General features: G+C 44.2%; 4 protein-coding genes across 7 annotated transcripts; 3 read left to right on the top strand and 1 right to left on the bottom strand.

The window, feature by feature from the left end:
• Positions 1-22,507: 22,507 nt before the first annotated feature.
• Positions 22,508-22,964, bottom strand: LOC123048291 (basic blue protein-like). The gene is made up of 2 exons (XM_044471423.1): positions 22,796-22,964; positions 22,508-22,716 (listed from the first exon to the last, which is right to left on the bottom strand). Exons 1-2 carry the CDS (start codon positions 22,962-22,964, stop codon positions 22,508-22,510), a joined length of 378 nt encoding a protein of 125 aa, XP_044327358.1.
• An 8,565-nt stretch (positions 22,965-31,529) lies between these two features.
• Positions 31,530-34,795, top strand: LOC123051126 (uncharacterized protein At4g15970). Of its 2 annotated transcripts, none has more exons than XM_044473923.1 (2): positions 31,530-32,118; positions 33,761-34,795. In XM_044473923.1, exons 1-2 carry the CDS (start codon positions 31,822-31,824, stop codon positions 34,607-34,609), a joined length of 1,146 nt encoding a protein of 381 aa, XP_044329858.1. In that variant the 5' UTR covers positions 31,530-31,821; the 3' UTR covers positions 34,610-34,795. The 2 variants fall into 2 exon arrangements, with proteins under 2 accessions (XP_044329858.1, XP_044329857.1); XM_044473922.1 differs by having other exon boundaries at positions 31,543-32,118; positions 33,758-34,795.
• A 9,759-nt stretch (positions 34,796-44,554) lies between these two features.
• On the top strand, positions 44,555-47,299 carry LOC123055496 (probable serine/threonine-protein kinase PIX13). The gene is made up of 6 exons (XM_044479496.1): positions 44,555-44,636; positions 45,362-45,735; positions 45,837-45,972; positions 46,229-46,371; positions 46,564-46,687; positions 46,893-47,299. The coding sequence occupies exons 1-6, from the start codon at positions 44,555-44,557 to the stop codon at positions 47,297-47,299; spliced, it is 1,266 nt and encodes a 421-aa protein (XP_044335431.1).
• Positions 47,300-52,416: 5,117 nt separating this feature from the next.
• On the top strand, positions 52,417-61,157 carry LOC123051125 (probable histone acetyltransferase HAC-like 3). Of its 3 annotated transcripts, none has more exons than XM_044473920.1 (17): positions 52,417-52,675; positions 53,478-53,636; positions 54,399-54,507; positions 54,915-55,092; positions 55,178-55,375; positions 55,465-56,222; positions 56,488-56,760; positions 56,844-57,119; positions 57,629-57,757; positions 57,873-58,073; positions 58,159-58,301; positions 58,388-58,673; positions 58,752-58,891; positions 59,233-59,311; positions 59,447-59,791; positions 60,230-60,450; positions 60,573-61,157. In XM_044473920.1, exons 2-17 carry the CDS (start codon positions 53,482-53,484, stop codon positions 60,637-60,639), a joined length of 3,558 nt encoding a protein of 1,185 aa, XP_044329855.1. In that variant the 5' UTR covers positions 52,417-52,675; positions 53,478-53,481; the 3' UTR covers positions 60,640-61,157. The 3 variants fall into 3 exon arrangements, with proteins under 3 accessions (XP_044329855.1, XP_044329854.1, XP_044329856.1); XM_044473919.1 differs by having other exon boundaries at positions 52,418-52,675; positions 53,470-53,636; XM_044473921.1 differs by having other exon boundaries at positions 52,421-52,675; positions 53,470-53,636; positions 60,233-60,450.
• Positions 61,158-71,370: the final 10,213 nt, after the last annotated feature.

Here is a 71,370-nt window from a genome sequence, read left to right as displayed (position 1 = left end):
CGCATATCACTTGGGAGGACTGCTTCCGCTCCATAAACCATGAAGAAGGGTGTATAACCCGTAGATCTATTCGGGGTAGTGTTAATGCTCCATAAAACGGAAGGCAACTCTTCCACCCAACAACCCAGCGTCCTTTGCAGAGGAACCATAAGCCGGGGCTTGATGCCCTTCAAGATTTCCTGATTAGCTCTCTCCGCTTGGCCATTAGACTGGGGGTGGGCTACTGAAGACACATCAAGACGAATGTGCTCTCTTTGACAGAACTCCTCCATAGCACCCTTGGAAAGATTCGTGCCATTGTCTGTTATAATGCTGTGTGGAAAACCAAAGCGGAATATGACCTTCTTCATGAATTGGACCGTCGTGGCTGCATCACACTTGCTAACTGGTTCTGCTTCCACCCACTTGGTAAACTTATCAACCGCCACCAAAAGGTGGGTCTTCTTATCCTTAGATCTCTTAAAGGGCCCAACCATATCAAGCCCCCAGGTTGCAAACGGCCAAGTGATCGGAATCATCCGCAGCTCCTGGGCCGGAACATGAGCTCGGCGTGCAAACTTCTGACAGCCATCGCACCTTTTGACCAAGTCCTCAGCATCAGCATGAGCCGTCAACCAATAGAAACCGTGACGAAAAGCCTTGGCCACAAGGGATTTTGAACTGGCATGATGACCACAATCACCTTCGTGGATTTCACGTAAAATTTCACGGCCTTCCTCAGGAGAAACACAACGTTGAAAAGCCCCTGAGACGCTGCAATGATGTAGCTCGCCATTGACAATAGTCATGGACTTAGAACGCTGGATTATCTGCCTGGCCAGCACTTCATCCTCTGGTAACTCACCCCGGTTCATATACGCCAAGTACGGGATGGTCCAATCCGGGGTTACGTGGAGCGCCGCCACCAACTGAGCCTCCGGATCAGGAACAGCTAAATCCTCCTCCGTGGGTAGCTTGACCGACGGGTTATGCAGAACATCAAGAAAAATATTGGGCGGCACCGGTTTAGGCTGGGAGCCCAACCGGCTTAAGGCGTCTGCCGCTTCATTCTTTCGCCGGTCCACATGATCAACTTGATAACCTTTGAAGTGACCTGCAACAGTGTCCACCTCTCGACGATATGCTGCCATGAGAGGATCCTTGGAATCCCAAGTGCCGGAGACTTGTTGAGCCACCAGGTCCGAGTCACCAAAACATTTAACCCGGCTCAGGTTCATCTCTTTAGCCATCCGCAGACCATGGAGCAGGGCCTCATACTCAGCTGCATTGTTAGTACAGGGAAACATCAAGCGGAGAACATAACAAAATTTGTCACCTCGAGGGGAAGTAAGAACCACTCCAGCCCCCGAGCCCTCCAATTGCCTGGATCTGTCGAAATGAATCGTCTAGTATGTGTTATCCGGTTTATCCTCCGGCACCTACAACTCTGTCCAGTCATTGATGAAATCCACAAGTGCTTGAGACTTGATGGCCGTGCGAGGCATATATTTTAATCCGTGAGGCCCAAGCTCAATAGCCCACTTAGCAATCCGGCCAGTCGCCTCTCTGTTATGGATGATATCTCCCAAAGGAGCAGAACTGACCACAGTAATAGGATGGCCCTAAAAGTACTGTTTCAGCTTCCGGCTCGCCATAAAAACCCCATATACAAGCTTCTGCCAATGTGGATATCTCTGCTTTGACTCGATGAGCACCTCACTGATATAATAAACCGACCGTTGAACCGGATATTCCTTTCCTGCCTCCTAGCGCTCCACCACAATAGCCACGCTGACAGCCCGGGCATTAGCAGCCACATATAACAGCAATGGTTCCTTATCAATGGGAGCAGCAAGAACAGGGGGTTCGGCAAGCTGCCGCTTTAGAGCCTCAAATGCTTCATTAGCCGCATCACTCCAGACAAAGTTATCTGTTTTCTTCAGCATTTGATATAAAGGGATGGCCTTCTCTCCAAGACGACTGATAAACCGGCTCAAAGCTACAATCCGGCCTGCCAGGCGCTGAACATCATTGATACACTTCGGTTTAGCCAGTGAAGTAATAGCCTTGATCTTCTCCGGATTAGCCTCAATACCCCTGTTAGACACTAGGAAGCCCAAAAGCTTGCCTGCTGGCACACCAAAAACGCACTTGGCCGGGTTGAGCATCATCTTATAAACCCGGAGATTCTCAAAGGTCTCCTTCAAGTCCTCTATTAACGTTTCCTCCTTCCTGGACTTCACCACAATATCATCCACATAAGCATGAACGTTGCGCTCGATTTGATTATGAAGACAATTCTGAACACAACGCTGATAGGTAGCCTGGGCACTCTTGAGCCCAAAGGGCATAGATACATAACAGAAGGCTCCAAAGGGAGTTATAAAAGCTGTCTTCTCCTGGTCCTTAACTGCCATCTTGATCTGATGATAACCCGAATAAGCATCCAGAAATCTCAAACGCTCACAACCCGCCGTAGCATCAATGATTTGATCAATACGGGGGAGGGCAAAAGGATCAGCTGGACACGCTTTGTTCAAATCTGTGTAGTCCACACACATACGCTAGGTACCATTCTTCTTAAGTACCAGCACCGGATTAGCCAACCACTCCGGATGAAAAACTTCAACAATGAACCCTGCTACTAAGAGCCGGGCTACCTCCTCAGCAATAGCCTTGCGCCTCTCTTCATTGAACCGGCGAAGGAACTATCGGACCGGTTTAAACTTGGGATCAATGTTAAGGGTGTGCTCAGCGAGTTCCCTCGGTACACCTGGCATGTCAGAAGGCTTCCATGCAAAGATATCCCGATTCTCACGGATGAACTCGATGAGCGCGCTTTCCTATTTTGGATCCAGATTTGCACTGATGATGAACTGTTTGGATGAATCGCCAGGCACAAAATCAACCATCTTAGTCTCATCAGCCGATTTAAACTTCAATGCCGGATCATGCTCCGTAGTGGGTTTCTTCAAAGAAGTCATGTCCGCCGGATCAACGTTGTCCTTATAGAACTTCAACTCCTCCACTGCACAAACCGACTCAGCATAGGCCGCATCACCTTCCTCACACTCCAAAGCGATGTTGCGGCTCCCATGTACTGTAATGGTCCCCTTATGACCCGGCATTTTGAGCTGCAGATAAACATAACAGGGTCGTGCCATGAACTTGGCATAAGCCGGCCGTCCAAACAGGGCATGATACGGGCTTTGGATTTTCACCACTTCAAAAGTTAATGTCTCTGATCTCGAGTCATACTCATCTCCGAAAGCGACCTCCAGAGCTATTTTACCAACCGGATAAGCTGATTTGCCAGGCACCACACCATGAAAAACAGTATTCGACGGTTTAAGATTCTTATCTGTCAACCCCATACGACGGAAGGTGTCATAATACAAGATGTTGATACTGCTTCCTCCATCCATGAGCACCTTAGTGAACTTATAACCTCCAACCTGAGGTGCCACCACTAACGCCAGATGACCCGGATTGTCAACCCGGGGCGGGTGATCCTCTCGACTCCACACAATCGGCTGTTCGGACCATCATAAGTAACGGGGTACCGCCGGTTCAACAGAATTCACCGCCCGTTTATGAAGCTTCTGATCACGTTTGCACAGGCTAGTGGTGAAGACGTGGTATTGTCCACTATTCAACTGCTTCGGGTGACTTTGGTATCCTGACTGCTGTTGTTGCTGTCCCTGTTGATGGCCTTGATTGCCTTGACTGCTATGTCCACCCTGATTGCCCTGGAAACCTGAACCGGAGTTGCCTCCTCCATGACCCGGCCCGTAGGATCCGGATCCTGAACCACCGGACGGTCCATTATCATTCCGGAAGAAATCTGAATTTTTGAACTCTCGCATGATATAACAATCTTTCCAGAGGTGCGTGGCCGTTTTCTCCTGCGTGCTATCCTTCGGGCATGGCTGGTTCAACAGATAATTCAGACGCTCCGAATTAGGACTGGGTTCTCCCCTTCTTGGGGGCGGTTTTCCCTTACGACGCTGACCATTACCCTGCGTATTGGTGTTAGCCAAAAAATCTGAATTATGATCTGCTTTCCGCTTACCATTATTATTGTGGCCCATCGGGTTATGCTGCTGCCCCTTGGTGTTGCCGTGCTTCTTTCCCTTCCCCGGTTTGTCATCATCAGACTCGGGGTCCTTGGTACTATCAGAATCGGCATACTTAACCAAAGCAGCCATAAGTGTTCCCATGTCATTGCAGTGACGCTTGAGCCGTCCCAGCTTTAATTTCAAAGGTTGAAAATGGCAATTACCCTCCAATGTCAAAATTGCTGAATCAGGTCTGATGCAATCCGATGAATGCAAGATCTCTGAGACCCGGCGTACCCAACGGGTGGTTGACTCGCCTTCTCCCTGGACACAGGCGGCTAAATCCACAATAGACATGGGCTGCTTGCATGTGTCCTTGAAATTGGCTATAAACCGGGCTTTTAGCTCGGCCCATGATCCGATGGAATTAACTGGTAAACTTTTCAACCACGTGCGAGCTGTTCCATCCAATATCATAGCGAAATATTTCGCGCATGCCGCTTCGTCCACATCTAGCATCTCCATTGCCATCTCATAACTCTCGATCCATGACTCAGGGGCCACATCAGCGGTGTAGTTAGGCACCTTACGGGGGCCCTTGAAATCCTTGGGCAGTCGCACATTACGCAAAGCGGAGACGAGGCAGGGCACTCCCCAAGAACTAAAAGTAAGGCCTCATTCCACGGAAGCTGTCGGATGAACCGGAGTGAACTGACGATCCTGTGCCACTAACTCGGCTTCTCGACGTGCTCTGCCATGGTCCACCACATCCTGAGGGGCGTCTCGGTTCCGCGCACTGCTTGACACGGCCGGTTCATCAATGTGCCTGCTATAACTCCGGCTCGGGCATGGGGTTGAATGAATCCTATCTCGACTATAAGAATAGGCCTGTTGCTGCACCATAGCTGTCTGAAGAAGATCCCTGGCGCGCCGCGTCTCAACCGCTGCGGGGGACTCACCTTCCATTGGAATAGCGGCCAATCTTGATGCGGCGGCAATCATGTTATCCAAAGGGGTGGAGAAGTGACCCGGCGGTGCCGGTAGATACTGCGGTGGGTCATGGGTCCGTCGAGGCGGGTCCATCACTCGTGGTTGATCCGGCGCACCGGTCCTCGGCGTCTCAATCAGGTTCACCGCTGCCGGATTACTGGTTCCTGCTCCTGGCATTCCAAAGAGATTCATTGCCTCATAAACCGGTGGCAGCCGTGACCGATGCCTTCTCCTCAACACGTCGTTTGAAGCGTTCTGATCCAACAGAAGTCGATAATTTTCCGCCTGAATCCGCTGTGCTTGTGCTTCTAAAGCGGCCCGCTCCTCAGCCATCTTGGTTTCTTCAGCCGCTAAGTCCTCCTTAGCCCGAGTTATCTGATCCTGCAGCTTAGCCACCTCCGTATTATGGTGATCTTGGGTGTCGGTGGTAACTTGGGTGGTCAGTAAGGTCGTCCAGGCGTCCAATAAACCGGACAAGATTTGGGCCGGCCGGCGCGCGGAGCCTCCTGCCCCGGTCGCCGATCCGGAAATTATTGCTGCCGCGGCTGAAGATTGCAACGTGGGCTGAGTTCCCGCCATGAAGATCGCAACCCGGTTCGACGGTTCAAGGGGGTCCGGAATACTGTCGCCATCAGAACAGCCCCCAAACTGGCCATCTTGCAGTTGGTACAGTGACTCGGTCTCTCCGGTAGATGACTCGCCATCTGAGTAGACGACGGTCTCACCACGGGACGCCGGTTCAAGCTCCGCACCATTGATGAATCCTACGAACGCACGCTTCATGGCGGGCTGAACCCGGGCAGGACTTGCACGCTGAGCCGTTTCGACGAGGTCGGTGCAGATGTTCGGCTCAGGGCCCGGTTCGCCGATCTTGCCAATGAAGACGTGAATTCCTCCAAAGGGGACCCGGTACCCATACTCAATTGAGCCGGCCTCGGGGCCCCAGCCTGCGTCGTCGATGTAGAGCTTGCCGCGACGACTCTTGGTCATGCGGCCCACGGCGTATCCCTTGAGCCCTTCAAAGTTGCCCTTCAAGAACTCGAAACCATCGCGTGATAGCCCCACGGTGGGCGCCAACTGTCGTGGGTTTGTCATGGCAGATGTCCTAGCGAAAGGACTTAGTCGTGGAGCCATCGCAACGGGTTAGCTTAAAGGGGTTAAGCCGGACAGGGGACACGAGAGTTTTATACTAGTTCGGCCCCTTACGATGAAGGTAAAAGCCTACGTCTAGTTGTGGTGGAATTCCTGTAGTCTCGATGATCAGGGAGCGGAATCGCTTTACCTAGATCTCGAGCTGTTTGTTTCTTGTCCCTGAACCACCGCCGGGTCGTGCCTTTATATACACAAGTCGACGCCCGCCGGCTTACAGAGTCTTGATGCCGGTTTATACACATACCGGCTCGGTCTCTACTTTGTCATATCTTACAATACAAGTCATATGTCATATGGCGGCTTATAGCTACAGGCCCTAATCTACTTTTGAGCCTTTGAGCCTCTGTAGTAAACCGCTTTATTCCTTGTCTTCATGGGCTTCAAATATAAATAGTCTATTATGGGGATAACCCGGCTTCCTCGGCTGGTTTATACCTAGTAGTAATATCCCCAACAGTGCCCGAGGTGGCCACGAGACAGGGGCCCACGCCCTCTCCAGGTGGGCGCCCCCCACCCTCCTGGGCCACTCGTAAGGCGGTTGATGCCCTTCTTTGGCCGCAAGAAAGCTAATTTTGGGAAAAAGATCTGGGCGAAGGTTTCAATCCAATCGGAGTTACGGATCTCCGGATATAAAAGAATCGGCGGCAGGGCAGAATCCCAGAATGCAGAGACAGAGATAGACAGAGAGATAGATCCAATCTCGGAGGGGCTCTCGCCCCTCCCAGGCCATGGGAGCCAAGGACCAGAGGGGAAACCCTTCTCCCATCTAGGGAGAAGGTCAAGGAAGAAGAAGAAGAAGGGGGCTCTCTCCCCCTTGCTTCCGGTTGCGCGGGAACGCCGTCGGGGGGCCATCATCATCACCGCGATCTACACCAACACCTCCGCCATCTTCACCAACATCTCCATCACCTTCCCCCTTCTATATTCAGCGGTCCACTCTCCCGCAACCCGCTGTACCCTCTACTTGAACATGGTGCTTTATGCTTCATATTATTATCCAATGATGTGTTGCCATCCTATGATGTCTGAGTAGATTTTCATTGTCCTATCGGTGATTGATGAATTGCTATGATTGTGAAATATAGCTTATGCCTCTCCCTCAAATAGAATTGCAATAGTGATTATCGGTCTAGTAAGTAGTCAATTGCTTAGGGACAATTTCACAACTCCTACCACCACTTTTCCACACTCGCTATATTTACTTTATTGTATTTTTATCTAAACAGCCCCTAGTTTATATTTACGCTTTCTTTATTATCTTGCAAACCTATCCAACAACACCTACAAAGTACTTCTAGTTTCATACTTGTTCTAGGTAAAGCGAACACTAAGCGTGCGTAGAGTCGTATCAGTGGCAGATAGGGCTTGAGATAATATTTGTTCTACCTTTAGCTCCTTGTTGCGTTCGACACTCTTACTTATCGAAAGAGGCTACAACTATCCCGTATACTTGCGGGTCATCAAGACCTTTTTCTGGCGCCGTTGCCGGGGAGTCATAGCATGGGGTGAATATTCTCGTGTGTGCTTGTTTGCTTTATCACTAAGTAATTTTTATTTGCTGTTCTTAGTTGTTTTCTATCTTTAGTTATGGGTAGGAAATGCAAAATACCAAAAAAAATAGTTGTACCTACTGAACCAATGGTTGAAGAACCACTCAAAATCTATCACACTGCTGAAGCTTTTTACTTGGATCATCTTTGATCCCTATGTGCTCGTGCTGAAACCCCAACTAGCTTAGTTGAGGGCAAATCCTTCGATGAGCATGCTTGTTATGTGCGACACCGTATATCTGAAAAGGGGAAACTTTTACTGGATCAAATTCATCGTTTGCAATGCTATGCTTGGACTTTATGTGAACTATATGATTTTACTTGTTGTTCTGAAAACCCTAAGAAACACCTTCCCTATCAATGCTTGTCTAGTGATAATGGAATCGTATCTTCGTATATTAAGGGTGTTTATAATTACTATGATGTTCAACAAATTGAAGAATTTGTTGCTTTTAAGGGTGCTTATGAAATTGCTTCTTTGATTGAAAAGTATGATGCTACTCTCTACAAATCTGAATTTTTTTCCATACTTGAATATTGTTATAATAATTATGCTTCTAATGCCTATGTTAAACCATATATTGAGGAATTCTCCGCTGTCCAAGAAGAGACTAATATTTTGCAGGAGTCTATGGAAGAAGAAATTGATGAAACTGTGAGCTCATTGGATGAAAAAAATGATGAGGAGAGCAAAGAACAAAAGGAGGAAGAGCGGATTAGCTACCCGTGCCCACCTTCTAATGAGAGTAACTCTTCAACTCATACATTGTTTAATTCCCCTCCGTGCTTACCGAAGGATGATTGCTATGATGATTGTTATGATCCCGTTGATTCTCTTGAATTACCCCTTTTTGATGATGCTTGCTATGCTTGTGGCCAAGATGCCAATATGAATTATGCTTATGGATATGAACTTGCTATAGTTCCTTATGTTAGACGCATGATAGTCCTATTATCTTTTTGAATTCTCCCGACTACACTATATCGGAGAAGTTTGTGCTTATTAAGGATTATATTGATGGGTTGCCTTTTACCATTGCACATGATAATTTTGATGAATGTAATATGCATGTGCTTGCTGCTCCTACTTGAAATTATTATGAGAGAGGAACTATGTCTCCACCTCTCTATGTTTCCAATATGATAGAATTGCAAGAAACTGCTTATACTATGCATTGGCCTTTACTATGTGTGCATGAATTGTTCTTTTATGACATGCCGATGCATAGGAAGAGAGTTAGACTTCGTTGTTGCATGATATATGTTACTTTGTGCTCAGTAGTAAATTACAAATCATTGTTAATTAAAATTGGCTTTGATATACCTTGGGATCCGGGTGGATTCATTATTTGAGCACTATATGCCTAGCTTAATGGCTTTAAAGAAAGCGCTGCCAGGGAGACAACCCAGAAGTTTTAGAGAGTCATTTATTTCTTTTGAGTGCTTTCATATAGTTTAAAAACAAAAAAATAAAGAGGGGAACCCAAAACTTTTCAAAAAAGGAAAGTGAAAGTGAGAAAGACAAGCATTGTTGAAGTGGGAGAGCTCCTTGAACTTTGTTCATGCTCACGGAAACTTTGTGAATCTTGATTACAGAAACTTTTCATCAAAAATAATTATCCCCTTGTACAATTACATTGTATTATAAAAATAATGTGCCAAGGTTTGCCTTTAGGATGTTTACAATGCTTGTTGGTTTGTACGGTGCAGGACAGAAACTTTGGCTGTAGTGCGCGATTTTACATTTTTAACTAGAACGTCAAATGGTTCTGATTCTTTTTGCACTGTCTTTCTGTACAAATTGTTTATTTTTCCTAATTTGGTTAGAATTTTTGGGGTACCAGAAGTATGGTGATTGTTCAGATTGCTACAGACTATTCTGTTTTTGACAGATTCTGTTTTTGATGCATAGTTTACTTGTTTTGATGAAACTATCAATTCCGATCAGTGGATTAAGCCATGGAAAAGCTATATTACAGTAGACACAATGCAAAAAAAAAATTGAATTGGTTTGCAACAGCACTTAGAGTAGTGATTTGCTTTATTATACTAACGGATATTACCGAGTTTTCTGTTGAAGTTTTGTGTGGATGAAGTGTTTGATCGAGGAGGTCTCGATATGAGGAAAAGGAAGAGAGGCAAGATCTCAAGCTTGGGGATGCCCAAGGCACCCCAAGTAAATATTCAAGGAGACTCAAGCGTCTAAGCTTGGGGATGCCCCGGAAGGCATCCCCTCTTTCTTCAACAAGTATCGGTATGTTTTCGGATTCGTTTCGTTCATGCGATATGTGCAAGTCTTGGAGCGTCTTTTGCACTTAGTTTTCATTTTTATTTTATGCACCATGCTGGTATGAGATAGTCCTTGGTTGATTTCTAGAATGCTCATTGCACTTCACTTAAATTTTTTGAGTATGGCTTTATAGAATGCTTCATGTGCTTCACTTATATCATTTGAAGTTTGGATTGCCTGTTTCTCTTCACATAGAAAACCGCCACTTGTAGAATGCTCTTTTGCTTCACTTATATTTGGTAGAGCGTGGGCATATCTTTTGTAGAAAGAATTAAACTCTCTTGCTTCACTTATATCTATTTAGAGAGATGACAGGAATTGGTCATTCACATGGTTAGTCATAAAATCCTACATAAACTTGTAGATCGCTGAATATGATGTAGTTGATTCCTTGCAATAGTTTTGCGATATAAAGGTGGTGATATTAGAGTCATGCTAGTGGGCGACTGTGGATTAGTAGAAATACTTGTGTTGAGGTTTGTGATTCCCGTAGCATGCACGTATGGTGAACCGTTATGTGATGAAGTCGGAGCATGATTTATTTATTGATTGTCTTCCTTATGAGTGGCGGTCGGGGACGAGCGATGGTCTTTTCCTACCAATCTATCCCCCTAGGAGCATGCGCGTAGAACTTTGTTTCGATGGCTAATAAATTTTTGCAATAAGTATGTGAGTTCTTTATGACTAATGTTGAGTCCATGGATTATACGCACTCTCACCCTTCCATCATTGCTAGCCTCTTCGGTACCGTGCATTGCCCTTTCTCACCTCGAGAGTTGGTGCAAACTTCGCCGGTGCATCCAAACCCCGTGACACGATACGCTCTATCACACATAAGCCTCATTATATCTTCCTCAAAACAGCCACCATACCTACCTATCATGCCATTTCCATAGCCATTCCGAGATATATTGTCATGCAACTTTCATCATCATCATATACATGACTTGAGCATTCATTGTCATATTGCTTTGCATGATCATAAGATAGCTAGCATGATGTTTTCATGGCTTGTCCGTTTTTTGATGTCATTGCTACGCTAGATCATTGCACATCCCGGTACACCGCCGGAGGCATTCATATAGAGTCATATCTTTGTTCTAGTATCGAGTTGTAATATTGAGTTGTAAGTAAATAAAAGTGTGATGATCATCATTATTAGAGCATTGCCCGAGTGAGGAAAGGATGATGGAGACTATGATGCCCCCACAAGTCGGGATGAGACTCCGGACGAAAAAAAAATAAAAAAAATAAAAAAAGAGAAAGGCCAAAAAAAAGAGAAGGACCAAAAAAAAGAAAAAAAAAGAGAAAGCAAATAAAAAAAAGAGAGAAAAAGAGAGAAGGGGCAATGCTACTATCTTTTTACCACACTTGTGCTTCAAAGTAGCACCATGTTATTCATATAGAGAGTCTCTTGAGTTATCACTTTCATATACTAGTGGGAATTTTTCATTATAGAATTTGGCTTGTATATTCCAACGATGGGCTTCCTCAAAATGCCCTAGGTCTTCGTGAGCAAGCAAGTTGGATGCACACCCACTTAGTTTCTTTTGTTGAGCTTTCATACACTTATGGCTCTTAGTGCATCCGTTGCATGGCAATCCCTACTCCTCGCATTGACATCAATTGATGGGCATCTCCATAGCCCGTTGATTAGCCGCGTCGATGTGAGACTTTCTCCCTTTTTGTCTTCTCCACATAACCCCCACCATCATATTCTATTCCACCTATAGTGCTATGTCCATGGCTCACGCTCATGTATTGTGTGAAAGTTGAAAAAGTTTGAGAACGTCGAAAGTATGAAACAATTGCTTGGTTTGTCATCGGGGTTGTGCATGATGTGAATATTTTGTGTGGTGAAGATGGAGCATAGCCAGACTATATGATTTTGTAGGGATAACTTTCTTTGGCCATGTTATTTTGAAAAGACATGATTGCTTTATTAGTAGGCTTGAAGTATTATTGTTTTTATGTCAAATGATAGACTATTGCCTTGAATCACTCATGTCTTAATATTCATGCCATGATTAGATATATGATCAAGATTATGCTAGGTAGCATTCCACATAAAAAATTATCTTTTTTATCATATACCTACTCGAGGACGAGCAGGAATTAAGCTTGGGGATGCTGATACGTCTCCGTCGTATCTATAATTTTTGATTGTTCCATGCCAATATTATTCAACTTTCATATACTTTTGGCAACTTTTTATATTATTTTTGGGACTAACATATTGATCCAGTGCCCAGTTCCAGTTCCTGTCTGTTGCATGTTTTATGTTTCGCAGAAACCCCATATCAAACGGAGTCCAAACGGGATAAAAACGGACGGAGAATTATTTTGGAATATTTGTGATTTTTGGGAAGTAAAATCAACACGAGACGGTGCCCGAGGTGGCCACGAGACAGGGGCCCACGCCCTCTCCAGGTGGGCGCGCCCCCCACCCTCCTAGGCCACTCGTAAGCCGGTTGATGCCCTTCTTTGGCCGCAAGAAAGCTAATTTTTGGAAAAAGATCTGGGCGAAGGTTTCAATCCAATCGGAGTTACGGATCTCCAGATATAAAAGAAACGGTGCCAGGGCAGAATCCCAGAACGCAGAAACAGAGAGAGACAGAGAGATAGATCCAATCTCGGAGGGGCTCTCGCCCCTCCCAAGCCATGGGAGCCAAGGACCAGAGGGGAAACCCTTCTCCCATCTAGGGAGAAGGTCAAGGAAGAAGAAGAAGAAGGGGGGCTCTCTCCCCCTTGCTTCCGGTTGCACGGGAACGCCGTCGGGGGGCCATCATCATCACCGCGATCTACACCAACACCTCCGCCATCTTCACCAACATCTCCATCACCTTCCCCCTTCTATATTCAGCGGTCCACTCTCCCGCAACCCGCTGTACCCTCTACTTGAACATGGTGCTTTATGCTTCATATTATTATCCAATGATGTGTTGCCATCCTATGATGTCTGAGTAGATTTTCATTGTCCTATCGGTGATTGATGAATTGCTATGATTGGTTTGAGTTGCATGTTTTATTATTGGTGCTGTCCTATGGTGCTCTCCATGTCGCGCAAGCGTGAGGGATCCCCGCTGTAGGGTTTGCAATATGTTTATGATTTGCTTATGGTGGGTGGCGTGAGTGACAGAAGCACAGACCCGAGTAAGTAGGTTGTTTGCGTATGGGATAAAGGGGACTTGATACTTTAATGCTATGGTTGGGTTTTACCTTAATGAATCTTTAGTAGTTGCGGATGCTTGCTAGAGTTCCAATCATAAGTGCATATGATCCAAGAAGAGAAAGTATGTTAGCTTATGCCTCTCCCTCAAATAGAATTGCAATAGTGATTATCGGTCTAGTAAGTAGTCAATTGCTTAGGGACAATTTCACAACTCCTACCACCACTTTTCCACACTCGCTATATTTACTTTATTGTATTTTTATCTAAACAGCCCCTAGTTTATATTTACGCTTTCTTTATTATCTTGCAAACCTATCCAACAACACCTACAAAGTATTTCTAGTTTCGTACTTGTTCTAGGTAAAGCGAACACTAAGCGTGCGTAGAGTCGTATCAGTGGCAGATAGGGCTTGAGAGAATATTTGTTCTACCTTTAGCTCCTCGTTGGGTTCGACACTCTTACTTATCGAAAGAGGCTACAACTATCCCGTATACTTGCGGGTCAACAAAGGTTGATGACAACTTCAAGCGGAGGAAACATTGTTGCGGAAAACATTCTTTCTCTCCTCTACGGAAATGCCCAACTACTCTCAGGATTCTTGCTTACGGTAAGCCCGTAGATGCAACTAATACTAAAATTTGGATGGGAGAGACCGCGGTCTTGAACACTACAAGGCAATTTGCACGCGTTGTGGTGAAGGTGTTTAGACCAGAGTACCGGAGAGAGCCAACTATGGTGGACACAGAAAAATTGTTGGCAACCGAAGCATCAAGAGGATCTCAAGGTATGCTAGCTTCAGTTGATTGCATGCACTGACAATGGAAGAACTGGCCAAAAGATTTGTGTGTGTAGTACCAATGTCACATCAAAGAAGACACCATCATACTTGAAGAAGTGGCATGGAAGGACTTGTGGATTTGACACACTTACTTTGGCACGTCTGGTTCTAACAATGACATTAATATGCTCCAATGATCCCTTTTCTTCAATAGACCTTTTGATGGGGAAGCTCCGCATGCAACTACACCGTCAACAGCCACAACAGGTCACATCAAAGAAGACACCATCATACTAGAAGCAGTGGCATGGAAGGACTTGTGGATTTGGCACACTTACTTTGGCACGTCCGGTTCTAACAATGACATTAGTATGCTCCAATGATCTCTTTTGTTCAATAGACTTTTTGATGGGGAAGCTCCACATGCAACTACACCGTCAACGGCCACAACATGTGATGCTACTTTTGTTGATGGTATCTATCATCAACAGATGACGTTTGTGAACTATATTGGGTCCTCGTGGTAGGAAACAATGTCTTTTTGCACAAGCGTAAGAAGGTTTTAGGAAGGATGTGGAGAGAACATCTGGAGTACTCCAAGCTCGTTGGGGTATTGTTCGTGAAGCTTCAATGTTGTGAAAGCGGAGACATTTTGTCAGCTCATGACCTGTTGCATAATTAATATTGCACAAACTAATTGTCGGGGATGAGGGTGAAGGAGAAGCACACAACCATGATTTGGGAATCCCTCTTTATATGTCCGCCTCCCAGAACAAGAGGCGGAGCATATTGCCAACTTTCTGAAGATGCATCAATAACTTCAAGATCAACAAGTGCATATGCAACTTTTTAATGATCTTATGAAGCATCTTCTCAATGATCTTGTGGAGCATATGTGGATCAATGCTGAAATCAGTAAACTTTGTTTTTGATGTTTCAGTTATGCACTATGAACTATTTTCATGTTTAGACTATGTTTTGGTTATTGTCGGTACTAAAACCGGCAGATCTCGGGTAGGGGGTTCCGACCTATAGATCTTGGATCGATGGTGAACAGGAGACAAAGGGAACGATGTTTACCCAGGTTCGGGCCCTCTCGAAGAGGTAAGACCCTACGCCCTACTTGATTATATTGATGATGGAGTATCGAGTACATGTTGATCCACCTCGAGATCGTATGTTGTGTTCTAAACCATAAGGCTAGTAACTATGATTGCATCTCTATGCCCTATCCAACTCCGTCACGCCTGGCCGGCAGCTGTGACCTCGCGTCCAACGCATCCACCTCTATCGCTCCTCCACCAGGGGCCAAAAAATCCAGTTGCTAAGCTATAAAACCCGAATATGTCATAAACATGAACACATAGCTATGATTGGGGAGTTGGGGAGGGCAAACAAGGTAAAAGCGGAACGAAAAGATGTAGAAAAAGGAAGAACATCACCAATCAAAGAACAAACTAGACATCCTCAGGCCAGTTACTTCGGGAATGTAATCTATGGACGTTGGCTTGACACAAAGGGTATGGTTGTGCTCGGTGGCGAGATTTTTAATCTAGCACATATAGCTGCTCGGATCGTGGAAAAGCGATGGCGACAACATATGATTGACTTTGATCTGTGGTGGTTCTCAAGTACCAGATCTCGAGCTTCGAGGTGAAAAACCTAGGTTTGGCCCAAGTTGGTTATACCCGACGATGACAATGTTTTGCATCGTTACCTTGTTTAAGGCATTGCTCGGACATGCTCAGATGTTCTTCAGGGTGAAAACCTAGATTCGGCTTGGTGGTTGGATCCGATGATGGCGGCGCTTGAGCACTGTTCCATTCATAAAGGCGTTATTGTTGAAGAACCTCGCAGCCCTTGTGGTGTCAAAAAAAGGGTTGGTGCGGATATGGTCATCGTGGTAGTTTGTTGATCGCTTCATGTTTTTTTTTCTCGCCTAGGCATAGCTTTGATCTTGTATGACTTTGCTCTTTGCCAGAGCGTTTTTGTGTGTATGTGTTTGTGTTGGCTGTGCATCCTAACTGTGGAGAGGCCGGACGTGTACTCATTGTATTTGTATCCACTAGATGCTTTATTTTGAGTCAATAAAATTCATCCTTTGTCGAGAAAACCAAATAACAAACTAGAGCAGCCAACAACGACAAATAGCACGTCAGTTGTTCAATCCACAACAGGAGCAAAGCAAAAGTCAGCAATCACGAATGGAGTGGAACCTAGTACTCGAAATCGCCATGGAATTTGCAACAGAAATCGCCACAGAATAACCCGCTTCCCATCACCTGCTCTCTCTCCCGTCGTACAATGGCTACTTAGCACCAAGTGATACGTCGAGAAATGAAACTTAATACTCCCTCCGTTCTAAAATAAGTGACTAGTACAAAGTTGAGTCACTTATTTTGAAACAAAGGAAGTAAAATATAAAGGCAAAAAGATTCCCAACAGGTGGTTAGTGACTACTGGAAAAGGTAAGTTGCCTAATAGGAAACAGACATCCTTCATCGGGAATCTCAAAGCAAGATCAAATGGCTATAAAATTTGACTAAAGCCGAATTGTAATCAGTCCAATGAAAAATAAAAAACCCATAAAATTAACGTGGTAGGATTCATTAGTTTATCATAGCGTAGAAGATTTGCATGTCCCGAAGCCCGACACATCATGCGATCCTTACATCTAATCTTAATTGTGATGCAAATAATTCTTAAACCACCAGCTCTGAGAAAAATATCCACGTCGAGAAACGGTGATCAGTGTCCCTCATTGGTGGGCTCATAGTTTGAGATCTCATGTTGAACATATCGCCTGTGTTGGTAAAATAGATAACATCCATTTCTACCTTGACGTGAGTAGGAATAGACTTGCAGAAGCGTCTGCTGATAAAAAGTGCTTGACCACTGAACCCACTAGTAACTGGCACCCACCCGCCTGCATTGACCTTCCCTTCGAACACTTCCATCTTGCGAGTGAACTTTATGGTATATTCAGGTATTTGCAATTGCCGCCTCACCATGAGTAGCTTTCCACATGACTCCATGAAGTGCTAGCTTACGCTGACAAGATCCTAGGGTTCGTGGGGCCCTTCTCAGTGTCCCACTAGGATAAGAACCATTGACTTAAATTGAATTTCACAAACAAGATCATGTGCACACCCATAAATGGATGAACTGCCTATTGGTTCAGATCCAAGAAGTCCCACAGAACCTATGACCTTTCCCCAAGAAAAACAATGTTACTTGTTGTGTGAACAACGCAAAAAAAAACTTATACTTGAGGTGAATTTTTTTCTTGTGAAAACAGCGCATCACACAATTCCAATGAAAACAAAATTTACAACATTTTCCACACCGAGTTCATATATCATAGTTTTGAAGAAAATCCATGCAATGATTCGAACCAACAAACTTACAAAGAACTTTCACATTCATTTCATAGATCAAAATTTTGAAAACTCAAATTTTTGCACAGAAAACCTTGTAGCAAGAAGAATTTCCCATTGCATTCCGATCCATCCATAACGCGAGAACATGATTTTCAAGTCAGCGGGCAGCACTGACCCGCTGTTTTTTGTACTCCGTCCATCTTCTCACTTATACTCATATATGATAAAGCTTTTTGTGAAATATATGATAAAACTATTTTTAAGGGAATATGTTAAACTAATTAAAGTGTACTTATTCGAGAATTGTCCTATTTATTTCTAAAGAAACATTAAAATTAACGTGGTAGGATTCATTAGTTTGTGATAGCCTGAAGATTTGGAGAAAATGAGTGGGAGATGGCGGTGGGAGGTGAGGCGAAAAAACAAACAAAATAGATGGTGGTGGGAGGTGAGGAAAAAAACAAGCTAGCAAGTCCCCCTTTAGGAGTAGAGATAAAGCTTTTTTGTGAATTATATGATAGAACTAAAAAAAATTAAGGGATATGTGAAAACTAGTTAAATGTACTTGTCTGAAAACTGTCCTACTATTCTGGCAAAAAATAAAATGAGCGAGTTTCTGATAGCCTAGAAGATCTAGAGTAAGTAAAACAATTTACATGTCCCCAGGCCCGGCACATCATGCTGCCTTTACATCTAATGTTATATGTGATGTAAATAATTCTTAAACCACCAGCTCTGAGAAAAATATCCAAGTCGAGGAACGATCATAAATGCCCCTCGTTGGTGGGCCCATGGTTTGAGATCTCATGTTGAACATATCGCCTGTGTCAACAAAATGGATAACATCCGCTTCTATTTCCCCATGAGCAGGAATGGATTTGCAAAAGGGCCTGCTGATAAAAAGTGCCTGACCATCGAGCCCACTAGTAACTGGCACCCACCCGCCTGCATTGACCTTCGCTTCGAATACTTGAACCTTGCGAGTGAATTTCATGGTATATTCGGGTATTTGCAATTGCCGCATCACCAGGAGTAGCTTTCCACGCGACTCCACGAAGTGCCAGCTTACGGTGACGAGATCCTTGGGTTCGTGGGGCACCTCCTCATCGTCCCACCAATGTACCGCGTCCATAATCATGCTATCTCCAGTGCTCTTCATCAGTTCGTAAACGGCACGCTTGTCATCATCATCTTCACTCGCCTCAGGATTCGTGGCCATCTTGCGCTCATACTCGCCGTCTTCTTCATCATCGTCCCACACATGAAAATGATAATCCATTGGTGTATGCCAGATGAGACGGTCAATGCCAGCAACACTGGGTATCCCGTTGCTGTCGAAGGCGATAGCGAGGGAGACAAGGTCATAGGCCTGGGTGATGCCATAAAGTTCATCTCCGAGAAAGGCAATGTCGATGATGTACACATAGGGAGGCGTTCGTGGCTTGGGTGTCCACGCCCCTTTTCCCGGCCGGATTAAGATGAGTGGGTAATTCCAGTTGTTGGTCAGGACGGCGATGACGTCATCAGGGGTCGACCGCATGAGCACCTTGTGGATCTTGAAAAACTTGGAACGCTCGCGGATGATATTCCGCAGCTCGTGGAGCGGCACAGTCGTGCCGGAGAAAGGATTGTGCATGAAGTAACTATGCTGGTTCCCGGGGCCGATGCGGTCGATGGCGAGCCATTCATCCGTGGAGCCGATGCACGTCGCATCCTCGGGCAAAGAGGGCAGCCGATACAAGGGATCGGTGCCGTCGGGCGTCAACAAGTAGCCATCCGACAATACGATCCAGGGCACCTGCCGAGGCGCCGGAACCCGCATGTGCTCGCGTAGCGCCGTCTTCCATGAACGACACACCGCCCGGAACCGAGCGCAGTCAGCCGAGGCCGAGTGCCGAGAAGGACGGCACGCCTCCCGGAACTGGGCGCGGGTAGAGGCCATGGAGAGAAGAAACCGCCGAACCTTAGACCACGCCGCGGATAGCAGACCGCGGTCACCGGAGGAGCCAGGGAGGCGGTCGATGATGAGGCCTAGGAGCTCCTGGGGAAGTTCGGACCACGGCGGGATTGACGTCGTCGGCGACATGGACTTCCCCGGCTGGTTCATCGCTGGCGAACGGACGGTGTGGCGTGACTTTCTTTTGGTTGGGATTGGGATGGCGCGGCGTGACTTTTTTTCCGTGTACTTTCTGCTGCGAGAGTCTACACGTGCACCCCTCGGTAGACATATATGGAGCCGAGCTATGATGAATTTGGTCCGAAATAGAGATGGAGTCCGGGACCGGAACGCACCAGCCGCGTTTTTTCCTTTTTTGATTTGATTTGATAATAAACACCGCTGCTTCGTTATTACAAACCAATCAAAGATTGTTCAGTACACCCCTAAGAAAAAAAAAGATTGTTCAGTACATGATGCCTTGAAACGACGGAGAGATGAGCGACGAGTGTTTCGGCATGGATTCGTGCCCGTACGTCAGTCCGCTTCTCTTCTACTAGGATTTGGGGATTTTTTCTAAAAAAAATTGAGGACCGATTTTGATTCCTTGGCGACTATCTCGACACCGGCCACCCGAATCGACATCGACCACGGCGTTACTCACACGGCTACACCACCTTACACTCTCGTCTACCTCGACATCGGCACAAAGGGCTGTCGCATTGCTTGAGCAACCTCGTCGGTTTTCACTCCAGCCACGACTTTCGGGATGCATCAGCTTACCTTCGGATTCTTCTCCAGTCTCACCGTCTGCGCCGCTACCGTTGTGACCGCGGGGGGATGTTGAGTATTATAATTATTAGGAAAGGTAGATAGCATAGCATCTTACCCTACCTTGTCTTATATTCTAAGTTGATCATTCTACTCATGATGGTAATAACATCGATTCCACCAATCTCCCTCTCTATCCCCTCTAACAACGCCTTCCAACCCATGATGGTAATAGACATTCCCTTGTGCAGTTTTTGGATCAGGAAAATTCGGTTCGTGCCGCTAACAAATTGGATAATCAATTGCTCCACTGAAATTGTGTCATTAGCGCTTATGTAAAAGTTACTCGAGTCAAAAAGTCAACGCTTTGTAAGTTTGACCAAGCATATTATATAGAAAATTCTGAAGGTAAACAATACCAAATCAATATCAATATATTCACCATTAGAGAAGCGCGTTGATGCAGATTCCCATAGCTAGGTTATACCTCCGAGCCGCGGAAATTTTTCTCTCGAATCAATCTGTAGATCGAGCACCGAATGTGTGGTGCCTCTGTAGGTATTCATGCATATGGAACCACTGACCGGACGGAGCTTCGCTGTCCAGAACTAAGCTATGCTAGAGAACTAGAGGTGGTGGAGCAGCCTTGCGGCGTAGGAACAATTTCCCTTGCGCCAAGAGATGTGTCGATGGAGGGGGGTTTGTCCTCCTCAATAGTGTCCATTGCAATATTGTTGCTAGTTCCCCTTCGATACTGGTAGCCAACATATTGGCATGCCAAACATTGGAAACTCCAAGACTTGCCACTTTTTGGTGGCCAAGTAAAATCAATCATGCTCTAGGTCTTTAACATCAATACCTATGTTGAGCAAGAATAACCATATGAAAACTTGCCGAAAGCATTTTGTCCTTATTACAGTTGGAAGGCACAGTCTAGTGCCTGAACGATGCACGCGTGGTGAGCCAATGGGGGTACTCGTAAACCTTTGACATTGTGGTGTTTGTCAGGGGGAAGGGGTAGTAGTAGGGTGCGTAGCGCTGCAGAATGCCACCAACGTTGTCCTTGTGGTGGCCAACGATAGTACTCAGACTTCCTCTCCCTCCGCACCTAATTAGGATTGGTTGTCAGAGTCCTGTCCAAAAAGGGATTGGTTGTTAGAGTGAAATCGTTAACACACTCGAAGGGGGTCCTTTCCTTGTATAGTAGTAGGTTCTAGGAAGACAGGACCAAGTTTCATAATTGTGTTTGGTGCCCCCTATCAGGGCATATACTTCCTCCGTCCTGAATTACTTGTCGCAGAAATGGATGTATCTAAACGTATTTTGAGATAGAGTATGTGGGAGCTCTTTCTCTTCGTTTGGTTGACCGAGATCAATTCGAATAGCCACCACCGTAAAGGGGCTAGTTCGCATGTTCCTTAATGTTCAAGGTGTTAAAATAATGTGTTGAATATTCAATGTATAGGTTGAGCTACAGTTGGATTTGTAATTAGCGGTATATTATGTGTTTGAGTCGGACATGTGTAACCCGGGACTATTATATATAGTCATCACGGGTAGCCAAATAGACTAGACATAAGTTATAGGTTAAGACATAGATCACGAGAGGGACAGTCCGGGCGTCCATGGCAGGGATGACCGGACCGGCCGTGGCGCGGCGGTCGGAGCGCTGTCTCGTGGCTTTGGAGGCTTATCGCAGATTGTATCATGTGATTTGGTACATGGGGAGGTGTGCCTGTAGTCATGTCCCGAAGATATAGCCATGTTGATGAATCTCGTTAACAAATCGCCGTGTCATTGTTCGCGCTTGTGTGACTGCTTGTCCTTGACGGATCGACGATGGCCTCGAATTATTCTAACACAAGGTATTGACAGTTGAATGAAAGAAACTTGTATCTAGTGTTTTATTACTTTCAGTTTCAGAAATATTACAGCCACAACCGAAATCACAGAAACACAGTGAGTTTTAGTGTTTTTAGTTTGCATTTTGCCCAGAGGGCCGAAACATTCACCTGAAATTTTACATAATATTTGAAAACTTTGAAAAATACTTTAAAAACATCTGAATTCATGTGTATTGCTGAAATTGCTAAAATATTGTCCAAAAGGTAAATATTTCAGTGTCCACTGAAATTACTTAAATTCATCGACATTTCACTTAAAGTGAAAACCAACTAGTCGTATACTTCCACTAGTGATATGCTTCCACTGGCTCTTCCGAACAGATATTGGTCCCTTCAAAAATAAACAATAGATGTTGCTGTAGCAAGGTGTCATGAATACATAATGAATCAGTCTTGAAAGAAACATGTTGAAGATACTAAACAAGTAGGAGACTTGAGCCAAGCATCAATTTATTTCTTCTGCCATCATTCTGTCATGTGATCGCACCTTAAAGACTTAGTACAAAGACACGCATATGTACGTATCATAAGGGGGATCATGTCTATCTATTGGACAGTGATGGCTATCTTCATGCCATTCTCACAGTGTAAAGGAGTTTTCACATAACATATGAAGAAGAATCTGCCACTGCTGGTGACCTTAATGTGGTCATTGCCGGAGCGGTAGGTCGGCGACGGGCGAGAGACCGTGCATGCGTTGTAGTCTTCTTCTGAGACCTGCACCACGTTGTGCGCAATTGCCTTGTACTTGAACACTACACATGCATTAGTTAGACACAAGATTGCATATCAGAATTCACAAATAGCTAATCACTTGATCTTCAGAGTTCTCACCTAGCACATCGCCGACCTTGATTGGCTTGTCGTCCCCCCAATTGGAGATGCTGAAGAACCATCCGTCCTGGCGACCCACGTTCCATTCCTTGCTGTGGACGACGGTGGTCGCACAGAAAATAGCCAGAAGCAGCAGCAGAAGGGTGGGTACCATGGTTCCTCGTGCCATCAATGGTGTTTCTCTCGACTTGTTCTCATTACCGCAGATCACAAGAACAACAAAATGAAACAGTAGTCAATTCCTCAATTGATGGCTTGCGTTCGGTGAAGGACATCTACTTATCATATATATAGGCTTCGTCAGCTAGTAGTATTTAATGAGTATTATTCCTAATAAGGTAATTCTTAATGTTCTCAAATAAATAGTGATGATAATCTTCCTTTAAATGAGACGAATCCGATGTGCAACATTAATTTGTAGACTATCAAATCCTATCAATGCAAATGGATGAGGATGCATGAATTTATTTCCTTCTTGAAGATATAGTGAAATTTTTTACATGTGTTAATTGTATGTCAAATATTTATGTATACTAGTAGTATTTAATGTTATATTTATAGTAACCCAAAATTTGGAATGCAGAAATATCTTTAGTACACTGAGGTTGCTAAGGTTGACATTTAAAACGTGCTAACAAAGGATGGCCGGAAACCATGATTTGTGATTGTGTACCCAAATCAGTTGACATTGACATAAAATTCTAATAAATGGAGTTTGAATAACGTGTCGGGTGCATATAAGAATTTTATACTAGGGTAATTTGGAATATTGGAAATAAAAAATAGATTAACTTTATTTCAGATTATTATATGATTTTTCCCTCCTTGGATGGTGAAATATGCCACATAGTTTTACCGTCAACCAGTGAGCACTTATAAGGAACAAAATACAGACTCACTTAAGAAAGATCAGTTGACATTTATACCATTTCATCATGTAGCAGTGCTAATGAAGAAGAATTGCTTTATAGATCCTCATCTGAGTTATGGTTCTAAGATGCATGTGCAAGTGTGAACTGAGCGTAGCTCAGATGATCAGGTTCCTCGTGATGGAACCAACCCACCAAGCTCTAAGTCCTAGACTTGACACTACTGTTCGCATTTTTTTGAATTTATTACAGTTTTTCTGATGATATTCGTTTAGTGGTGGAGGACGTTCCAGTCAACTATGGAATGTCTATAGTGAGTTCGCCAATTTTAACGTATTGTGCCGACTCACTGTCTCGGAGGTGAAGGTGCTGGCTCCCGAAATAAATTTACATGGACTACTTGGACCATTGCGTACGTGGGCTGAAAGCATGAAGTCTATGATGGGCTTGGTCCATTCGTACTATGAACAACTACGGATCCAGACTCTCCGCTGACTTCCACTCTCGAGCAATGAGCAGCGAACTGCCGCCGCCGCCGCCGCCGGCGCCAGCGAAACCTCCGTCGATCCCCTCCGCCGCCACCACCACCACCACCACCCTCGCCACCGCCGCTGACGGAACCACAACCATATCCTCGCTGGGCCAAGACCAGCTCCTCGAGATCTTCCTCCGGCTGCCCAACCTGCCGGCCCTCGTCCGCGCCGCGCTCACCTGCCGTTCCTGGCTCGGCGCCGTCCGCTCCTCCCGGCGCTTCCGCCGCCTCTTCCGCGCCCTCCACCCGGCGCCCCTCCTCGGGATCTTCCTCGAGGTCGACGTCAGCACCTCCCCCTCCTTCGCCCCCCTGCGCCGCTCAGATCCGGACGTCTCCGCCGCCCTCCGCCGCGGCGACTTCTTCCTCACCTCCCTCCCGCCGGACGACGGCGCGCCCCCGTGCTGGACCGTCACGGACTGCCGCGACGGCTACATCCTCATGTGGAACTCGCTCTGGGCCGTGGCCGCGGTGAACCCCATGACCTGGGCTGCGGACATCATCTCGCTGCCCGCGATGTCGCGGTCGGGAGCCTCACCGGTTTCGTCTTCCTTGGCTTCCATCTGCTGTGTCCCGAGGAGAGCTCCAGGTCGTTCGGCGTGGTCTGCATCGGCGCCGACGTGTCTAGGGTTCGCGCGCCGCCGTCTTCTCGTCGGAGACGAGGGATTGGGTCGTCCACCCATGGGTGGAAATCGGCGGTGAGTACGGCCTAAATTACCGTGCTGGGACGCTGGTGAATGGCTCTATTTACTGCCCTTTCTATGAGGACAGACGTGTGATTAGGATAAACACAGCCGCCATGGATGTCTCCTCTCTGGATCTACCCTCATTACCCTCATGGATAATTGATTACGGGCAGGTCGATTTCACCGTTGGGGACACTAAGGACGGAGAGCTCTCTATGCATCTGATGATTTTCACCTCCATGTTTGGATCCGTGGTGTGGACGGTGATGGAATTGGGGTTTGGGTGCAGCAGCTCATACCCTCTTTGAGCGCACAGATTGAGCGGACGACCGGGGAATCGGAGGGCAAACTCAGAGTTGTGCAAGCTAGGTCTGGATGCGTGTACTTGTACATGTCATGCATAACCCCTATTGGCACACAACGCTGCTGGTTATTCTACCATTCATTGGGGACCACGGAGATTGAGTTACTGATCCATGGGACATTTCATGACCGTGCCTATCCGTATATTATGGCCTGGCCTCCGTGTTTGATTGGTGATGATGAGGGCACTGGGCATGAAGTTGAAGGTTCTCACTGAAATCTGCAGCTGTTCATCGTATGCAGAAATGAATGTAAAGTTGTCGGTATGAGTTTACAATTATTAGTTACTTTGTTGATGCAAAATAAGTATCTAGTTGGCATTGAAATCTGGAAGATAGTGCCTTTGTATATTAAGTAATGGTTATGCTCATACAAACCTTTAGGTGCTTTCAGACTATTGCTGCAAATCTGGAGATAATGAATCTTATTGTAGATTGGATTTTCATCTGTTGTAACTTTCTATGGAATACTGCTATGGTATCTTTGCTGCTAAGTCCCATTGCTTAATTTGTGTCTACCGTTTGTGTTTGTGTTTGTCATTTACTGAGAGAAAAACACAGGACTGCTAGTTCTGGGAAGTAATCATAATAAACTCTGAATGAAATGAACTTTTGGACATGCATATGTGATTCTAACAAGGATCCCTTCATAAACTTGTTCTTTTTACTGTACAATCTATTTGCCTTTTAGGTTGCAAATTTTATTTTATTTCAACCTTGTTGTTCTTTGTTGCACGCACAGCTAATAATATAAATCAGCTTTTAAGTGCTTAATTATTTTTTAGTATGTTCCTGACCTAAGTTTAATGGTGATGTAGTTACGTGCTACTCCCTCTGTAAAGAAATATAGTTGTTTCTCGGTTCACAATGTTAGGCAGTTGGTCCCTTGCTTGAATGGACATCGACGAGTTTTGAAAAATAGTTATTTGCATTCTTTCTGCATCTGGTGTAGCTCGGCGGTACTGTTTTGCTCTATATTACCTGCAAGTTATGACCAGTTTTTGAAATTGTCGTATAAGATCACCTTGTTGCAAGAAAGCTGAATTTGAAAATGTCAAGTGTCAACTATGTTCCAGTTTCTTCAGAGCATAAGATCACCTTATTGCAACTTGCAAGAAAGTTATTGTGTTTTTCAATTGTTTTTTTAGAAGAGTAGAATCGCACAAGTTGCGTCCTAAAGCATAGCACCAAAGGGTAGAATTTGCACAAGGTTAACATGCCGCTTTGATGGAGACAAATACACTGCTTTTTTGACAGCAACAGCAGCAGCAGGGGAGATTTGCGTGTAAACTGCCAAGGTTGTCGTGCTCGGTGTCGAAGGCATTTATGTTGACTGATCATGGAAGTTGGGAATCAAATAATGCATTTGATTTGATTGGTTTGTAAAAAGAATATATTGCCAGATTGTCTCAGGTAGTGAGTGGTCAATGCTTAGAATGATATAGTGAGCCTGCTGCTTTGCCAAATATCATGAATCGTGTAATCTACTGTCGTTTCAGAACATTCAGTTATATAGTAAGTTCAAGCTTCAGTATGTTGTTTTCAAATAGAACAGTTTTTGGCAAAGATTTCAGAATGGGTACACAGACGTGTTCAGGGGAATAGTGATTTCACACGCAGAGATGTGAATTTGAGGGAATTCTCACCTATGAATCGGTGATATTCAGATACGTTGAAATTATTGGCGCAATGCTGGAGTTTAATGAGTTTTATGGAAGTTTGCAGTTTTTTCCCATCTGCTGCATACTTTGTGTGGAACACTGCTATGGCTTATTGAATCTTTGAACATGCATATGTGCTTTTAACAAGAATCCCTTCATACATATTATTGTTTTACTAGCAAGATCTGCTAACTGGAGGCAACAACTTCCTTGTGACTTCTTATACTTGTATTTCTGGTGGCTTTAGTTGTGACTAGTTATAATTTTCATTTCAGCAGTTGATTGATGCATTGGTGGAATAGATATCAAGGCATCTTGAAAGTTATAGCAAAAATTGAGTAAAATGAAATTCTAAACATGTATCTGTGCTTCTAACAAGAATTCTAAATATACCATTTACTAGCAAGAATTGTGAATTGTCATCCTTGTATTGCAGAAGCTTCTAATTTTTTTAGAATGAGTTTCTTCAAGTTTTGGTTGTTCCTGCTGCATATGCCCAACTAATATCATGATTTAGCTTGTACCGAGTGCTTGACTAGTAAAATTCGAATATCATGATTTAGCTTGTACCAAGTGCTCTTGCCGAGGCTTACTGGTGACTTGCCATACTTCCTCCAGTCCGAATTAATTATTGACGCTAAGTTAGTACAACTTTGTACTAAAGTTATACCAAGTCAGCGTCAATTAATTTGGATCGGATGTGGTACTTGTATTTGGTGGCTTTTCATTTTTTTTCTTCCGCATCTGTATGTACATGTAGATATCTTTAGGGATGAAATCCATGCCATGTGTTGTGACAGATATGTATTTAGAAGAATTGTTTTATTTCCCCCCTCAAGTAGGTAGTTTTGAGGTGCTATACTGTTTGTACTGCTTTGCTGATCAGCATGTGATGTATCTATGCAACCTATCACTCTTTTAACACTGTAGCTATGATTAATTGTTTGTTTGTTTCATTCTGTTAATACAACAGTGGGAGAGGGGCATATCCCATTTTAAGTTGAGAGATCAGTTCTTGGATGCCCCTTCTGGTTGCAAAGCTTTGGTCCGGATGCTGCTCCGGGACAGATCCGCTGGAGCAAAACAATGCACATTGCTCAAAGATCAATGTGAAGATGGACCCTCCGATGAGGGTGCGCCTGATTCATAAGCTGTTTTTGTGGAGACACTGACGAGATGATTGAAACTGTAATGGAAATATACTGAACCTGTTGCTAGTTGTTGGTAGCTCTTGCAAGAACAAGTGCGCTGGATCCTCTTCGTCAATCTCGTGCACAACAAGGCATATGATGCAGTCTTTTTGTGGAATTGCTCCTCAACTTGCTAGATGTGCAAAAACAGCACTTATTTTAGCAGAAATGACGCGAATTCCTAATTGACGCACACTGCGTCGAGTCAGGTCGTTCACTCTGGGAGAGCGCGCGAGTAACTAGATTGGGCCAGCCCATTTAGCGATAGCATGTACCACAATGTATCTGTTTTTTTTTTCTCTAATGTTCAAGTTCGTTTTTCTGCTATTTTCTTTTCTGCCTTTTCTGTTTATTCTTCTTTCATTTTATTTTTTTTCAAAAAATGTCATCAAAATTTAAATATTATTGTGTTCAAAATATGTTCTCAAAGTTTGAGTTGTTTTTCTAAAATTTTCAGAATTATTTAAAAATGGTCACAAAAGTTTTAAGAAATTTCAAGTTTGGCAAAAGAAATGTTAAAATACATCTTTAAAAATGTTCTCAAATTCAAAAAAATTTACAATAAATCTCAAAATTTTAATGAATGATCACTTCTAGAAAAAACAACTCAAACTTTAAAAAATTACTTCCATAAATAATTTTTCTTATTTTCTGGAAAGAACCCGATTGAAAAAAACCACGTGAAAACAAAAAATCGTTAGAAAACTGACCAAGGAAAAAATGATGCGTTAACTAACTCGACTGAGTAGCTACAGTACTTTGAGCACTTGGTAAGGCTCGAGTTCCAACTTGCCAACTTTATCGATGATTCAGTTGTGTCAATAATATTGGTGAGCTCTCTATTATGCATGTTGAAACAGAAAAGTGTGTTCTTTATTATTTGATCTACTTGCATATCAAATAGGTATTGATGTTACCAGTGCCGATCGAGAATGTTGAAAGAATATTTTCGGCGATGAGTCTAGTGGAATTGAAGTTGAGAAATAGTATGGGTGATGATCTCTTGGACAATTGCACAGTGAGATTTATTGAGCAAGATGTATTCTCGAGAGTAAATGAGAAGACATAGTTAGACCTTTTATGGCAATGCGAAAGCGCATAGTCACATAGTGTTGTCGTTTCTACATGGTGTATGGGTCGAGTAGGAGAGTATTAGGGAGATACAATGGTCATAACCGGTGGTAGCGATGGGTAATAATTATTAGAGGCTGAGATGGTGTTGTTGCTCAAAATTGCGCGATTTTAAACAATTAGATTTTATGATTAGACGGCTGAGATGGTGTTTAAATCTGCTCTTCTGGTGCTTTTATAGTGGTAGTAGATTTGCACGGATGGAGTTGGTTCTATAGGACCGGGTGACTGACCCCAATGGTTTTTGCAAGTCTTCCAATAAATGAAGTGTAGTTCATTTGTTACCATAGAACCCAATGTAATAGCTATACAATTTATTTTCTAGCTTTCCTGCCCAGCTATTTGAATTTTAATTTTCAAGTATGAAATATATTTCCTAAATGATATTTTTTTATTGCAAACACATAAACTATAATATTGCGAGACTTGCTTGCTTTTTTTTGAATAAAGACACCCAAAGGGCATCTTAAATCTAATTAATAGCGAGCAAAACGAAGACTAGTACAATAGATAGACGACTAGATGTAGAGCTACCAGTAAAAAATAAAATTACATTAAAAAACATACTAGTCTTCTTCTTCCTCTCACTGAATGTCGCCCGCCAAAAAATGAAAATTTCACTGAACTAACAATAAAGAAAAGTGACACCTACGAACTCCCTCGCCGTACCAGGCTTTGAAGACTGCAACAGCCACTCGCCCGTTGAGACGAGATCTAAAAACCGTTGAAGCAGCATCGGTTGGAGCATCACCCCACGTAGAACTGGCTTGCAATCCTTCACCATCAGCACATAGGTTTGGAGATACGGGACCAAGCCACGGGTCAACACAAACGAAGACGCCGTAATCGCCACACCAACCAAAAACCAGCCAAAAGCTCCGCTTTTACCCCCCCCCCTCCCCCTCCATTTTTGTTTCTGGGTCCGCCACTACAAACGTCTCGGCCGGTTCAAAATCAACAATAACCTGATGCAGTGCTAGCCGCCACCGCGCACTCACCAACCCTGGAATTTTCTACGGTTACGGACAGATGGCTCGGTGGGGGCCTCCGGCTTTAGATGTTAGGCTTAGGTGAGAGGTCTGGGTATGTGGCCCAGCTTGCACCCCTTCATCATTTGGATAGGAGTAGCGGCAGATGTTGCTAAGATAGCAGATTCAGGCATATTGTTGTTCTACTTTGTAAAGTCCTCGAGAATAATTAATAAAATGGCCGCATGCATCTCCCAGATGTAGAGGCCGGGGGTCATCCTCCTTTTTCTAAAAAAACATAGTGTTGTCGTAACCAGTAGTGGTGGGTAATTATTATTATAGGCGCTCAACGCGGTTGTTGCTCAACATTGGGCGATTTTAAACAATAAGATTTCATGGTTAGACGGATGAGATGGTGATTTAGACCTGCCATTTTGATGCTTTTATAAGGGTGATAGGTTTGCACGGATAGAGTTGGTTCTATAGGACCGGGCGACTGACCCCAATGGCTTTTGCAAGTCCTCCAATAAATGAACACTAAGCATAGTTCATTTGTTAACATAGAACCCTATGTAATAGCCATACAATTTATATCTAACTTCCCCGCCCGGCTATTTGAATTTAATTTTTTAAATATGAAATCTATTTCCTAAATGTTAACCTTTTTTTATGGAAACACCTAACTACTTCATCCGTCCCATAATATAAGAGTAGTCCTAAAAAACGCTCTTATATTGTGGGATGGAGGGAGTATAATATAAGACTTGCCTACTTTTTCTTAATGAAGACACCCAAAGTGCATCTTAAATCTCTTTAATATCGAGCAAAACAAAGACCAGCACAATGATAGACAAGTAGATGTAGAGCTACCAGTAAAAAATAAAATTACATTAAAAAACATACTAGTCTTCTTCCTCCTCCGACTGAACGTCGCCCGCCGGAGATTGAAAAATGCACTGAACCAACAGTAAAGAAAAGTGACACTCACGAGCGCCCTCACCGTACCAGGTTTTGAAGAAGACCGCAATAGCCACTCGCCCTTTAAGACGAGATCTAAAATTCGTTAAAGCAACATCGGCATCACTCCAGCACGAAGGTTCGGAGATACCCGGCCAAGCCACGGATCAACACAAACGAAGATGTCGTAATCGCCACACCAAAAGCTCTGCTTTTACCAAATATCACCCTCCATTTCTGTCTCTGGGTCTGCCACCACAAACGTCTCGGCCGGTTCAAAACAAACAACCAATAACCTGATGCAGTGCTAGCCGCCACCGCGCACTCACCAACCCTGGAATTTTCTACGGTTACGGACAGCTGCACCCACACACACAAACCCAACTCGACCACTCCCACACGCAGCCTGCCGTCGCTTCCCTCCCTCCCCTCGCGACAATTGTCTTGACCGATCCCGATCCCAACAACCCCACGCCACGACCGCCTCCATTATTCTTCCCACCCCACGCTCGCTCGCCGCCGCGCTTGAACCTCTCCCCGCACATGCCCACGCTGCCACGGCCAGCGCCTTATGCACGGCCGTAGCCGCCATATATAGAGCATCGTCCGTCTCTCTTCCTGGTCTGCCAGTCTGGCTACCTCGCTGCTGCGCCGCGTGCGCGCCTCGTCGTCGATGAAGTCGGCCACCTCCCTCCTGCTCGGCGCCGCGCTCGCCACCGCCTGCTTCCTGCTCTACACGTCCGTGGGCCGCGACCTCGGCGCGAGGACGCCGCCGGCGCCACGGTGGGCGCCGGAGAAGGGGGCAGGCGGCGCCGATCGGCCCAAGCAAGAGGTCGTCGTGAAAGTGGAGGAGGTGACTAAGGGCGTGGTTGCCAGCAGCGACGGCGGCGGCAGAGATGGTTCGTCACCGGAGCAGGAAAAGCAGCAACGGCAGCAGCAGATCGTGATGCCTGTGAACAAGCAACAGCAGGTTCGTCTTTGCTTTAGCTATATCACACAATTATATCAATAAAATGTTACGTAATTAGGAAACATAAACTTTTTTATCTCTGGTTTATATTCTGCATAGCTTGTTTTGTGCTTAATAAGAGTGAACATTGACTAATCACTTGTTATCCCATGATTTGTGCTAAGAAACTTAATTAACACACCCATTTGGCCATTTCTTAGTTATATGACCGACACCTAGCATTAGGAGAGCATCTTACCAAACACATGGCTCTGGCTGCGTCTAGACAGGGAATGCAACTTTTTCACGTCAAGACAGATGAATTATTTTCGCTTTACTTATCTCCGGTTCTCCTAAATGCCACTTGCCGATGTTGACGGTCCGGCTAGTGCCACTAGCATCATGTTACCCAAAACAATCAACTCTTTCTGTCTTCCACTTCTATACTACATCCGTTCCTAAATGTAAGTCTTTTTAGGATTTCACTACAAACTATATACTGATATATATCGACATATAGTGTAAATTCACTCATTTTGTTCCGTAGTTCATACTGGAATCTCTTAAATAATTTATATTTAGGAATGGAGGGAGTACAAAAAATGAGCATTCTTTATCCCACTTGTGAATGTAGAACTGATACCGCACCACACCCTTGTTTTTTTTACGATTTTTCTGATTTATACTAAAAAAGAGAGACATATATAGCATTATGGGTGTCCTGGTTTTTCGATGTGAAACACTTTGTCGATTGGGTGGAGATGGCTTGGACGGTCTGAGGTGTGACAATGTTGCACTTCATAAATCGCTAAACCAAATCTGAAAAGGTTATTAATCACGTCGGCGCATCATAAGGTGATCATGAAAGTCTAGTCCCTGCTAGCAATTGCACATGCCCAAGTAGGGGAACACAAGCCTGGTTTATATAAGGCACATGGGTCCATGTGGAGGTGACATGTAAAAACATGAACTGCTTTGGCAATTGTGTCATGCTCGGATGGAATTTGGAGACCTGGTCGGGACCATTGGAGACCTAATTCATTGCTGAATGCACAAGTTACCATCGTTTGAACTCAAGACTATGATAGTAGTCTAAACTAGAATACAGTACATAGAAGACTTCATCGCTAGCTCTTACCTTCAAAAGCGACGTGAGAGAACTTCTTGTACAACGTCGACATATGTCTCATTGCTTAGCCATCATGTCTTGATCAAATGTAGCCGAAGTAGTGGTAGGTGTGGTCGTATCCACGATAGTAATGTCCTCGTAAGAGTATTTGTTGAAAATGCAAAGGGAAGTATTCCTAAAACTAGAATCATTCTAATACAAAAGTAGTTAGCACCTGCTTCACCATTGTTTAAGAGTTATTATTGTTCTACCGGTGACAAAATTCTGGCTTTGACAAGAATGTGAAGCACCATGTGAAAGGTACCTAAAAACAAGATGCCAACAAAAACAGACAGATCAAACAATCATAATACTTAATTCACATGACCAACTAGCATGCTGTATCATTTTAAACAAAGATGCTATGAATACTATTTGATTTAACTTTCATAATACTTTAAAATGTTTGTTTCCTTTTGTGTAATCTGTTTGTTTCATTATATGGGGAACTATGTGATTGTGTGTCAACTCTAAATGATTTCGCTGAAACAGCAGGACAAGCCCCAAGATCTGGCCGATCTGCTCCGACGAGCCGCGAACGCAGACCGGACCGTGCTGATGACGGCTCTCAACGAGGCATGGGCGGCACCGGGGTCGTTCCTGGACCTGTTCCTGGAGAGCTTCAAGCACGGCGAGAACACCGCGCACCTGGTGCAACACCTTCTCATAGTGGCCATGGACAAGAAAGCATTCGACCGGTGCAACGCCGTGCACCCCTTCTGCTACTGGTTCAGGGTGGAGGGCATGGACTTCGCGGCGGAGCAGAAGTACATGAAGGGGGACTACCTGGAGATGATGTGGAAGCGGAACCGGTTCCAGCAGACCATCCTGGAGCTAGGCTACACCTTCCTCTTCACCGACGTGGACATCCTGTGGTTCAGGGACCCGTTCCCGCGCATGTCCCCGGCGGCGCAGGTGGTCATGTCGTCGGACTTCTTCGTGGGCGACCCGGACTCGCCGGGGAACTACCCCAACGGCGGCCTCCTCTACGTCCGGTCCTGCGCCGGCAGCATCGGGTTCTACGAGCACTGGCAGGCGTCGCGCGCGCGGTTCCCGGGGATGCACGAGCAGTACGTGTTCGACAAGATCGTCAAGGAGGGCGTGCCGGGCCGCCTCGGCACCAGGGTGCAGTTCCTCGACACGGGCCGCTTCGGCGGGTTCTGCCAGCACGGCAAGGACCTGGGCAGGATCGTCACCATGCACGCCAACTGCTGCGTGGGGCTGGAGAACAAGCTGTTTGATCTCAAGAACGTGCTGGAGGACTGGAAGATCTATAAGAAGCGTGTCGCCGCCGGGAACACGGACTACTTCTCGTGGAGGGTGCCCGGGAGGTGCATACACTGATTGATTAGTTGCAAAAACAGAAATTGCAAACTCTGCTCTCTTGTTGTTTTTTTGTAGGATGTAAAGTTGCAAAGCTTTTTGAAAGATATAGAGAGGACTGAGATCGTGTCAAGGCTTTGGGTTTGGTTTTCTGTTTTTGTTTGCGCGCGTGATTGTTCAAGTGTTACGTGATGATCCTTTTTTTTTTGACGGGGTGATGGGCCTTTAAGTAAGTGAAAACTCAAAATCATTAATTGTGCCCCTTCTGAAGGTCACTCCCATTTTTCTCGGGTGCTGACAAGTGGTGAACTGCAGGTGGGCCACTTATGCAACGTAGAAGTTGTTTTTCGTAGTTTTATTTTTTCAAAACGTTTTATCTTTTGAACCGTACGTTCAAATCATGAACCATTTTCACCGCCGGATTTTTTGCATCGGGAACTTAGATCTCATGTTAATACGGTCGTAAAAAAAAGTCTAAATTTTGACCTGGTACTGTTCTAAGTTCAAAAGTCTAGCAAATTAAAAAATGTGTTCTTTTTCAAGGAAAAAAATAGGAAATCAAGAACAAAGGAAATAAAAAACAAAAAAATAAGAACCCAAAAGCACAGTTGTGCTTCTAAAAAAATGGGAAGCACAACTGCGTTTTTTTTCCTTTTTGGGTAGTACATGTTGTGTTTTTTCCTTTTTGGGAACCATGGAAGCACATTTTTTTTTTGGAAGGACAACTGTGCTTTTCAGCACAAGCTATGTTTTTCATTTTTTAGGGAAACACAATTGTGCTTTTTTTAAAGAAGGACAATTGTGCTTATCACCCCACTCGCAAAAAAGCATTGCTTCCCCACAAAAATCTTTCAAAACTTAGGGAAAACTAAAAAACCGCAAAGCTGGAAAAAAAACATCCCAAAACCATTTGTAAAAAAATCTAAATATGTGGGTGCGCCCAATGCTTGACATGTGGCGGAGCCTGGGCAAACCACTTGGCACGCTCTCGGGGCCCAAAATGTGACCTCTGTGAGAGGCCCCCAAAAAGGGTACCCATTAACTAGTTGCTCCGCAAAACTGATTAAGTAAATACAATTGCTTTTTTTTATCATAGTACAGACGCAGACACTCATATATACGCACATACATTCACCCCTATGAACACACATATGCACCTCTTAACCCTATGAGCAGCTCCGAGAGATTGAGCCCTATATGACGCTCACTAAGTCAAATTGCTGGTGAAACGCACAGGGGATGACGGAATGGCCCAGCCCACTTGCAGTACGTGCGAGACAACATTTTTTTGTTTTGTTTCTTCTTCATTTTTATCGGTTTTCTTGTTTCAATTTTTATTATTTTTAATTTCATTTTTCTGTTTCTTTTACTTCTCATTTTTATGTTTATCTTTTGATTTTACTAAATTCAAAAAAATTAAGAAAACAAAATTTCAAAATTTTGAAGAATTTCATAATTCAATTTTTTCATACTTCTGAAAGTTGTACAATTCTAAAACAATTGTCTGGAATTAAAAAATAATAATTTTCAACAAATGTTCAAAACTTGAAAAATGTTTGGAATTTCAATATTTTGTTCATGTTTTCAAAATTAGTTCCCATTTCCGAAAAATGTTTGCATTTTCGAAACTTGTTTGTTTTCAATAAATTGCTTGGGTTTCACAAGAAATGTTCAGAATTTTAAAAAAAGTGTTCACACTTTACTCCTCAAGGTTTATAAATTTTGTTCATATTTTTCGAATATGTTTGAATTTTTTAAATTGGAATTCCAAAAAATAGATTTGCTTCCAACATGTTTGAAATTCCAAAATTTATTCACCTTTTAAGAAATTTTTTGGAATTTTAAAAATTGTTCATGTTTTTGAAATATTCGGCATTCCAATTTTTTCACAAATTTCATTTTTCTGAAAGTTTTAAAAACTACTTTCGAATCACAATGCTGTAGTGTGTTCTTATATATTTCGTGTTTCTTATCATTCACTAGCAGCCATTAGTTTTGGTCACTCGGGTCTTCGGTAGTATGAGGTTGCGAGTTCAATTTCTTCCAAGTGCACTGCGTTTTTGGTATTTTCTGATCGCGCAATAAAAAACAACTCTCTCGTGCACCCTAGTGGGTTGGCCAGGTCATGTGACTCCAGTGTGTCGGGCTCCTATAATGCAGGAGGTCCCGGAAACTCACCTTGCATTCCTTCCTGGTGGGTTGTTATAGCTGCTCTTCTTGGGCCCAGAAGCAAAATTGAAGGCGCGTGCTAGCCGAAAGTGGCATCTTAGCCTAGGTAAGAGCATCTACAACGGGGCTTCCCTCAAAAAAAAAAATCTACAACGGGGCTTCCCAAACTGGCCGGGGGAACCCGGTCAGCCTCCCCAAATTAGCCGCGGGTGTCCGTGCTAACAGGAAACCACTCAAACCGATCTCAAATCTGGGGCGGATAAAGGAGGTCCGGACACGCCCGGGCCCATTCGCCATATCGGACCTGCCCACCCCACATATATCCCCACTCTAAACGAATTCTAGACCGGAGTCAAGTACTCTCCACTCCATTTCTCGGTGTCTCCTCCTCACTTTGCCTCTCCCTTCTGATCTATGGTGAGCGACAGCAGCAGCGCAACACTCGATAGCCGTCCGGCGCCGACGAGGACTGGGACTCGTTGCTGCGCGGTGCAGAGCTGGACAACATGGCAGAGCTCGCCATCTGCATCGCGCTGCGTCGATCGCGGTTGGAGCAGGGTGGCAACAGAAGCCTGACTACGAGTCGTCCCCCGTTGATTGGCGCGCAGTGAGGAGGACGACACCGGACTGTCGCGCCAACGCAGCTCTGGGCCCCTTCTAATGCAATGCCTCTCACGCCCCTCTCTGCCTTCTCTACTTGCTCTAGGCAGAGTCCCCGATCATCGATCGTCTTCCGTGCCCACACCAACGTCGACGAGGACGCGAATGCCCAAATCCGAGGTGTGGGCCACACGCCACAAGAGGCAGCGGGCGATGGAGAGGGCGGCGACAAGGGAAGCTTTGTCCGCCCACCGGGCCTGCACGGACCCGCCGCGGTCCTCCGTCGTTTCCTCACCACGGTGGAGACCGACGCGTGGCGGCTCCGTCGCAAAACCACAAAGCCCTTCGGGTCGCCATCAAGCAGTCACAGCGCGAGGCCACGACGAAGGTGGCGGCCAAAGCAAAGGTCGCATGACTGGTGATTACGGAGCCTTCCCTTAAATCCCCCCCCCCCCCTTTGATTTTCAGGTGGGTGGGGCCCTTCCCTCCCCTCTAAACCAATCACAATGTTCCAAATCAAAACTACTCCGTATTACCACGTGCATGTAGCATTACTCTTATATTTATATAACCCTGTTAATGAAATATGGTACTCCCTTCTAAAGTAGTGATAAACGCTCTTATATTTCTGTACCAGAGAGTACAGCATAACCTTCGACGCACATGTCACAAAGCGTTTGAAATAACCGGCCATGCATTTGACTAAACGGATAGAAAAATTGAGATGCAAAACAAATAGCAAAAGCGGTAAATAAAGCACCCTTGTACATTTGACTACTTGGTTAAAGGCCCGGATACGGATAGGATTGCCATATCTGTGGCCAGATTATAGTACTAGTACTACTGTAACCATTCTTTTTGCCGGGATATTACCATGACCATTGACCGCGCCGACGGACGGACTTGCTGACAGGTTCGTTGATTTACAATGAGTCAGGTGAAAAACACGGTTTGTGTTCCTGCACCCTTTATGTAGTGGCGGAGCCAAGGGGTGGCGAGCAGGGGCCTGGCCCCCTAAAGATCGACGACTTCTATAACACCTAGGTGTATTTAGCGATAAAACTTGATTAATCGACGTACTTGGCCCCCCTTAATAACTCAAACATACAGTAAAATCTGCAGAAGGGTAAAGGCCCATAATAAAGCCCAATATGGTCATGGCGTCCGCTCCTCTCCTAGTACTAGTAGCCCCTGGTGATGCCTAAAAAAATGGTAGCCCCTGGCGTTATTTACCCTAAAAAATGATTAGCCCCTGACATGATTTGAGACGAAGCGCTGGCGGCTGCGGCTGCGGCTGCCTCCTGCCCTCCCTGGCCATGATCAGATTTGAGTCCAATTAAATCAATCGGCACTGGCTCCGCGATGAGCAATCTTGCAGACTACTCCCGCCGGTTCTCGGCCCTCATCTATGCGCGTCGAAATTCTATATCCAGTTTTACTTATTTTATAATGGTGATTTACAACGGTAGTTCATTTGAAATTTCTTTTGATAGTAGTTTGATCTGCTAAGTGGTTATCAAAAGTATTCGCAAAACTGAAAAAGGGTTATGGAAAGAAAAGCACCGTCAAACATCACAATGATTAATTTAAGTTTTAAGCATGTTGTATTGAGTTCCCAACCCAATGATATTGTGAACGGGGCTAATGTGCAAGTTGCCATCCCCCGTCCCCGGTTCAAATGGAGGACGACTTGTTCAGAATTGCAAGATAATCTAAATTGAAAAGGGGAATATTTAGAAATTAGATTATCTTCTGATGAATTTTTTAATAGTTTTGATTTATTGGCAATTGCAGGAGAAATTTAGACTAATATGATATTACATTACATGATTTTTTCGCACATAACTTTTTTGGTTTATCAACTTTGCTTGGCCCCCTGTACCCAAATCCTGACTCTGCCCCTGCTTTATGCATTAGCACTAGCCCTATATTCTAATGTGTAATCCTTGATCAGTCGATTGCGTTTGCGTGCATGCATCACATAGTAACGAGATGGCCGCAGACTCCGGACCAACTCAGACGGACTGCCTGCCGGTCCAAGGTGGGCAGATGGCTCTGGAAACAACATGCTAAAAAGTGCGGATGGCTGTCAACTGCTGGATATAATTCTCGTAGCAAATCCACAGATCAGAAAGAATTGATCAGTAAACCTGCGCACGGTAGTTAGAGCAGCACCAAACATATAACCTCCAAATTTCTGCCATAAGAGCATCTACAGTCGAATTTGGCAAATCCGGTCCCTCAAACGCTCGCGGGCACTGACCGCGCACTCCTCAAAAAATGCAATCCACATCGGGCACTTCAATTACCATATCTCAAATCCATACAAACTCATGCAACTATGTCGACGCACACGCATCGTCCGGCTACTCCATCACTCTACACTAAACATGCCATCGGACTATCAAAATTGGCATGTTTGGCTATGGTGGAGTTCATCCACAGCTGCCATTGTCCTTCCCGGCACCCTTGCCGTCCTTCTCGTGGAAGTACCGGTCGAAGACGCAGTACGGATCGAGCCAGATCTGCTCATCGCCGGAGCTGTCCTCCTTCTCCTCCTTCGGTGGCAGTCTGGCCATGGTGCCCGATTTTGTTCTCGGGCGAGGGGCGCACGTGTTCCTCCGCTGTCTTTTCTTCACAATGCGGGCGCGGGTGGCTTCCTCCTCTGTGGCCGCCCGTGCCGCCGCATTAGTCGCCTCCGCCGCCACCATTTCCACCGTGATACGGGCCTCGGAGGTCGTTATCCTCTCCTTCCCACGGTGGGCCGCCCATTCCCGATGGGACTCATAGTCTGCCTGACCGGTGATGGGGAAGGAGAGGTATTCCGGCTGCCGGGACCGCGAGGATCCAGCACCAGAGGACCCGAGCGCCCGGTGAGCTGACGCTATGGCATCGTGGCGGCTGGATCCGTCCGTCGGTCGGGCGTTGTCCTTCCGGAAGTGGCGGAGTGCAATGCGGACTGCCATTGACTCCTCCAACCCACACGGGATGACACCCCAGTAGACGGTCCGGACTGGTCGAAGTCCGATCCGCTGCCCGCCATGCCGGAGACGATTTTGGGTGGCGGAGGGGAGGGAAGGGGAGTGGAGTGAAGTGGCGAATATAAGTGGGGTCGGGTGGGCCAGCATGGGTCGGGTCCGACGTGGCAGGAGTAACGGGCGCACCTAGGCGCCCCCATATATATTTGCCTCATATTTGGGCTGGATATGGGGGGTGCTGGTCAGCTTGGGCGTTTGAGGCCCATTTGAGGCGTCCGTCTGGGTCGAAAAAATGTGACCAGTCAGTGACCGGGCGGCCCGCCCAGGCGTATGAGGCGGGTTTGAAAGGTCCGGCTGCAGATGCTCTAAGAACCTATTTGATCCTCAACCTCGTGATTATGAAAAAGAGCAACGGGGAGTTCCTTGTGGAAATGATGATCTCGGCGGCTGGATCCTATCTATCCTAAAACAGAGTTCTTTTTGTGTTAGATTAAATGACACCACTAGTCCCTATTTGGGGAAAAAGTTTAAAACAGGGTGACGTGCCCCCTTATTGTGTTCAATCTAATTGCTGATGTTTTCTCTAAAATGCTTGCCAAGGCTGCTCGAGTTGGTATAATTTCTGGGATTCTTCCCGGTGTCGACCTGGGGTGTTGTTAGTCTCCAATACGCCGGCGTTACCATCCTTTTTCTTAATCCTGACCCTATCTCTGCTAGGAATGTTAAGTGGCCCCTTTCTTGTTTTGATCAACTTTCTGGCATGAGGATTGACAATAATAAATGTGATTTTCTTACAATTAAAGTTGAGGATGATGCCACTAAATTATTAGATCGAATCTGTTGTTGTAAGATCATCACTTTCCCCTTAAGTACTTAGGAGTGCCTCTGCACTATCTCAAGCTTAGGCGGAAAGATATTCAACCTATTATTGATAAAATCATTAAGAGGATTTGTGGGTGGAGAGATAAATTTCTCAGTTATGAGGCCAAAGTAGTGTTGCTTCGGACTTGCATTGCTAGTATTTCTTTATATTTGATGTCTATCATTAAGTTTCCTAAATGGGCCATTACAACTATTACTTCCTAAATGGATGTCAGTCCTTTGAGGGAATTTGGGAGATGTTCATAAATTTCACTTAGCCAATTGGGGGCTTGTATCCCGGAAAAAAGTTTATGGAGGTTTAGGTGTTCATAATTTGAGAGAGCTTAACATGTCTTTACTTGCTTCTTGGGCTAGTAGGTATTTTACCGGTGGTGATAAGAACTGGTTGATCCTTTTGGGATCACAAATATAATACTTGCAAGCCTAATCTTCTTTGGTCCAAACCTAATGTTGGTTCTCCCTTTTCTAAAGAAGCCACTTGTGACGGAACCTAAATTGGCAGATCTCGGGGTAGGGGATAGTCTAGGAGTGATGGTAATGAGGACACGGGACTTTACCTAGGTTTGGGCTCCCTGAGAAGATAATACCCTACGTCATGCTTATGTTTATTGCGATGGAGTAAGTACAGTACATGTATCTACCTAGAGATTTCTTATGTTGTCTACACGCCAGGCCGCTCGGTTTATTTAGGTACCGAGGGTCCTAGGTTTACAAGATCATAATTGGCTAAATCACGCCATTGGTCTTATGTTCATAAATTTCATTTAGCCAATTGGGGGCTTGTATCCCCGAAAAAAGTTTATGGAGGTTTAGGTGTCCCTAATTTGAGAGAGCTTAACATGTCTTTACTTGCTTCTTGGGCTAGCTAGTAGGTATTTTGCTGGTGGTGATAAGAACTGGTTGATCCTTTTGGATCACAAATATAATACTTGCAAGCCTAATCTTCTCTGGTCCAAACCTAATGTTGGTTCTCCCTTTTCTAAAGAAGCCACTTGTGACGGAACCTAAACTGGTAGATCTCGAGGTAGGGTATCCTAGGTTATGAGTCTAGGAGCGATGGTAATGGGGACAGAAGACTTTACCCGGGTTTGGGCTCTTCGAGGAGATAATACCCTATGTCCTGCTTATGTTTATTGCGAGGGAAAACAGTGGCTGCACCCAACTTTGATGCACCCACATAGTAAACAGTAAATTTGAAATAAATAGGAAAAACAATAAAATATTCTGAAACTTCGTGGATGTGATTATGAGAAAATGTTTTAGGAGCTTGCAAAGTTTGGTCACCAATAAACATCAAATGATCTCCATACAAAATGAAAGACAAAATATGCTCTGCATCCAAGTTTACTGTTTACATGTTTCAGCATAAACTTTGTTTTTTTGTACAGAGCTCCTCGGATGCCATTTGGCCACCAAATTTTGCCTAAGACATTTGGTCATAATCACATCCACAAAATTTCATATTTTTTTGAAATGTTTTGCTAAGTTTATTATCGTGGGCGCACCCGGGGTGCAAAGTCCGTGGGTGCACAAAAACCACACTCTTATTGTGATGAAGTAAGTACAGTACATGTATCTACCTAGAGATTTCTTATGTTGTCTACGCACCAGGCCGCTCGGTTTATTTAGGTACCGTGGGTCATAGGTTTACAAGATCATAATTGGCTACATACGGAGAGATAGAATCCTCCACGAATCCAGAGTCTTGGAGTATACGTGAAATCTTCTGGACCCTTCTAATTATACACCATGGGCCGCCTGATGTGGCCCGGGTCGAAACCGACAAGGGGTCCTCAACTCGGGATTCGACATGAGGAGAGACCCCTTAGCCGGGACATCCTCAGTAGCCCCTAAACCGGTCTTTAAGTCTGGACGCACCTCGGTTCATCCGAGGTGCACATTATCTTCGGTCGTCGGTCTTGAAACTAGTTCAACGAAAGCATACTTCTGCAATCAAGTCTCGGTGTCGCGTTGCGGGGAAATATCAGGTGATACCGAGATTTATGTGATACTGTGATACGACCTTCTTGGCCGTTGGATATGAGATCCGACGGCATTTGAGGAGCTATTGTACGTATGCACAATTTTGAGACTCTCGGATGGCTTTTTTGCAAAATGTTCAAGAGTTACCGGGAGTCGGATATGAGATCGAACGACTCCCAGGAGCCCGTATCATGGTATCACGTAAGCATGATATCTTCCCGTCGCATTGCATCCGAGGTGACTAACACCACCTCGGTTTCTGATAAGTGTTGAAAGAGCTTTAGCCGAGCTGCACGTCGGAAATATTTGTTGCGGTCCCGAGGAGGATATGGGCGTGTGCATGTCTCTCTGCCACTCCCGGGAGGAGTGCGCTTGACCGCGGACGGACTCGTTCTAGCGGAAATCCATTGCGTTTGCGCAAATGGCGCTTGGATCCGCCGGGTTGGCGGCCCAAGGCATGTGACCAGCACCCCCTAGCATCGCAACCACAAGAATCGCGCGTCCACGTCCATCATCGATCTCACCTCCAGCGGCGACGCTGAGGCCACACGCTCCGACGAGGAAGAGTAGGACATGGGAGAGGGCGGCGCCTAGTGTCGCATGTGGGTCAGTCCGTGTCACATGTCTTATTCTACGTCGCCGGCGATCGGGACCTTCACTTTGAGTGAACAACAAGGACGGCCGACGGCGAAGATTTGACTAGGTTTTACATTGTATATAATTGTCTGAATTTGATGATTTACAATGAGGTATTCAACTACGGAACAGAATATTTGAGTGCTAACCGGTCAATGTTCACGGAAGCGCCCGCGTGCTTCCGCCGATGTTTTGGGGCCGGATTTTGTGAGGTCCGGTTCCAGTCTCGTTTATTTACCTAACTCAGCCAGAGCCCGTACTAACATGTCCTTGTATGGTGAGATTCTACCAGCGTCTCTAAAATCACCTTTGTTTACCGAATCCAAAGTCCACTTTGCTCCCCTTCCACCCTGCGATTGCCTGGAAGGAAGCACATGAGAGAGATTGACGTGCCGTACGTCTGGCGGTCAAAGGAGCACCTCAGTAGCACACATGCAGCAGCTAGCCCATGCTACGTAGTACGCCCAAACAAGATCCCCAAGACGACGGCGCCAATGTTGGCAAGGTCTTCCATAACGCGTAGGGGCTTGGCCTTTCCACAGGAGGAGAGCGGAGGCTTTTTATATACTACCAGGAACGACGACGCAGAGAGAAGAGGAGCACCAGCTAATTAAGGTGGAAGAAGACATCAGTCTCTACAGGTAGAGATCAGAACATATATACGTGGTTTCTGGGTAGAGATCAGATCCACTGCGCTTTCTGCCGTTGCTTTAATTCCATGGGGAACTGCTTCGGCTCCGAGGAAACCGAATTAGAAGGGGTGAACACGCCGGGCCAATATAGACAACCCCAACCCCAAGGTAATAGTTACTACCACTTCTTCATCCGGACATGCATTTCTTGCTTAATTAACTACTCCCTCTTTCCCTAAATATAAGATCGTTTCTTATACTCTCTCCATTTACTTATACAAGGCCACTATGGAAAATACAGTATTGTGGAACAGAGTGAATAATTCGGAACTGTGTGTATTACATCATGTTTGGTTTGTTTTGTCTGTGCCTTGATTACTTCGGCGTAGTCTTTTTTATCCTCTTTGATCTAAGTGATTTTAAAAGATTTGGAGCAGGAAAGGCATGGAAATTTGAAGTTATAGTATGCATGTTAGCTCTTATAGAAATTTAAAATTTAGAAATATGTAATATAAGTTGTTTGTGGATGCCAAGGGAAAATCACAATAATTTTCAATTATTAGGTGCATGTCATCATTCAAAATCATTATTCCATGAGGCTAGTCTCTGATTTAATTTTTCTTTTCTTTAAAACTGCATCAAAGTAGATCACCGAGAAAGTCTTGTGCTACAGACCAAACAAACATTGCAGAGAAGAACTTAAGGAATTGAATCCTTCCAAATTCCTATGAAATTTCAATAAACCCAAGAGGCTTACCTGTTTGTTTATTGTCTTGAGAAAGGGTAGTATATTAAAATCATATGGAACTTCTAGCCTATTTGTTGTTGCAGCAGCTTGCCACCTTTTGCTAATTCAGCTCTCTCTTCTCTGTCTCGATCTCTTGTTTGCGTAGCAACCGCAAGCCGCAGTCTTCCACCCATGTCTGCACCCAATGCCAGACAATCCCAGGGCTCGTCCATGAGCGTCATCACTAGCAGAAGTACTAATGGCGCTGGCAACATATCGGCGGCTTTCCTGGAGCCGGAGGAGGGCATGATCCTGGAGGTGCCCAACCTGCGCATTTTCACGTTCGCCGAGCTCAAGGCCGCGACCAGGAACTTCAAGCCCGACACCGTCCTGGGTGAGGGCGGGTTCGGGAGGGTTTACAAGGGCTGGGTCGACAAGAAGAAGACGATGAACCCCACGAGCAGCGGCGTTGGCAGCGCCATGGTTATTGCCGTCAAGAAGCTCAAACCGGGGAGCAGCCAGGGCCTGGAAGAATGGCAGGTGCATACACATGCACACACCAACATCAGCATTGAACTGTTGAAGTGGAGTCCCTATATAGAAAATAGACATGGATAAGCACACAATTAATAATTTTGCAGTGTGAGGTGAACTTCCTTGGGAGGATGTCGCATCCGAACCTGGTGAGGCTGCTGGGGTACTGCTTGGAGGAGAGGGAGCTCTTGCTTGTCTACGAGTTCATGGCCAAGGGGAGCTTGGAGAATCATCTCTTCAGAAGTGAGTCCCCTGCTGCAACTACTTTATTAGTCTTGCACGTCTGTTTCTTTGTAACTTCGCTTGTTTGATTTCATGTGTATTGGAGTTGTGACTCTTTTTGACAGCCGCTTTAGATTGGCTATTCTTAGTAAGTGTGGTGGGATGGTCTATACGCACCAAACAAAAACAAACTTTGATGTGGTGCCAAGGTCACATCTTTGAGGGAAAAGTGAAAGAGATGGTAAACTGAGAGGGTATATATGTTTCTTGGTAGGAGAAGGCGGCTCCGTCCATCCAATCTCATGGGCCCTACGGTTACGGATCGCCATCGGCGCCGCACGCGGCCTCGCCTTCTTGCACTCGTCGGACAAGCATGTCATCTACCGAGACTTCAAGTCTTCCAACATCCTCCTCGACACGGTACACGTGCATATATGAACCCTATATAAAATGTACAATCGCCTATATAATCAACAAAAATGTTATTCCTATGCACACCTTCTACGTAAGATTTTTGTCTAACGAGTACGTAAGAATAGCATTGCTCTCTCTATATATATATCAACTGACCACGCACGTACGTGTTGTGCGTTGGGTGCGTACGTCATGCAGCACTACAATGCCAAGATATCCGACTTCGGCCTCGTCAGGAACGGCCCGGCCGACGGCGACAGCCATGTCACCACCCGCATCATGGGCACTTACGGCTACGCTGCACCAGAGTACGTTTCCACAGGTGCCGTACCACTCTCACTCGCTCAAAATAAAAAATAGCCTGCTATAGCGTCATTAATAGCATGCTATAGTGTGCAAAGAATTATCTCACTAAACAAATTAGTGTACAATGTCTTGCTAATAGCACGCTATAGCACACTCACAGCATAATTTAAAAGACGATGCTATTTTGTATTTTTTCCCTTCAAAACCCAGTGCATGTGCAGGTCACCTGTACGTGAAGAGCGACGTCTACGGGTTCGGCGTGGTGCTGCTGGAGATGCTCACCGGTCTGCGCGCGCTCGACACGGCCCGGCCGGCACCGCAGCTCAACCTCGTGAACTGGGCCAAGCCGTACCTGGCGGACCGCCGGAGGCTGCCGCAGCTGGTAGATCCGCACCTGGAAGGGCAGTACACGCCGAGGGCCGCCCTGCGAGCCGCGCAGCTCACCATGAGTTGCCTCGCCGGCGACCCCAAGAACCGTCCCTCCATGGCCGAGGTCGTCGCGGCGCTCGAGAAGATCGAGCGCATGAAGCCGCCACCGCACAGGCTCATCTCGCCTCGGGCCGCCGCGCGGACTATGCATGGGCGCACGCAGACACGTATACCTACACGTACAGCTATGCTGCACTGACCTTTCAGTTTCATCGTAAATTTCGATTTGTTTTTGTTGGTGTATAGATCATGCTAGATTAGGATTTGTTAAGATTGATCGTATTATTTCCTTATACGATTTTTATCTTTTCTTTATGAGAGGCGTCTTGCCTTGTACTCTATATATATTTGCCCTTGAGGCTTAATAATACACCACCGCATTACGTCAATCCCTCTAGTCCTTCTACAGTTTTTTTGAGGGAAACATAAATTTCGATTTTGAAGAGCCCACACAAGGAGTAGGTTTTGAATGACACAAGTAGCTAAGGCGATACTACAGAACCACTTGCGTGTTAGTTAAGGTGGCGGAATCCAAAGTGTAATATAACTAGCCTGACCGAGGTATTTGCGCTTTTTCATCATCTGTATTGTAATATTATTTTAAAGGCTATTTTTAGCAGTTGAGTATATTTTTCATTGTTGAAATCAACATAGTATGATTTTTTACTTCCTCACATGGCAGTTTTATTATTAAGAGCATGGCATTTTAATAATTAATAACATGATAGTTTTATTGTTGAGAGGATGACAATTTTATTATTAATAGCATGCCATTTTTATTATTAATAACATGGCATTTTTATTATTAAGAGCATGAAACTTTTATTATTGGGAGCATGGAGTTTAAATATTAATAGGATGATAGTTGTATTATTGAGAGGGTGACGTTTTTATTATTACTAACAAAAGAGCCCATACGTTGCAACGGGAGAAGAAAAAAACCACTTCCTAACCCAATAACCATGACCCAAGACCCATGTCCTTTATTTTAACGCATGGCATGTCATCTGTGTTGCCCTTATCCTCCTCCCCCCTCCCCCTTAATGGCGGTGGCCTCAGTTCTCACACGATCACAAAGCGCTGGAATGTTGTCAATCCTAAGGCGTCTCTCTCTCTCTCTCTCTTTGCATAAGATGAAAAATCTGGTATTCTCATGTGAGGTTTTCGTGAGGCATGCATGTGTGGTTATAGATGTTTGTTTCGTCTTCAATCCTAGTTTTGTTATGATATTCGTTTCCAATCCAGATCGGCACCGGTACGAAAGAAAGACAGATCATGCGCTATTGATTGAGGTTCCATCCTAAATTTCATTTTTAATGTTTAACATGCAAAATAACATCATATTTAGATTATACATATTTTTAATCAAATTACATATATAACATGTTAAATTTGAAGTTAGGGTTTAAAAGATATGAATACTTCTATAAAGCATTTCATATGTACCGTGGGTTGATTAACCCAAATATCAGGGGGCTTCCTATAAAAACAAAAATTTGACTTAAAACTAAGTCGCGGGTTGATTACCAAACACCATCAGGGGGTTTTCTGTGAAATCAAAAATCCGATTTAAAACTGGACGACGGGTTAATTATCAAAAACATCAGGAGGTTTATGCAAAATAGCATGACGGACCAAGAATACCTATTTCCTTTATTATCAGGTATAGATTTGTATGACAATTTTATTATCAAGAGGATGGCGGTTTTATTATTAAGAGAACGAAAATTTCATTTTTTATTGACATGACAATTTTATTTTATTTTCATTGACACAACATTTTTTATAAGTAATTTTTTATATAGTGGACCAAATAAAGCAAAATTTTACACACGGACATTTTTGTTTTTGTCTATGGCAAAAATAAATAAAATCCAAAAAAACATGGCATTTTTGCACCGTGAAACATCTCCGTGGCAAATTTCATAAATTTATCTTTTTATAGATCCCACAACACATTTTTTAATCATACTATTGTAAACTTATATATTAGAAAAATGGAACTTTTATAAAGTAGTGGTATTTTTCATTATTTTCATAATAATGACATTTTTATAAATTATGATTTCCTTTGTTTTATAATAAAATATGTTTGTTCATGGCATTTTATTTAAAAATATAACTAGGCCTTTGGGCCAATTGGGGTTTGGCCTACCCCTGCGAGCGATCAAGAGGGGGCGAAACGTTCATTTGGAGCTGCTTCCCTAGCTGCCGCGAAGCCTTGGCACTCATAGCAGATCTTGGGCTCCAAAATATAATTGTTGTATATATACTTGCCCTCGAGGCTTAATAATACACCCACCGCATTACGTCAATCCCTCTCTAGTCCTCCTACAGTTTTTCTGTGGTAAACGTAAATTTCGATTTTGAAGAGCCCCCACAAGGAGTAGGTTTGCAATGACACAAGTAGCTAAGGCGATACTATAGAACCACTTGTGTTAGTTAAGGTGGCGGAATCCAAAGTGTAATATAACTAGCCTGACCGAGGTATTTGCGCTTTTCCATCATTTGTATTGTATTATTATTTGTAAAGGCTATTTTTAGCAGTTGAATATATTTTTCATTGTTGAAATCAATATATATAGTATGTTTTTTTACTTCCTCACATGGCAGTTTTATTATTAAGAGCATGGCATTTTAATAATTAATAACATGATATTTTTATTATTGAGAGGATGACAATTTTATTATTAATAGCATGCCATTTTTATTATTAATAACATGGCATTTTTATTATTAAGAGCATGAAACTTTTATTATTGAGAGCATGGAGTTTAAATATTAATAGGATGATAGTTCTATTATTGAGAGGGTGACGTTTTTATTATTACTAACAAAAGATCCCGTACGTTGCAACGGGAGAGAAAAAAACCACTTCCTAACCCAATAACCATGACCCAAGACTCATGTCCTTTATTTTAACGCATGGCATGTCATTTGTGTTGCCCTTATCCTCCCCCCCCCTTGACGATGGTGGCCTCAGTTCTCACACAATCACAAAGCGCTAGAATGTTGTCAATCCTAAGGTGTCTCTCTCTCTCTGTGTGTGCATAAGATGAGAAATCTGGTTTTTTCATGTGAGGTTTTCGTGAGGTATGCATGTGTGGTTATAGATGTTTGTTTCGTCTTCAATCCTGGTTTTGCTATGGTGTTCATTTCTAATCCAGATCGGCACCGGTATGAAGAAAGATGGATCATGCGCCATTGATTGAGGTTGCATCCTAAATTGCATTTTTTAATGTTTAACATGCAAAATAACATTATATTTAGATTCTACATATTTTTTAATCAAATTACACATATAACATGTTAAATTTAGAGTTAGGGTTTAAAATATATGAATACTTTTATAAAACATTTCATATGTACCGTGGATTGATTAACCCAAATATCAGGAGGTTTCCTATAAAAAACAAAAATCTAACTTAAACTGAGTCATGGATTGATTACCAAAAACCATCAGGGGGTTCTCTTTGAAACCAAAAATCCGATTTAAAACTGGACAACAGGTTGATTATCAGAAACATAAGGAGGTTTTATACAAAATAGCATGATGGACCAAGAATACCTATTTCCTTTATTAGCAGGTATAGATTTGTATGACAATTTTATTATCAAGAGGATGGCGGTTCTATTATTAAGTGGACGAAAATTTCATTTTTTATTGACATGACAATTTTTTATAAGTAATTATTTGTGCAGTGGACCAAATAAAGCAAATTTTACACATGGAAATTTTTGTTTATGTCTAGGCAAAATTAAGAAAATCCAAAAAACATGGCATTTTTGCACCGTGAAACATTTCCATGGCAAATTTCATAAATTTATCTTTTTATAGATCCCGTGGCACATTTTTTAAACATACCATTGTAAATATATAAATTAGAAAAAGTGGAAGTTTTATAAAGTAGCGGCATTTTTCATATTTTCATAATAATGACATTTTTATAAATTTATGATATCCTTTGTTTTTATAAGAAAATATGTTTTTTCATGGCATTTAAAAAAAAACTAGTCCTTTGGGCCAATCGGGGTTTGGCCTCCCCCCTCCCCTGCCTCCCCTGCGAGCGATCAAGAGGGGGCGAAATGTTTGTTGGGAGCTGCTTCCTTAGCTGCCGCGAAGCCTTTGCACTTGCAGCAAATCTTGGGCTCCAAAATATAATTGTTGCATCAGACGGACAACACGTTGTGAAAGATATAGAAGGAAGGAGCAGACGACATCATGGAATCATCTATATCTATACCAATATAAAAAGACCCAAAGAGGCAGATCCAAACCATCTGGACCGTCAAATCATGTTATCTAGCGATTCAAATCGCTCCAATGTTGAGCACCAAACACGTTTAACACTCTAATTACCCACCACTGCCATCGGTTATAAACATGTTTTGACTAAACGCTATCCCATGAAATCTGCCATGTAATTAATATCCTACCATTCCCGCGAAAAAAGTAATTGATATCTTACCAAATACCAACGTGCAACAGATATATCTTACCTAATATAACGTGCAACTAATATCCTACCTAATATAAACGTGCATTGCACGTACATTATTACTAGTTATTGAAGAGATTCACGCCAGGGTAGCTAATTTCAATTGCAAGTTTTCTTCGGTCGGGCAGCCAATAAGGACGCCCATAGTTTAGCTACATTTTCCCTTTCATTGGGCCAGGGTCGCCACTTGTGGCATATGCAACCCCACGGGCCGACTCTAACACTCATACGATTTTTTTGCGGTATGCTTCTTGTTTGGATCGTGCCATATTTTAATCTTTATATGGCATTATTTATACGGACACGGATTTGATGAACATGGGTGCGCACACACCTTTTATGAATAATAAATTCAAAAAATTTTAAAAAAATAAAAAAATCTGAATTTATTTGTAATATACATAGTCAACCGGTATACTCGCATATGAAGTTTCACGAAGAAATCACATCCGTGGTAATCTGGGAAAAAAAATGACAAAATCAAAACTATATTAAAAAATACCGTTTTAATGAATAGTATGGCCGCATTTGTATTTTCTTCGCTCAAAATACCATGAGGGTCAATACTCAATACATCATGAAACTTCACACGTGAGTAGAATGATCGACCAAGTTTCATACCGCGAAATTTCAGATTTTTTTTTAGTATTTTTTATGAATTTACTATTCACATGGGTGCGTGCGCACCATGTTCACCTTTGTATTTTCGTTATTTATATATATATATGCTACCAAACTCCCAAGATTGATTCCAGTTGTGACGCCCACCCAATTTCCCTCTTCCGACTTTTTCTCTGAGACAAAAAATCCCCCCTTTTCCGACTGATTCAAGAAGTCGGGGCGACGGCCGATATCTGGCTCGCGGAGAGAATCCCGGCCCAACCCCAACCCCAACCCCGATCCTCGCGGTCCACAACCATCACAAGCCTCCACCGTCCGATCCGCCGCAGCCGCGACCGAGACGAAAGGCAGAGCAAACCCTAACCCTAGGCGGCGACTCCGCGCGGACGAGCCGAGGCAGTCGACGCGGCCTCCTCCGGCCAAGGGTGCGACGGACGGCGGCCTCTTCCTCCCCAGTAAGCCCTCCCCCTCCCCTCCCCCGCGCCCCTCACTTCTCCGTGGACCGTGCGTGCCACGCGCCGCTGGTCTGACGAGCTGCTGCCGCTGTCGACCGAAACCAATCTCGTTTTAATTAGGAAAAAAATATGTGTGTTTGTAGCTAGGCTGTGATTGTTGGTCGTACTTGTTATGCTCGCCCGGCCATTCTGTAACCCGAGTCTTAACTGAATGAGGGTGGCATTGCTGATTGTATACTAGTGAACATCTGAATGGGGGTGGCATTGCTGATTGAATATGAATGTATGCTTTAAGGTCGTACATTTTGTTACTTAAATGATGAGCAATGTAGTTCCTGGATATGAAAATCACATTGGTTTTACTTTTATTTAGCATGCCAATCTTCTTGCTTACATTTTTCTATGCACATAATTCTTGTCCCTTATCAGTGGCTAGTTTCATGTCGTAGATTTTAGTTAGGAGGAAAAATTTCAGTTCTTTCATGTCGTAGATTTTAGTTTGTGTGCTTGCTGTTAGTCATGGTTTACTGGTTTTAAAACTCACTTTAGTATAAGGCTGAAGTGCTTGTTGATAGCCATGCATGTGGGGCTCGGTGGTTGGCGTGTTGTGATTTTTACTTGGCAAAATGGAGCTTTTGCCCGTACCGATTATCTAATGCTGCTTTGCGTTGTATTAATATAATAATTGTTTGGTTTTTTCTTGTTTATTACCATTTGCCCCGACCATTTATTGTATATGGGGTGCTTGTAGCTGCTGATAAGTCTGAAACTAACTTAAATATGTGGATTTTAAGTGATCTAGAAGGATGATGACACAAACCCTGCAAGGGATCCAGCAGCAGTATGCACCAAGTGGCTTTACTGTCCAGAAACCTCGCACACAGACTGCAGCGCAAGTTCTTCAGCTGGATAATATGGATTCAGATACTTCTCCAGTACGTCTCGTGATCAAACATAGAATGTAAGTACTGAAACCACCAATGTCGACAGCAATGCAAGCTTATTCTAATAGCAATGGTTACATTGTAGGTCCTTTTTTCCTAGCTATGTTGATGAATCTGTCATTGTTCATATTCTTATAGTATACATTGTTGTGTACTTGAGAATGAGTACTGAAACCACCAATGTCGACAGCAATGCAAGCTTATTCTAATAGCAATGGTTACATTGTAGGTCCTTTTTTCCTAGCTATGTTGATGAATCTGTCATTGTTCATATTCTTATAGTATACATTGTTGTGTACTTGAGAATGAGTACTGAAACCACCAATGTCGACAGCAATGCAAGCTTATTCTAATAGCAATGGTTACATTGTAGGTCCTTTTTTCCTAGCTATGTTGATGAATCTGTCATTGTTCATATTCTTATAGTAATACATTGTTGTGTACTTGAGAATGATTCCGATGCCTTGGTCTTTTTCTACATATAGAATACAATTTTCAGTCACTGGAGAAACTTCATAAAATTTGGGAAAAATGAATTGTCAGTTGTGTCTTATGTGTACTATTGGACTTCAGCCATAGACGTGCATGCAAAATATGCTGACATACTATGTATGACAATATCGTCTCTGTACTTTGTTGTTTGATTGAAACCCATGCATAGTAGATAATTTGGGGTGTTAGAGAGGTGAAAAAAATATTAAGTGGTTCTGTCTTTCTAAATAATTTATCATTGACATTTCCTGTTTTCACACTACATCTTGATCTCTTTATCTATCCAGTGCAAACTACCTGCAAGGAAGGGGGGATTTCTACAACTTGGACACACGTTATCTTCTGGCAGTTTCAAAAAGTATTGATGAGCAGCTTTATAAGGATGCTGAATCAAAGGTTTGTGTTGTGTCGTGTTGCAAATATAATTCTTTCCTCTGTTTCACTATAATTGTCCCTGACCTCACTCAGTGCTTTGTTTGGGGTTATTCTGCTTTCTTGTTACATCATCTTTAGATGCTATCTTTAATCATGCTCTGCTGAACTTGAACTGTTTGTCAATGTTTAAGCTATTCTTGTAATTTGTTATGTTTTCCGTTCATGGTACTGTTACTGTTAGATGATGTGATGTACTCATGGAATTCGGTCACTGTTTGTCAATGTTTAAGCTATTCTTGTAATTTGTTATGTTTTCCGTTCATGGTACTGTTACTGTTAGATGATGTGATGTACTCATGGAATTCGGTCATTTAAATCATATTATTATAATTCTGAATGACTTGCTAACACCTACTTTTTCCTCTCAGATCCAATACATGGATTTTGAAACTTTAGAAGTTAGGGTAAATGCTCTTCTCAGTTGTGGATCATTTGGCAACAGTATATATGCTTGGGCTTCTTCAGCAGCTTTACCGACATCTTACCCAGGACAGCTTGGGATAGAAGTACCAGATTCAAGTATACAGCATGTGTTTTATCCTCAGGGTGAGTTAAGATGATCACTTTCGAACTTTCAATCTTGACCTCACAATACAACTTCAGAATTTTAACTTTGGGTTTATTTGGGCAGGATTTGCACCAACTAATCATCATGAAGTTGCTGCCGACTTTGCTCATTCTTCAGCTGATAACATTAAACGGAGTCCTGAAAGCTTAGCAAACACCACTGCTGCACCATGTATGTCATCACTACCAAAATACAGTTCCTGTCTTGCTGGAGATTTCAGTGGTGGAGCGCCTACTGGCCATACAGAAGACCATTTCCCAGGTCAGTTTTTACTTACCTTGACTTGAGTTATGTATGAACCTGAGCTTAAGCTATTTTGCATCTTAAACATTGTGATCAAATTGTATCAGGTGATGCTCATCAAGTTGATAGTCCACAACCATCGACATCTGGTAGTTCCAGTTCTGTGTCTGGAATGTGTGACAGAACCGCAAATTTTACAAATAACAACAGATATTCCACTGGCCTAGTATCATCGTCTCTACAGTACAGAGAATGCAAGGAAATGTTATATACTTGGAGTCACCCAATAGAGCAATCAGATCAGTCAAATATCACAGCTGGAGGCCATGACTTGTACTCTGGTAATTGTGTCACTGTAAGAGAGGTAGTGGGGAGAGCTGAACAGACATCAAATAGCACTGTATCAAAGCCAAATTCACCTGCTTCAGATGAATCTTCTGGCAAGCATCATCCGGCAAAACGATTAAAGGTTAATTACCCCTTTCCTGTCCATGCCGATGAAACAGAGTTTCCAAAGGAACAACAGCCTGCTGCCAATGGGCCTCATGCATCTTCTGAAACAGTAAAGTCTGAAACCACAGTATTATCTATGAAGTCGCCATCTGGCTGTTCCTTGCAGGACAGCAATGCTAGCAATACCATGGAGAATTTTAGGTTGCAAGAGACTGCTGTGCAAGCTGACGAAGGGTTGTGTTATGAAAATGGTGACATCGAGATGAAGGACTCTAAGCTTAGCTCAGTGGATCAAACATCACTAGTAGCCAGCCTAACTACAAGGAAGAAAAGAGGGGGCTCAATACTTTATCCTTTAACTGCTGAGGAGCTTAGAGATCACATGAGAAGTCTGGGCCAGCATATTTTTCCGGTGAGTTCAGAGCCTGTTGGATCTCATCGGTTTTCTATTACTGTAATATCAGTATATCACTTGATCCTTAGTTGTACTAGAATATCTACGGATTATGCCACTTAGTAATATGCAAAATTACGTAGTTATGTAATTTCACTTGACTCAGGCTCAAGAATAGTTTTTGTTTTATCATGTTAACTGGATTGCCTGTATAGTACATAATATTTAGTTATTTTGAGCTATAGGTCATATTCGTTGTCTCAATTGTTTTTCCTTCTTTCAGAACAAGGCGATTACAGAAGAGGACCAGTCAGGCTTGCCTGACCAAAATACATGCAACTTATGTGGGATGGAGCGGCTTCTTTTTGAACCTCCTCCACGATTCTGTGCTCTGTGTTTTAAAGTAATAAATTCGACGGGATCCTATTATGTTCCTGTGGAAAATGGAAGTGATAAGACTTCAATATGTGCCAAATGTCACCACCATGTTAGTAATGCAAAAGCTAAATATGAAAGGAGATCCAATTATGCAGAAACAGATGCCGAGTCTGAATGGGTAATGTGCTTTTCTTATATCTCTCTACTTATTCTTAATCATATACAAATTCCTCATCTTTTGTTCAACTTGTGCCATTTCAGTGGGTTGCGTGTGATAAATGCAAAGCGTGGCAGCATCAAATATGTGCCCTTTTTAACCCTAAGGTTATGGAGGAGGGGGTGGAGTATACATGTGCGAAATGTTTATTGAAGGAGAAGGATAGCGGAGATATAGATTTGCTGGAGTCATCTGCTGTTCTAGGAGCATTAGAGTTACCAAGAACTAAACTGAGCAATCATATCGAGCAGAGACTTTCAGTGCGGCTTGAGCATGAGCGGCTGCAGAGGGCAAGGGCTTCAGGAAAAAGTGTTGAAGAGGTATTTGTGCTATATTTGTGATTATCTTGTGGGCTTCTACTACATACAAAATAACTCCCATATTATCAGCAATTCTTGACCATACAACTAACCATAGACCTATCACATTCCTGTTTTAATACTTTAATTATTATTTTCCAGGAGCTACTTGCTCTTCTTGATCCATGTCGTTCGAACTTACACATTAGCTCTTTCATTGTAAATTTGCAATCTTCCTCTGTCGACTTAGTAATTCATTATCTGTATATATAATTGGGTAATATTTGTTGCATTTCAGGATCTTCTTCTCTAAACTATGTCAAGTTGTGTGGTTGAATTTATTGGATTCGAATAGAGATAATTTGATTCATGTCATATTATAATGAAATGAGTTCTGATTGCTGATGTTTACTCAGTCTGTCTGTGTTGATCTTAATATTATTTGCCTGTCTCTAGGAATTGTTTTGCAGTCTGATGTTAACTATGGAGTTAACTTATTGCAATTTTCTTTTTGCACTCCAATATTTTAGGTACCTGAAGTTGAAGGTCTTACTGTTAGAGTGGTTTCTTCTGCTGCAAGAGTACTTCAAGTCCTACCACGTTTTCGGGATTTTTTTAAACAAGGAAACTACCCTGGTGAATTTCCGTACAAATCGAAGGTGATTGGGCGATACCTTATTTGACAAATTCTTTTGTCATTATCCAAGTTAACAATAATTTCAGCTATTTAGTACATAATGAGGGCTAACTTTTGGTGCCTTTTGTTCTGTACAGGCCATTCTCTTGTTTCAAAAGAATGAAGGCGTGGATGTTTGTCTGTTTGCCATGTATGTACAAGAGTATGGTTCTGCTAGCCCCTCACCAAATCAAAGGCACGTTTATCTTGCATATATCGATTCGGTCAAGTACTTCAGGCCTGAAATCAAATCTGCAAGTGGCGAAGCTCTCCGTACCTTTGTGTACCATGAAATTTTGGTACGAGAAATGCGAACACTCATCTAATATTAACTTTCTTGATTTCATGTTGAGCTCAAATTCTTCCGATATGTTTTTCCTTTAGATTGGCTATTTGGATTACTGCAAGAAACAAGGGTTTGTAAGCTGCTCCATATGGGCTTGCCCATCTACAAAGCGTGATGATTATGTTTTGTATTGTCATCCCACGGCACAAAAAATGCCGAGGTCTGACAAACTTCGGAGCTGGTCAGTATTTATAACATGATAATTACGATTTAATCCTTATTATTTGTTTATGGTACTTCATTGGGCTTTCTCATGAATCTTCTTAGGTACCAGAACTTGATCAAGAAGGCTGTTAGGGAGGGTGTAGTTGTGGAGCGTAATACGCTGTACGATTTTTTTCTTCAGCCTACCAGTGAATGCAAGGCCGTTACTTCTGCAGCATGCTTGCCATATTGTGAGAATGATTTCTGGCCTGGGGAAGCAGAGAAACTCCTCGAGAAGAAAGACGACGACACCTCGCAGAAGAACGACATACAAGCAGGAAGGGCCCTACGGGTTGCCAAACGTGATGACAGGAAAGGGAACCCTGAGGATATCTTGTTAGTGCACAAAGTTAGTTTACTTTAATCTTGTTTAATCCCCCTTTCAGTATAACGTCAGCACTGACACCATATTTTTCATTGTTGGTAGCTTGGAGAAAAGATGAGAACAATGAAAGAAGACTTTATTATGCTTTGTCTGCAGCAGTTTTGCAAGCATTGCCACCAACCTATTTTATCTGGTAAAAGTTGGATGTGTACTTGCTGCAAAAACTTCCATCTTTGTGACCAGTAAGTATTTCATCCGATCACTATTATTTTATCTTATACTTACGTAATCTGCTGTCCTAGGTTATGACCACATAAAGCTTAGTAAAGCAGCAGCAGTGAGAATGCCTTTTCTTATGAAAAATCCAACTGCACACACGTATTATCATCTAGCGCCCAGGCCCTTGTAACTATCTGCCTCCAGTTTCTTTTTGAATTGATCATCTGTCATTCAAATTGCAAAATGGACTTCACATGACCCCTGTTTTTTAATTTCTCAGTTTTTGTTCCTCGATAAATTAATTACCCATTCCATTGAGATAGCACCCATTACTGATGATGTTTTTGCCTGCTCTTCCTTGTAGATGCCATGCAGAGGAGCTAAGTGCCCCACAAAAGAACAGGCATCCAGCTGCAACAAAACAAAAGCATGCCTTTCAAAGAGTACTATTATAAACTCTGCTATAGTTTTAAGTTCATTTCATCAGTCAAATAGAGCAAGCAAAATATTCACGTTGCTATTATTAGGTAAATTTATGATGAAATTTGTACTTACCAGATTAACTAATTGTTCTGCAGATAGAGGAAGAACCTCTCCCAGAGACTGATGATGGAGATCCAACAATGGAAAGCAAGTATTTTGACAGCAGAACAGATTTCTTGAAGCATTGTCAAGACAATCAGTACCAGTTTGATACACTCCGACGGGCAAAACACTCAACAATGATGATTCTTTATAATCTACATGATTCAGCTTGCTCTGCTTGTCACCGGGCAATGGATCAACGCTTTGCGTGGCGGTGCCTGGTTTGCGCGGGCTGCAAATTTTGTGATTCATGCTATAAACAAGACGGCGAAAATTTGCACATACATAAACTCAAACAGGCGGACAATCGGCAACTACTGCCAAACTACACTCTGCAGGTATCCGTTTTAAGTCTCAGTTTTGTGTTGGGCTGTTATGTGCTGGACTTATTCTGCAGTGTTGTGGAAAAATAGTTACAGAATTATGATAAAGTTTATTTCAACAAACAGTCAAATATTCAAATTCTTGTTAAACAAACGGGATTATCACAATCCACCGCAATGCCAAAGGGATGTTAAATTTGTAACTGGATAGTCTAGTTCTCTTTTGTTTTGTTCTCTTACCTAATTTATGGACGATTTCTGTGATTAGTTTTTTTGTATTGTTTGGAATATGATCCCTTTTTTTGGTACGGTTCTGTGAATGTGAAGATTTTCCTTATTTTGGATTCTTGTGTGATGATTGTGTAGTTCTAAAATAAATTTCTTTAATTGTCTTTTGTTAGAATGATATTTTTTCCCCGCTGTTACATACTAATGAACTTCATGATTTCAAAGCAGGACTACCTTGAGAGCTTGGTGCATGCATCAAAATGCTTCCACAATCCGCATAATTGCAGTTTCAAACTGTGTGTTACAATGAAGAAGTTGTTCTACCATGGTGTACGATGTGCTATCCGGAACCAAGGAGGTTGCAGGAATTGTGTCTTCATGTGGGGACTTCTGCTCACTCACTCAAAACAGTGTGATCACGGGGACTGCTCAGTTCCCAGATGCAGGTAAATTCATGCTTCATCCGCATTATGCAGCTGCTTTCTCCAAATGCATAGTTGCATCACTCAATATATATTATCTCTTTTCTTGGGCTTTGTGATGATTTTTCCTGTAACTCCATTTTCAGGGATCTAAAAGAATTCATGGGCAAGGCCAAAATGGTTACTGCTGGACCCTGTGCCATGGAATGCTAGTGGATCAGAAATTAACCTCCTAGGTTTTCTTGAGCAGAAGATTTGTTGATGAAAATGCAATAAATTGTTGTTGGCGGTCGCGCATTAACCGGATTGCAAGTTGCAAAATAAATAAAACGGCGACCTGGTGGCGGCAGCAGCAGCAGCAGAGTTATTTGTTTCGCCGGTTTTCCTGAGACTTGTCGGAAGAAGGCGGAAGCTTACATAGACAGAGCCTGACAAATGTAGTGGTGTAGGTACAATATACCTGTATATGTTTCCTGCAAGCCATAGATGATGGATCGACAGGATATAGGATTATTTTGTTTCTTTATTTTACCCCCCTCTCCCCCTTGACCCCATTGAGTTGAACAAGGCCGCAGTTTTGCTCAGCCCTGTTAATCCAGGTTCAGTTAATGTGTATATTAACTATCCTGTCATCATCTTTGATGCTTCTGAAGCTGTGTTGCTGCTGTAGAATTCTGAAGATGACGACGTCAGGCGCTTGTGACAAAGTTTAATTATTTTGTTACTAAGAAGGCCCAGTCTTAGTAACATCTGCATATAATTTGTTTTCTGTAAGAAAATGGGCAAGATAACAAATAATTGAGTGGAAGGCTAAAATGCAGGACATTGCAAATCTATACCAACTAGATTCATTCAGAACATTTTGGTGTAACCCGTGAGGCATCGGCGACACATGATGTTGCTGGGCAAGCAAAAAATGCTACTGCGTGAAACTGGCGACTTAATACGAACACAAAAAAAACAGTGCTGCAGCATGTAGGATAGGCAAACAGTTTAACGAATTATGGACAAACAAGATGAGGCATCAAACGTTTCAAGGCCTTAATTTACAAGCTGCGCAGCACCTCACAAATGATTACATGTACTCGGCCCTCGCCTTAGAGGGCCAGGTTCAGTCCCGGGAACGGAGGAGCTCGACCGATGACGGTAGAAATTATGAAGAGATTGCTTCAAGAGTAACCGGTCGTTTGCTCCTCTGCTCGGGGAGGAGGAGGAGATAAGAAGGAAGCCGAGGCGTATCAAGGCTCCGTCCGTTTTCTTCTGGACGAAGGGAACGTTGGCGTCTCACTTTCTCGGCCAATCTTTCACCGCGTGACATCCGACCGACAGGAAGAAAAACAAGAACCCTTCACGCGTTCCTGACACAAATTCTCCCCGGCAGCACTTCAATCCTTATCCGTTCCAACCCACGCGCCTATCACTCTGCTCTCTTTCTCTCTAGCGACGTTGGACTGCAGGGCTCGCTCGAGTGCAGCTCCGGCGAGGTTGTGCCAAGCCGGCAGCCGGGCCGGGGATGGTGGACGCGATGAGCATGCCTGCTTCTCCTTGTTCAGCACCCAAGCACAAAAGGGCTCAACAAAATAGCAACTCTCTTGTGGTCCCTTGACTTGACGACGTCTCTTGTGGGATGTGTTCCCAACACACAAAGCAAATTTGCCTATTGTGAAAGCGCCCTCCATTTACAAAGCGTTTGGCTAAATATGAAGAATCTTGTTTCTCTAACTCTAGGTTAACCTATTATGAGAGTATACCGAAGACGTGTCGATGGTTTGAGTGGTATAGCTTGGAGATGCAATTGCCATCTAATCTACTACTCCATCTGTCCTAAAATATAAAAACGTTTTTGATACTACACTAGTGTCAAAAACGTTCTTATATTATGGGACAGAGGGAGTAGCATATAGGGTAGCCTACCAATGGCTACAAACCACAATGCCTCGATATCGTTTTCTTAAAGAAGCAGATCCAGGGAGCTTATGATCGACCTAGCATGCCCGTTGGTTAGTTTGTAGTGCCATCCACATCTGATCTTTCCACCGTGAATTGCATGTTTCGCTGTTGGCTAACCACCGGCCCCTCGACTGGGCCACAATATCGACTGGTTTCGGACCGGCGCGTGTTGCTACCTGGTTGCAAGCCTGCAACGTCACTCATGCCCGACTAGTATGTGACTATGTATACACTATCACCTATGAATTGTAACTGATTGCGAGCATTAGTTAATACTCCCCCCGTTCAACATTACCTATATATCATGGTTTTAGTTCAAAACCAGAATAGGTAATATGAAACGGAGGGAGTATATAACAGTGCCCCTCTCGAAATGGAGGGATCATTAATTAGCAACCGGCCGACGAGGCTCCACCTGAATGATTAGCAGGTGTTGGTACTTGCCAACCTGCCCGAGTTCGAGTGCCAGCTGCCCACATTCTCAGTTGTGTCGTATGAATCTTAAAAAATGCCCGTGGGATGTGTAACCCTCAACCCTAATTAGTTAGGCATGTTAATTAGTCCTCTAGTCAACACTACAATCACATGCATTTCAGTCCCAAATTATACCCCACAAAAAAGATTATAACTATAGGGGCATTATATTTCAGTCTAAATTATACTCAAACCACCGTCAAAAAGGGATGCATGGGAGTAACACATATCATCATTCACATGGTGACTTAGCAGGTGAAAACCACCGTTCAGTGCAAATCTGAAACTTACCCACATAACCACCGGATCTCAAATGGATAGATTAGATAAAGAGGTGGGATCTCAAATGGATAGATTAGATACATTTTATAATCTGGACGTAGAACTGAACCTTCTACCACCTTCCGTTGGACCTAACCACCGTGGAGCTCACCGGAGATCCAGCGCCCGTGACGGCGGGCTCGAGAGAGTATCGGCAACAGGATCTTGTTCATCCCACCCCATGAGAAAACTCCAGATTTCCTCTCCCAAGATGTAGCCCAACGTCTTTGGTGTCTCTGCCATGGCACCTGAAGCGGAGACCAGAGCATCACCTGGTGGTATGTAGTACATGTCTCCATTTAAACCAACAGCCAGCTCACCAGCGACCGGATCAACATCCCATAGCGGAGTACCTTCGGCAAATGCATTCCACCGGAGCCTACAAAACAGTAAATACAGGTTAGAATGCAACTTATCTTGCAAGCAGCGATGGGCTTTTTCTGGTAATCACGATCGATGCCCGCTCCACTCATCCATGCATGCCGACCGGCCACGGTAGGACTCGTTCGAGGCACCGCCACTGCAAAGCCATGGGTCACACTGCAAGGCCATGGGAACCACCAGGCGTCTGGCCCAACCTGCATGCGGAAGGCCTCGCGCCTCCGCCCGTGCTTGCCTCACAGGAGGTTAATGTTTGGATCGGACCACTCATCGATGAGTAGTAACAATCCATAGAGCAGAGATATTTTGTGGGGTACAAAGCAGAAAGATGAGGAGATAACCGTTTGCATGGTGGAGATTGACGTACGTCGTGTGGTGAGCCATGAGGCCGCCGCCGCGGGAGAGGAGGAGCTCGAGGCTGCGGGGGCGGGTTGCCGGCCGGCACACACAGAGCAAGTGAAGAGAGGGAGGAGGGCAGGAGACAGTATGGTCGTATGGATACTAGTATACTACATGCTGGAGCGCGCCATTTCGCCTACTCGATCACCGCTGTTCAGTTAGACCAAGAGATCAATCATTGGCGTGAGCATTATGGGTGCAAGTTAGGATGAGAATACGTACTACTAGAGAATAATTTGGCTGTTGGGAACGAACAAGCTGTTCGCACCCTTTCCCCTTTCATTCAAACGGAGACCGTAGGGTTCAATCCATGACTACGTGGGTTTGTGAGAAGAAGGGATCATATCAGATCAGATCTCGGTAGGATGGTGCTAGCGTGTTTCTGTACTGTACTTTGCTAGTGGAGGAGGTCAACTTCCGGCCATCTCCACAACCACAAGCGATGCATGTGATGAAGTTAATTGTACTCTTTTTCTATATATAAAAAAACCCACCTACGAATGGTCTCTCTTTCGATTCTCAAATAACAAAACCCCCAGCGGCTGCCGGTAGCATCCCGGCCGTGTCGAAAATGGCTTGGGATGATGCGTAGAACCTTCCCATCATGGTAACAAAACATATCTGAGATCTCCCAACAAAAAACACATATATACTCTCTCCGTTTCTCTTTAGTCTGCATATAAGATTTGGTCAAAGTCAAACTTTATTAACTTTGACTAAGTTTATAGAAAAATATATTAAGATTCACAATATGAAATCAATATTGTTAGATGCATCATGAAATTAATTTTCATATCATATAGTTTTAGTATTGTAGATGTTGATATTTTTTCCTATAAAGTTGGTCAAACTTTATAAAGTTTGACTTTGATCAAATCTTATATGCAGACTAAAAAGAAGCGGAGGGAGTAGTAACATAGTACTACCTTCATCCTGGTTTTATTGGTCCCTTTTGTATTTTGTGTCAATTTTTAACCTTACATTTAACTAAAAAAATGTTAATGCATGTCATAAAAATTTATATCGTTGGATTCGTATTTGAGCATAGTTTTAAATGGTATAATTTTTTGTGACATGCATTGACATTTTGTTTGTTAAATCTATGATCAAAATTTGACACTAAATACAAAGGAAACCAATAAACCAGGACAAAGGTAGTATGTAGGTAGTCACATCCACTCTTTGAACACAGGTGCAACTGGATTCTATGAACACATTAAATTATATAGGGATTATGGCTAGCTAGAAACTTCCAGTTTACTTGTGATTTCCTCCTAGCAACAATGTACTCACTTCTTTCCGGTTTATAGGGCTTATATCAATTTTTTCGTTTTTCCAATTTAAAGGGCTCATCTCCATCTCAGTTTCAGATTCCGAAGGGCATTAAATATTTGCATGCAAGAATAAAAAAGATACACACCAATGCATGTAATATTCCTACTCATCTAGTGGTCAAAGCATGCATGCACTGCAATTAATTCAAATTAATGCATCAGTTTAATTTGAGTAGTTTTGTAAAGTACGAGATACTTTCCTTCACCTACCATTTGTCTTGGTTGACGAGATTTCCGATTTGAGCCCTATAAACCGGCAAGGATGGAGTATATCCTCTAGCTAACCGTTGTACCGTCCATTTGAGCTATGGATGAATTTGAATATGGAGAACGTTTGCTTTCAACCGACTGATTTCTGAAAGATATCAACCGCATCGTCTGGACGCCACGCGTTCTGGTGGGACCAAGCATAGGCGCACCGCTCATCTTCTAGAGCCAGTCATTTCCCTACCTTATCTCTTGGCTTTCGTCTCCTACCTCTATCATTCCTCATCTCTCCAGCCAGAGTAGCAGATGCAACCCGCGTCGGCTGCCGGTGCTAGACCTCGCCGCGCTTCCCACCATCCTCCGCAGCACCACACGAGCGCCGCCGTCCTAGCAACAACGTGGCGAATCCATTTTCAAAGCACCAGTTTTGCAACCGTGGATGGAGGAGCTTCTCGATCTCTTCGCAGCAGCAACAGCGGTCGGTGACTTGCCACCGGCCTTGCAGCAACGGTGGCGGAGCAACGGGGTGCGGCAGTGCTTCAAGAAGGGCGCGGTAAGTCGGGCGGCGACTTTGCATTAAATCGTGCGGCCCGAGAGTGCTGCAGGGAGGGCGCGGCGAGTTTGGCCCCGATGTTGCATTGAACTGCGTGGCGGCGCTACTCTAAAACATTGTCGGTGACCAACGGGTAGTGTGATGGAGCACCGATTGAGCAGTGTTGCACCGGCATCGGGTGCTACGATGGAGCACCACCGATGCAACACCATTGTGTCGGCGTCGGCGCTACAGTGAAGCATCGCCGGCGGTGTCGGGGGCTGCGATGGAACGCCACCGCGCCGGTGTTGTCGCTGCAGTGAAGCGTCGTCGTCGGCTACGCGTGCTCCGGCGCAGAGCTCGCCGGCGGCTCGCTGCACTGAAGCATCGTCGGCGGCCCCGGTTGCTGCGATGGAGCGCTGGCGCGCCGCTGTTGTTGCTGCCATGAAGCCTCGCCGGCGGCTCTATCACAAGCGAGAGGCCATGCGCGGCTGTGACGGTGCTATGTTGCAACGCATTCTCCGTTGTAAAGGTCTATCGCGAGCCAGTGGCCGTGCGTGGCTCAGATGGCATTTGCATCCTACCGCTGAGATGTGACCGATCTGATGGCTAGGCACCTTAATTCTGGATCAAATCAACCGAATGATTTGTAGCAGCCGCCTTTTTTTAACTGTACATGACCAATCCTAGTACTACTAGGACTAGGAGTTTAGGGCACGACCTGGCTCTACCTTAACACGTAGAGCACTACTCAAACACGTAGACACTACCTAGCTAACAGCTAGTACTACTCAAACACGTAGACACTAGCTAGGAAACTAATCCTAAAAAGACACGGGACGCCCAAACCGAATCTAACTCAAACACTAATCTGCTAGACAAGATTACTGCCACCTGGATTTCTCGCCGTTTTAAATAAGATCGAGCCATCATGGGCAGCCACGCAAGGATCGGGGCATCATCGTAAGCCACCACAGCCCAGAACAATTAAGCACACAAGGATCATCGATGGCGGTGCACGAGCAGGAGAAGCAGCAGGAGGACGATGATGCCCCGGCACAGAGGTCGCCGTTGCCACACAAAGTCGTCACGGAAATTCTTGCCTACCTGCCGGCCAAGTCCGCGGGGCGCTTCCGCTGCGTCTCACGTTCGTGGCAGGCCACGCTCTCGTCGGCGCACTTCCTCGAGCTCCACCTCCGGCGGGCAAACTACCAGGAAGCCGCCGGCCGGCCAAAGCTCTTCTTCGGTCCTACGGACGAGCCCTCGGACGACTACTTCTTTTACGCTTGGCAGCCTGGTGGTGCGGTGACGAAGCTGATGGGTAACGGCTTGCTGCTCCCCGCTCCCCTCACCAAGCCCCTCCATGGCCTCGTCCTCCTCCGCTGCGTCCGGAGTGGCGGCTACTACATCTGCAACCCATCCACCGGCGCGGTGCTTCCTCTCCCCGACAGCCGAGTGCCGTCCAAGAAGACTTCCCGGTATCCACTCCCGTACTACATGGATGTCGTTTACGGCCTTGGTTACTGCTCGGCCACCCACCGGTACAAGGCAGTCCGTATCTTCAGCAAAGAAGAGGTTAATTCCGTCGATGCACCGTGCTGCGACGTCTTCGTTCTCGGCGGTGACACGCCGGCGTACTGGCTTCCTGCCACGTCCAAGCCTCCGATGTGCGTTGTGACGGAGGCGAACCCGGCCGTGTTCTTGAATGGCCACCTGCACTTCCTCTGCCGCTACGATGGTGGCATCCTCACTTTCAACGTCAGGGACGAGACCTTTGGTTCCTTGCCACTGCCGCCATGCCCTCTGGGGAAAGATCCTCTCAGTCTCAGGACGACGGAGCTCGACGGGTGCCTATGCGTCTTCCTCGGCGGCGGCGGCGGCGACCCGTGCTACGTATGGCTGCTGCGTGATTACAAGGCACAACGGTGGGAGCAGCTTTGTTGCATCGACCGGGCAGCTTGGCCGGAGCCACAGCGAACACAGCTGCAATCGAGGTGGATGGCTCCTCTCTGTCTGTCTAATGGTGCCAATGGATCGAAGAAGAAGATCATGTTTGGCACGGGCACTTGCAAGGTGTTCGCGGTAGACCTTAATGGTGGAGGCGTACCAGAGATTCTTTTCCGGCCAGAAGAGGCCATTGCCGGCAGTTTCCATGACACGTATGATGATTACCCGGCGCTCGGCCTTTTCGAGGAGAGTCTTGTGCCCGTGGGCCGCGACGTTGAGGAGATGGTCTCCTCTTCACCGGTGATGGAAGCTTGGTTCCACGTCCTCAAGTGGTTGCCGGCACGGTCCGTCTCGAGACTCAGCCTCGTGAGCAGGGCATGGCGCGCCATGATCACCACCAACTCTTTCATCCGATCGCACGCCGCCGTCCACGCAACACGCCCGCGGATCAAGTTTGTCCTCGACCCCTTGGTGGGTTCATTCAGTGACCTGGATGAGCACATGAACAACACCTTCTTATATGGCCTACCATTGGATAATCCCGTCCAATGTTCTCAGCCATGCCATGGCCTAAACTTAGGGAGGTGGAGCTTTGGTGACTACCTATACAACCCTACCTTGGGCGTTAGTGAGAGAATAGAACAAGTCAAGAGAGACGCAGTATTGTTGGGCAGATCAATCGCGTTGGGGTACGACTCCGAGGTGGAGGACCATGTCATAGTATCTCTTGCATACGAGGAGAAGAACATGGCAACACGAGAGTACAAACTGAGGTGTGACGCGCGTTGGCTGCGGACAGACGATGACTGGTGTCCGCATGATCCTCCGCCAAGGCCGGTGGCCCTTGACGTGCCGCCAGCCTATGTGAATGGCAAGATTTATTGGGTGGTTGAACCTATGCTTGGGCCGGAATCTGCGGTGTGCGAGCTCTTGGCATTCGACGTCATAAACGGAGAGTTCAAGGTCATGCATGGTCCTTCATGGAGCAGCCATGGCGGCGGCCGTACGTCCATCCTCGAGCTCTACGGTGCTATCTCCATGGCGTGGTTCGACGAGGACAAGAATGTCATTGACGTATGGAAGATCAAGGACATAATGGACGGCGCTTGGTGCGTGGGGTGTCGTATCGAACTCGATAAGTTCTCACCGCAATACTCATCGAGGGAAGTCATGTTGATGTGTGCTGACACAATTGATGGACGGATTTTGCTCAACACGGGGAGGTCATTGGGCTACTATGATCCCAAGACGGCGGCGCTTGAAACCATCTACACTGTTGGTAAGCCACAAGGTTACAGGGGGTTCTCTGCCACAACTGTCCAAGACAGTCTAGTTCGCCCTTTTATGAAGTGGTGGTGGTGAACCATATATAAAACTAATTTCCTACCTACCTCATTGTGCTCTTTGCTTACTACTGTTAGATTTTTTTCATTCAAAAGACAATATTGCTGTTAGAATTTTCTCTCTCAATAATTTACTCTGATTAATTTTCAATGAGATGATATTACGATTGTCAGTACAAGTTTCGTCACCGAGAATATATGGATCGGAGACACATAACGCTGAAGCACTTGTAGGCCAAGGAGCACATTTCCTATGAGATCACATAAAAATGATGAACTTCCAAAAAGATGGAGTCGGCATATTCAAAGGGTAGTGTTAGACGCCAGTTGGCCGGCCTAAACTTTCGCCCGGTCCTGTTTTCCACCCTAGTCGTCTGGTGTGTGCTGTCCTTCCTCATCACAAACGAAAATAGAGAGGCACAAAAGCCCATGTGACTACCCGTCCCCGCAATATAACAAGGGCACCGCTAAGCATGAGACTACTGATAGTTTACAACTACCAGACCAGTCGATGGCCGTCGGATCAGAAGTAAGATGTCCGTCCGATTTGGTAATCAAGTCAAGCGAGAGATTTAGGCCCTTCCGATCGCTAATTTGTTGCTGATCTGTAACTGCTTCCATAAATGTTGTTTCCTCTCATTTGTTTCCTAACTTCCATAAATCAGGCCATAACTACTCCCGTAAAAAACGTGAGTCTCCATTCTGGCTTTCCACGTCAGAGTATTTGCTTCCTTATGAAGCAGATCTTGATCCCATTAATGCTTCCTTATTATTCAAGTTTTCATTATTATTTACATTTTCTTCCATGAGTTTCCTGTGGATTTGCTTCAACATCGGAGGCATTTTTTCATGCAATGCAGAATTAACCTTGCTTCAGTTTGTCAATGAATTGCTTCCACGCTGAATTAAACTTGCTGCGGTGAATAGATATTTAGTTTCCCACCTAAAGGAAAAAAAATGCAAGCTACTAGAGGATTGCTCTACCCAAATAAAACCTCCTTTCTACAAAAGATAACCATTATCATGACTACACATAACACGTGCTTCAAGCATATTAGGGATCTGATTCCCATAGTACATTTTTTTCCATGAGTTTTCTGTGGATTTGCTTTCACCATATAAAAATCATGCTTCCAATAGTACAAACCATGCTTCGTAGTCCATAGTACATTTTGTCTCCAAGCATTATCATTTACGCGGGTATCAATATCGTGAGCCACAAGAGTCTGGCGAGAGCAGCGAGGAGGTCGACAACATCGAGGGGGCGATACCCTCGACCTTCGACAACCCACTGTGTGTCTTGCTATTTTTCTTGTAAAATGATGACAAAACATTGGGCACTGAGATGCTTGATCTCACATCGCATGCCATGCCCACCATCAATGATCGTGACATGCTCACAGTCGGTAACGCATGATCTTCCTGAAGGAAATATGCCCTAGAGGCAATAATAAAGTTATTATTTATTTCCTTTTATCATGATAAATGTTTATTATTCATACTAGAATTGTATTAACCGGAAACATAATACATGTTACATAGACAAACAGAGTGTCACTAGTATGCCTCTACTTGACTAGCTCGTTGATCAAAGATGGTTAAGTTTCCTAGCCATTGACATGGGTTGTCATTTGATTAACGGGATTGAAGGAAATATGCCCTAGAGGCAATAATAATGTTATTATTTATTTCCTTATATCATGATAAATGTTTATTATTCATACTAGAATTGTATTAACCGGAAACATGATACATGTGTGAATACATAGACAAACAGAGTGTCACTAGTATGCCTCTACTTGACTAGCTCGTTGATCAAAGATGGTTATGTTTCCTAGCCATAGACATGAGTTGTCATTTGATTAATGGGATCATATCATTAGGAGAATGATGTGATTGACTTGACCCATTCCGTTAGCTTAGCACACGATCGTTTAGTATGTTGCTATTGCTTTCTTCATGACTTATACATGTTCCTATGACTATGAGATTATGCAACTCCCGTTTACCGGAGGAACACTTTGTGTGCTACCAAACGTCACAACGTAACTGGGTG

Source organism: Triticum aestivum, chromosome 2D (genome assembly GCF_018294505.1).
Source record: "Triticum aestivum cultivar Chinese Spring chromosome 2D, IWGSC CS RefSeq v2.1, whole genome shotgun sequence".
In the NCBI taxonomy this organism is placed as follows: Eukaryota; Viridiplantae; Streptophyta; class Magnoliopsida; order Poales; family Poaceae; genus Triticum; species Triticum aestivum.
Note: the sequence above shows the minus strand (reverse complement) of the source record. Positions and strands in the feature narration are given on the sequence as shown.

Excerpts from the sequence above, each read along its gene's own strand:
- LOC123048291 (XM_044471423.1), bottom strand. The coding sequence starts at position 22,964 with ATGGCACGAGGAACCATGGTACCCACCCTTCTGCTGCTGCTTCTGGCT. Across the intron at positions 22,717-22,795 it reads CAAGGTCGGCGATGTGCTAG|TGTTCAAGTACAAGGCAATT; the intron begins GTGAGAACTCTG and ends ATGCATGTGTAG.
- LOC123055496 (XM_044479496.1), top strand. The coding sequence starts at position 44,555 with ATGGGGAACTGCTTCGGCTCCGAGGAAACCGAATTAGAAGGGGTGAAC. Across the intron at positions 45,736-45,836 it reads AGGGCCTGGAAGAATGGCAG|TGTGAGGTGAACTTCCTTGG; the intron begins GTGCATACACAT and ends ATAATTTTGCAG. Across the intron at positions 46,688-46,892 it reads ACCAGAGTACGTTTCCACAG|GTCACCTGTACGTGAAGAGC; the intron begins GTGCCGTACCAC and ends GTGCATGTGCAG.
- LOC123051125 (XM_044473920.1), top strand. The coding sequence starts at position 53,482 with ATGATGACACAAACCCTGCAAGGGATCCAGCAGCAGTATGCACCAAGT. Across the intron at positions 58,074-58,158 it reads TTGTGTACCATGAAATTTTG|ATTGGCTATTTGGATTACTG; the intron begins GTACGAGAAATG and ends TTTTTCCTTTAG. Across the intron at positions 59,792-60,229 it reads TGCCAAACTACACTCTGCAG|CAGGACTACCTTGAGAGCTT; the intron begins GTATCCGTTTTA and ends ATGATTTCAAAG.
- LOC123051126 (XM_044473922.1), top strand. The coding sequence starts at position 31,822 with ATGAAGTCGGCCACCTCCCTCCTGCTCGGCGCCGCGCTCGCCACCGCC. Across the intron at positions 32,119-33,757 it reads CTGTGAACAAGCAACAGCAG|CAGGACAAGCCCCAAGATCT; the intron begins GTTCGTCTTTGC and ends TCGCTGAAACAG.